Here is a 72,089-nt window from a genome sequence, read left to right on the forward strand (position 1 = left end):
TTGGCTTGTGCCCTCAACCTGTAATCCTACAGAATAACAAATAGTTCAGTTGTCTGCTTTGCTGTATTGCTTGATTCGAATGCTTGTTTGTTACTTGTTACGCTATACCTGAGTTGGCCAATATGTCAGCAGTGCTTGTTGTACTATCGTAAAGAAATGCATGCCTAGTTCATTTGAGTCCTTAACTTTTCCTCTTAACTTCATCACAAGACTGTCTTCATAGTTTATATGAGGCCACACTGTTAAGTGCTTTCTCATATTATTTTAACTGCTTAGATGCCTTGGCAACTTAAGTATAGCGGTGGTACACTCCCTTTCAACTAGGGATGTCAACTGGGTCCCGTTTAATCTCGATTAAAGTCCACTAGTGGTATGATAGTTCAAAAGAGTTTTTGTTTTTTTGAGGAAAATGAACCAGGGAGCTAGCAAAAACTAACTAGATGGGACTGGCGGATGTCGTTTATTTGCCACTTACATCCCTAGTTTCATCTTACCATTTTAATTTCTTTTCGGCTGATGCTGCTTCGAACCATTTAAATATAGCTTGCCATGCTCGGCAATAATTCGTATGTCGTTTACCATGTAAGCTTATTGCCTGGATCATGCGATAACTATCTCTTACTTATGTCCAGCGGAAACCTTTCAGGATGTCGTTCACACTAGGACACAATGTACAACCCCAGAATCTATTTGTGGAAGCAGTGCGCCATCCATGTTACCAGATGGTAACAGTTCATAGGCAACACCGCCGGAGAGCAGTCTGAGCACAGATATTATAGTTCTTGAGGCTCTACTAGAGGGCAGAAAGAGATGGTGTGGCTGCCATGAATGAGGTACTCTCGATCTTGAAGCTGGAAATTATGCAATTAGCTGCACGCATTATGCAAGCAACCCAAGAATTGGAGGAAGTAAGAATGTTGCATTTGAAGACGGAGGAGGTCCTGCTGCTTCTGCTATCTGAAGCCCAGGGTAATCACAGTTCTTCTTTAGATAGCAGTTGAAATTGTCATTAGATTATTGTACTTGCATGTTGTGTCATGTCTCTGAATGGATTATGTTGTAAGACCCCCTACGTTGTCCATGTGTTGTAGTGATCCGAATTTTTTAGGCGAGGTAATCCTCAGTACTTGTATGATTGACATAAGGTGAACTATTTTTCGTGTGAGCATATTGTATTGGATGAAATAACTGTTTGACTCAAAGTGTATCCAACCTACTGAATTCGAAGATCACGGCATTTCTAAATCATAATCATATATAAAGGTGGAATAAATCTTTGTTGTGGTTTTGAAGAAATAAATAACAAAATGTAGAATTATCTGTGGATATTCGTAATCGAATAAAAATTGGATTTGGATTTAGTTGCCAGGGCCCAGGGCAAACGTGAATGCTAATTCTCCCAAGTTTTGAACGAAGCGGCTAAACACCCACTATCATTTGTGGGCTGCCCGAAGCAAGTGTTTGCGAGATGGAAATTACTATCTACCCCTGACACTTGACATCCTTATCGACCGGATTTACACTGCTGTCGATAGGGGTAGACTAGTAACTTCAACCAGACATGACACGACGGCCTATGAGCCCATTCAGACACGGTGGGCGCCAAACGTGGGCGGCAAAATACATTTGATTCAAGCTCGTCCGAAAGACATGTGTCTCTCCCTCCATTTCCCTATTCATCCACGGTGGGCGGCGAAACAAACTCTCCTCGTCTGAAATCGATGTAGGCTAATATTTTAAATAGGGGCAGATGTGTAACTTCCCTCAGACGTGACACAACCGCCCTACCTGTCAGCCCCGTTCATACACCGTGGGCGGCAAAACACCCTCTCCTCGCCCGAAATCGTTACCGGCAAATATTTGGGAGATGCGAGATTACCGTCCTATCCCCAACCGACGTGATGTCCGAAATTTTAAACGGGGGATAAGTTCGTAACTTTCCCACATTTCAGACAAGCGCGTCTCAAAGTTTGAGATCCCCCCTCCCCCTCCATTTCCCCATTCATACACCGTCGGCGCCACGACAACCTCCCTACTGCGGCCAGCCTCCTCCGTCCGCCACCCCATCCTCCATCTTGCCGGAGCCGCTACCCCTACCCCGTCTTCCACTGCAAGAGATGGACGTCTCTCATCCACGGCGCCGGACCAGGATCCTTTCATTGCGTCGTCTCGCTTCATCGGCACCGTCGTCCACTTTGCCGTTGCCGCTCCTACGACCGCCTCGTCCACGGCAACAGGATTTATCCCCCAACCCGGCCGTCTGCCATCTAAAGTCTTCTTCCCCGCCGCCGACAGCCATCGCACCCGCAGCACCCTCAACGTATCAGCAGGGGCCTACACGGCGTCGCAAGAGAGGTGGTACTCTTCCATATGTGCTTAAGTTATTGATCTCACCCGGAAAATAGATCTCAAATTGTTTACTGTACTTTTCTTGTCCGTACCAAATCGTAGTGGCTAGTTGAATGCAAACATTGGTTGCGAAGTAGCTTTGTCCGATTTGCACCTTCAGATCCGCCATGTCACGGTCACTATACTCGTAAAGCTTATGGTTTCCCCCCTTTATATTCACTACCATCATCGTAGGTGCTTCACTACTTCGTATCGTGCTAGCACTGCTCCTCAAGACCTCAACCCATCAAGCGAAACAACATGCCACTCATAATTCCAAAGCTTACGTGTTGAAATACAAATCTGGTATGATGATCATATTACTAAAACAGAGAACGTTTAATTGGTCACCTAATGTTCCTATATTCGTTTCGAAAAGCATGTGCGCCACCCACTGGTCCAGCTAGTTCTACTTTCCTGATTTTACTCTTGATGCTTAGGGTTTTCCCCTTTTATCTACTCTACTATGATCTGCGTAGGTGCGTTCTGTCATACTAGCATTACTCCACCCTTCAAGCTAAACAACACAACACTCAAAATTCCAAAGCTTAGTTGTTCAAATATGACTGTGATATGATACTGATATTAGTTAACAGACACATTTAATTGGTTAGCTAAAGGTCCCACTTGAGTTTCCAAATGCATGTCGCGACATATAGAGAGACAGCAGAATTGCATTTCTTTGTCACTTGTTGACTGTACTTTCTTGTCCATACCAAATCTTAGTTGTTATTTCAAAGCAAATATCGGTTGCTAACTACCCTTTTCGCGGTTTGTAGCTTTAGATCTGCCATCCCACTGCCACGGTTAACACTATACTCATCATGCTTATGATTTCCCCATTTTATGATGACCATGATCAGCCTACGTGGTTCGTGTCGTAATAGCACTACTCCACCCATCGAGCTAAACAAGCTTAGTTGTACAAATTCAAATCTGATATTATGCTGATATTAGTAAACTGAGAGATGTTTAATTGGTCAGCTAAATGTTCCTACTTTAGTTTCGAAATGCATGTGAGCCACATATGGAGAGACCGGAAGGAATAGTATTTCTCTGTGCGCTCTGGTTCATCATGGGTGGCCAACCGACATTGTATAGAAAGACTTGTAATATCTTCAATCTGCTTGCTCTTCTGCTCTTCTTTAAGATGATCCTCTTCTCTTGCGGTCGACTGGTCAGGTTGAGTTATTCTCCCTTAGTATATTTTGAATCTGTCAGGTCAGGTCGACTTGTTCTTCTTTACTATATGTTGAAGCTGTCCTCTGCGAAGTATCATCACTTCTGGAGCTCTCATATTTTGAGTAGTAGGCCACATTATATTAATGCACACACCAAATTACAGCATGCATGGCACCTCTTAGAAGAATTGCAGAGATAGCACAAAGGGGTTTACAGGGAGGAAGTATTGGATTAGAATCACTTCTGCATTACAAAGATAATCTCACTTGTTTTTATGTTTTCATGCATGTCAGGTATTCAACATTATCAAAATGAATATGAGAATGGGCACACGAGAGGAATATTGCGGAACAATCCACTGGCTAACAAACTTGGCATGGTGGAGGATGGCCTATCTTATTCACCCATCAAGGTGCATGCTCTAACTTGGCAAGGTTGTATTGGTCGCACATATTTTGCATCTGACCTCTTGCATTACTTCTACTTTGTTACACCATCTGCTTAGTTTAAGCATCATATATGAGTATATGCCATACCTATCCATTTTCTGTACCTATTCCATGTGTCGTCATACTATGTTTTTCCAGTCAAATGTTGTTCTTTCGTAATAGATGTCCAAAAGGAAGAGGGTGATTGCAGATCCTCAAGGAGTACAAACTAGGTATTTGGAAAAGGTAGTGATACCTGTTAAATCAGATAGATCAGCAGCCACAGAAAACACAGGCCCAACTGTAGCAGACTTTACCCCTACTCCAGTGGCCAAACCCCTATTAGAACTGCTGACAGCCCAGCGTCAGGTACTGTCTATGATATCAATTCAAAATTTGAACTCCTAAATTTCTGCATGTGCCTTACCTTCTCTCTTGTATGAAAACTAATTTCAGATGAATCTCCTTTCTCAAAGGATCATAGGATATCACGACAATACTGGGCTCTGCATTGCTCTTGTCAGTACCTCTTGCCCTTTGTCAGCATACTTACACTCATTGCTGTTTGATTATGTAGCATCACTGTAAATGTTCGCTTCTTTATCCTCCCTTTGCTTGAAATTATAAGATCTATATTTACTCTTAGATAAATGTAGAATTAACACAATGGTTATGAAGTTTTGGATTGCTCATGTAAGTACCTGTTGTCATGTACTCCCTCTGTATCGAATTAATTGTTGATCAATTGGATGTATTTAGAACTTAATAGTGCTAGATACATCCATTTGAGCGACAACTAATAACGGACGGTGGTGGTATTACTGTACATGCATCGCGAGATAGTTGATTGTCCAGCATTACTCTGCATCTTATCTGCCCTGCCCTCCACTTTCTCCAAATTATCATATCTACATTTACTCTTACCAAAATGTTGAATAAAGCCAATGCCACTGCACACGTTGATGTCTGCATTCCTCTTGTCAGTACCTTTTGCCTTGTAACGCTGCACTTAATTAATTGCTATTTGATTATGTATCATCAGTCTGCACCTGAGCTTCATTATCCTCTATTTCTTCCAATGTTATTTGATCTATATTTACTCTTTGCAAAATGTAGAATAATGGCAACGCTTATAAAGAATTTTCTTTGGGGAATTTATTGAATTATCTTTCCATCAACATGGAGAAGGGCTTTGTCCAGCCCGTGTTAACATGTAATGTAAGTTCATACTTCTCAAGCCTTCAAACTTTGTTCTAGTATAGATTTGGATAGGCATCATTTCCTCCACTGCTGTTTACATCTGATTGGATGTTTGCAACAACTACCAGTTTTAAATTTTAGTTGTAAAAACATGTTCCTTATGCAGAACAGGTCCATTTATTTTCTTATATAATTGTGAAACCTGTTACGTGTCTCCTTGTTTCTCTTTCAGAGTCGTATCTCTTATGCCAGGCAGAACTTTAGGAAAGATAGTGAGCCAAACCATCTTAAGGACAGCGAGATGACCCCAAGGTCATGTCTTGATGAAGACAGTGAGTTGAAGCTACTCACCAGCAGGTGTGAGACAACCTCTGTGCAGTCACTGCCTCAATCAGTTCGACTTCTTCAGTCTCAACTTAAAGCGGAAAGGCTTGCTTCAGCTCAGCTCCGACTTGAAGTCAAAGATGTAATGAAGATGTCAGGGGACTGCCTTGCGCACTATGGTGCCATACATCTAGGGATGAAGCATCTATCATTGACACAACTGAGGTCTCATCAGCTTGTTCGGCTGCTTGCGGGGCCCGAGCTTGCCAGGTCTAGTGCCTTCTGAAGTGCTCTCAGTTTTGTATATTCTTTTGCCGGCGCGTTTATATGCACTGGTGGCGACCTTCGATGCCCAGTGTATGTAATCCGCGGTCATGTTGCGCTTAATTATCACCGGTAGCGAACTTTGATTCCCAGTGGATGTAATATGTCGTAATTTCTTTATTGTATAGTCTAGGTTTATTCTTTGGTCGGTATGCTGTAATTTAGGCCGGAAGGTTCAGTGGATCTCAGTGTTGTCGGTCTTCAGGCCGGCCCGTTACTCATATGGGCCAAAACGTGGGCCTATAATCATCTTGGGCCATTAGCAGGTCTAAACCTATAGTAGTTTCCCGCCTTTAACAGGCCATGGGCTACATATTTACTGTAGTGACACTGGGCTTCCTACGGGCCGTAGAAACAATGGGCCTTCTATGGTCCATAGAAACAATGGGCCTTCTACGGGCCGTAGAAACAATGGGCTTCTACGGGCCATATCATCAATGGGCCTTAGACGGGCCGTATGATCGATTGGCCAAACATGGGCCAAAAACAGACCGCATTATGGACGTAAACGGGCTAGAGTTGGAGTCGTCCGTTCATGGGCCGACCATAACGGGTCGTCGTTAATAGGCCATTTGATGACGCTATGAAAACGGCCCAACATATTAACGGGCCACAAACGGGCCGACTGTAACCACGGGCTGAATTTGGCCCACAAGCAGAAAATGGCAGTAACGGGCCGTAAATAACCGAATGCTGGAAATGAGCCCAAGAATAAATGGGCCCTGAGAAGGCCGAAAGATAACATGGGCTGCAAACGGCCCAATGGATTAATGGGCCGTTAATGGGTATAAAATGATACACTGTTCATTACGGGCCAGTTTCACCACGGGCCGTTAATGGGCCAAGAGTTACAAAGGGCCTCATATGGGCCGAAAGACGTCATGGGCCATACATGGGCCGGAACTTAAAATGGGCTGGAATCATATTGGACGGCCCAGATGACGCTACTTGGCCTAATTCGGATAGGTCGTAACGGGCCCTGGGTTAGCGGGCTGTAAATGGGCTATATGCGAACAGGCCGTTAACAGGCTTTCCGTGGGCCGGCCCGCCACCTTTTGACCAAGTCAAACGGGTCGGCCTTTTCACAGGAATGGGCCTCTGTTCGGCCGTGCCACGTGTCGACGTATCATAGGCGCCTTCGGTCCAATGAGTGGATGACATCTGTCCGAACGGTGAGCCGACACGTGTTTCCTATAGCCAATGATGATTTTACACGTGGAAAATCCACATTGGTCGGGGCTGTTAGCGGGTTATCGGATCCAAAACCGGACCCGATATCTTAACGGCGTTCCGTTACGGTGGATGCCACGTGTCGGTCACCCTTGACGAAAGCACTTCTGTGACGCGCGATTTATCGTCATGGAAGTGGACACTTCCGTGATGATAATTTTGGTAATGTCATGGAACACTTCTACGACAGCACAGGTATGCTTGATTCTGTCATAAAATTCTCATGGATGTATATGCATGACAAAAAAACGCGACCTACTGTGACAAACACGTATCATCACGGAAGTATTTTTTTTTTGTAGTGCAAGCAAAGGGATGTGATGAACGAAGTTATTCATCTTAAGGACAAGAAGACGAAATAACTATAGCACGCAGCAGTGCTAGGCGTGCTTTCATTTTAGTTAAATATTTTACAATGTGTGTTTCAAGATTGTGTATGCATTTTTAATTTACCATTTACGTACCGACTTAAAATAATTCGCAACGGACATTTGTAGTATTAAAATGCATACGGTACTTGTTTTCAATATCATATGGACAGTGAATTATTTGTTCCAATTTTTTTTCGAGTCTTGTTGTTTCAAATATTCTGTGTGCACTATTTGTTGGGACCAAAAATTTAAAACATTGTCCGACCTTACCAGCAGTCCAGCCCAACAGTCGCCCAAACTAGTAAAAAAAACTTATTAGCGCTGGCCCGTTGCGCGTCGCCCCGGCCCTCTTACCGGGCGGGCAGTCGAGCCCACAACACTAGTGGGCCGGCCTGTGGCGGGCGCCTCGACCGCCAACTCGCGGCGCACGACGCGTACAAGTCTTTAGTCCCACCTCACCGAGCAAGGGAGGCGTCGACCGGTTTATAACCCGTCGCCCCCGACTGCTTCGAACTCCTCTTAACATTGTCGTCGCTTGCTCACTCGGCCGCCCTGTGGGGCCCGGTTGCCACCCGCCCAGAGACCTGAAATGCCGTCACAGTCGCCTGAACTGGCTGGATAGTGACTGGCCAAGTAAGGCTCGGCCAGCGGCCTGGGCGGGCACTTCTTTTTTACTTTTCTTAAACTTATGGCGGGCACTTTTATTAACTTTTCTTTAACTTATAACAGCACACAATAACCACTTTATAATAGCGTAAATAAGAGAAGCTATAGTGAGTGCCATCAATATTACACCCAAACCACATATTAAAATAAGTCTCCGGTACCAATTTCTGACAAGAACATAAATAAAGTTGTAGCAATGTCTGACATCCACAGAAAGAAAATTATTCATGGTGACTCCAGTATCAATTTCTGACAAGAAGAGAAATAAAGTTATAGCTATTTCTGACATGAACAGAAACAATATAATTCACTCTGAACCATCCATAAAGTTCATGCATTGTTCGTGCTTTCGTCGTCATGCCTTGTTCCTGCATACAAAGACATTAATATATGTTAACCATCTACAAACACTTAAGTGTATAATTGTTTTCAGGAAAGAAATTAAATAAACGATAACACATATTTAGGATTTTCAGGACAATTATTCCTAAAATGACATTTTGCCCTGCATGTACCGCATAAGCGTTCAGTTCTCTCGTTGAAAGCTTTTGGTCTACCGTTCTTACTGACGTCTGGCCCATCCTTACCCCGGGCTTCACTATTCTACTTGCGTGCACCTTTGGTAGAAACTTTCAATGGATCACCAACCAACACATGATCTCCTTTCGGCTCAAATGCATCATCAGCACTAACCCTATTCTGACTCACATAATCATTCTCGTCAGTGTCCTTGTTCGCTATTACAATCTCCAGAGCAGCCTTCAACTTGTCAAATAAGAATGGTTTATTACTGGCGACATGAGATGCTTTTGCGGACAGGATAGTCAACTCACTGTACTTATTCCTCTGCTCAGCACCTGCCCAACCCCAGGCAAAAAGATCACTAGTGCGCTTCACGGGCAGTCCACCCCTAGCATTTTTCGTGAATCTTCGGAGTACTAAGCATTGGGTATGTCTCATAAGTTCAGCTGGGTCAAAACGTATAAAATATGCTTGCAAGGGGGGCCTTTGCGATTCATACTTCCGCAACTGCACTTCACTGTTTCATCAGAGTTACCAGGTGTATAGTCCACTTTGAATCTGAGCTCGCTCTCATTTTTCCACGCCACTATGAATCTCTGATTGGTGGCTCCTCTGAGTCTCTCAACAATACGAAGCTCCTCTGCCTTCTTCATATCCTGCTGCAAGATGTAAAAGTTTGCCGCAGTGAAGTCACGAGCCGCGGCTTTCTCAATGTGTGTAAACTCATCGAGTACTGGTACTGGGAGTGTCTGTGTGGATCTGCAGTCGTTGTATGACTCATTTTCACGCAGTCGAACTATACAGTTCTAGTAATGCACAACCATGTCAACAATGGTCATGCCCGAGTCCAGATGCATATGAAGGCACGAGTTCAGACTCCCGCTCCTCTGATTACTCCGCATACCAAGGAAGAACCCACCGGACAGATATGACACAACCCAAAGCCTTTTCTTCCTGTACATCCTACGCAACCATGTTTCAGTTTTCTCCGTCTGCCATTTACTTGTGAACGCTGCCCATCTCTACTCAAAGACTTCATGTGTGGTAGCATAGTAAATAAGAGACCTGAACTCCTTAAGGGACTTGTGATTAAGGTGTTTCCGCATGTTCTTCTTGATATTCCACGAACAAAGTCGATGCCACACATCCGCAAGGACCTTCCTAATGGCCCTTATATCATGGTTGCGTCTCCATCAGTAATTACAGACCTAGGCTTCTTCTGACAGTGAGCTCTCAAGAAGGTCTGCAACACCCAAACATATGTATCTTCGGTCTCGTCGGATACCAAAGCACAACCGAAGACAGTGGTGCAATGATGGTTGTTTAGACCCAACAAAAGGTATGAATGGCATTCCATACCTATTCATCTTATATGTGTTGTCGAATACGATTACATCACCGAAGTCAAGGTAATCCCGGCGTGACTGAGAATCACACCAGAATAGGTTTTTGAGCCTGCCTTCCACGTCAACAGTGTGCTCAAAGAAAAAGTCTGGATCCCTCGCCTTTCTGGTCATCATGATCCCAATCGCAGTGTCAGCATCACCCTTTGCTAGCAACTTCATTTTTTCTCTGTAGCACATGTTATAAAGCTTCCTCCTCTCGAAACCAGCGTCCGCATATGAGCCATACCTACTGACGAAGTTGTCAAAAATCATATGTTTTCTGATCCCAGCACCTGCCATAGCTAAGATCTCGAGCTTCTGATATTCCTTTATCTGATTATGAGACCGGAGATAGGTAATTTCGTCCGGTCTAGCAAGAACATGACGATGATCATCGCTGAAACTGCTGACATACCAAATTGAGCGCTCTCTATCAAGCTTCACCGTACAATGGGCTTCGCAATAGCATCGACTCTCCGGTCTCAACCTATGCTTCCTCCCTTCCATTGTGCAAAACTTGGCTTGTCGTTTCCCAGCCCTCGAACATAGAAACCTCCTTAGGTGCATAGGTGAGTCGACACCCTTCACGTATTTCCGCTGGTCCCTCCTAATGCTGAATCCACTTTTTTCGCGAACCCGTTATAGAAATCGTATGCCTCCTCTTCTGACCTGAACGTCATGGTCATCACCTTCCAATGCCTGTCCAGTGACTCTTGCTGGTATTCATCATAGCCAATGTCAAAATTACACTCATCACCAACGGCATACTCATTGTTCCCGCTTGGGCCACTGTGGTGTCCCTGCAAAACAATTAATGTAGAACCTTCCATGTCAGTAAGTTGTTGTATGTGCATCTCTCATATATAAACACTTTTCATAACTTACTTTGCTCGAGCTCTCATCATTTGATGCATATGCATCGCTTTCATCCACGTTATTATCGAATATGTTCAGCTCATAGAACCCTTCCACATCCATCTATGCACATTTAGAAAAAGACATGTAAGAGGTGATGCGGTTGTTATGTTAATCTGTACTATCCCTGGCTACCACTTTCAGCATATGAATCATCTATATCCATATCCTCATTGTCATCATCCTCACATTGTTGTACAAAGACAAAGATTTACATTTCAGTGTCAGCACGGTTGTTTGTGTTTCATGTTTTCTCCAACGTGTACAATACTTACATTGCCACTGTAGGATTCATCCAAACTCATATAGTTCTCTGCGGCATCTCCGTCCTCGTGGAATGACAATGAGCCATCCTCGCTATCGCCATCATCTCACTACTAGAAAAAGGCCTACTAATGGCGCACCTGTTTTGGCTACTAATGGCGCATTACAGGTGCGCCATTAGTACCACGCCACTAGAATATTTTAGTAATGGTGCACCACAGGTGCGCCATTAGTATCCCACAGGTGCGCCAGTCGTATCTGGTATACTAATGGCGCACCACATGGAAGTGCGCCATTAGTAACAATTTTTTTAATTTTTTTGTTTTTTCTTAATCTCAGGTCACTATTTCACATATGAGATATCCAACACATATATATACAACAAGCATCCATATAACAATCATATCCAACACACAAATTTCATCATATATACATACATAGCCAACACATAGTTGCATCGTTACATATTACAAAAGTTTCACATTGTTCATCCAACACCGTTATCCATCAATTCACAAAAGTTTCACATTGATACAAAATAAAAACACAAATGGAAAAGAAGCACTCCATCCATGCAAGCTTCCGTGAATTAAATCAAATCTGCAAAATGATAAACAAGAAGTTAGAAGAAGAAGAAGAAGAAGAAGAAGAAGAGAAGAAGAAGAAGAAGAAGACTAGAAGAATACTAGAAGAAGAAGAACACTAGAAGAATACTAGAAGAAGAATAAGAAGAATAAGAAGAAGACTATAAGCTTATTATGTAAACTTGATCATTTTGTGCTAACATAAGTAATTTTGGAGCTAACCTATAGGAAACTAAGCATATAAGCTCTCTAAGTTAGCATATTAGAGCCAACTTAGGTAAAATGAAGCTAACCTATGTCATTTCAGAAAAGAAGAAGAATAAGAAGAATAAGAAGAAGACTATAAGCTTATTATGTAAACTTGATCATTTTGTGCTAACATAAGTAATTTTGGAGCTAACCTATAGGAAACTAAGCATATAAGCTCTAAGTTAGCATATTAGAGCCAACTTAGGTAAAATGAAGCTAACCTATGTCATTTTGGAAAAGAAGAAGAATAAGAAGAAGACTATAAGCTTATTATGTAAACTTGATCATTTTGTGCTAACATAAGTTATTTTGGAGCTAACCTATAGGAAACTAAGCATATTAGAGATAACATAGGTAACTAAGTATATATATATATATCATTTTGGAGATCTGACATACCTGACATAGTTCAGTTCTCATTATTCTTCTCCTTCTCCTTCCTCAGCCTGATGCGCCAAGAGCGGCGAGGCGGTGGAGGCAGCTGTGGGATGTAGTCTTCTACCACAATTGGCGTGGTCATGTCGCCCAGCTGTGGGATCGCCGGCGCCACCACCGGTGCGTGGTCATTGTCAGGCACCACCACCATCGCGAGGCCACCTTCAGGCAGGACGGGCACGACCATCGCTAGGTCATCCTCAGCCACCACCATCTCTTGCCCATGGTCAGCCACCACCATCTCTTGCCCATGGTCAGCCACCACCATCTCTTGCCCTTGGTCAGCCACCACCAGCGCTAGGTCATCCTCAGCCTGATGCCCATCGTCATCCTGCAGCTCCTCATCCCCACTCTGCTCCTCTTCTCCCCCACTCCAGTCCGGATCATCCTTCTTGTTGTCTTTGCTGCTGCCAGAATCGCTGCTGCTTTCGCTAAAGCCAGAATCGTTGTTGCTTTTGCTACAGCCATAACCGCTGCTGCTTTGGCTGTAGCCAGTGTCGCTGCTGCTGCTCGCATTGCCTGTCCAAATGCACAATGACCATTAACAATCGATGTGAGCCAAATGTAGAGGAATAAGAAGAGGCAAAACGCACTGGCATCTTCGTCGTCAGCGTAGCGCATGCGACACATAGTCGTGTTGAAAACCTTCATGATGAGCATTGTGGCGTCATCGTCGTACCTGAAGAAAAGAAAGTACCCGGTCCGCAGGTCGTAGGCACTGTAGAACTTCTCCCAGCCACGGCACAGGTACATGTGGCCCTCCTCGATCACCAACTCCACGTCCCACAGCCTGCGAACCCCGCTGCCGGCCTGTCGGAGCTTCACATTATCTGGCGGGTCTTCACCCAGCATGTTCATAAAAGTGTCAGGCAGCCTCTGCAATTTGGGACAAGGAGTGATGTAGCAAACAACAGAGTTATCATAATGAGATGGGTGAAGGGGAGATCTCTCGTTTTATATACCTGCCTCGTGGCTGATACTGAAGAACTCAAAAGCATCCAACTCGTACTCCGGTGAGCCAGAGCGGTGGTGGCTGCTTCCCCCCATCTCTGATAAGCAGCAGAAGAGACCAATTAGTACCCTTACAACATTATCATACAACATTGTAGCAGCATAAATTTTGAGCAGAAGATAATCAACTACACCAATGCACTTCCGAAGTTCCCGCTTCCCACCCATGATGTTGTTAAGCGAGGACTAGTGCCAAATGCATTTTCGGTACGAAAATACATCACAGGCCACTATGTTATTTAATATCATTCTTCTCGAAGACTAATGATTGTTACATCCTACTAAAATGATGTTCTATCCTCAGAGATGTCTCGTTGCTTATGAGGAAGCAGCAAATAAACACTTGAAAAAAGCTCTCGTCCTCGAAGATGCAATATCTGATTTACCCAAGGTTGGCCCTGACAATTTCCTCCCCATGTTCAATTAATTCTGGAGTGCTACTTGAGCCTTTTTTTTATGTCTGTATGAATTATATTGCTTTCTATAGGTTCAGAACCATCAGCCTAATGATGTCATGGAGTATGGCAGTGACCCCAAAACAGAGTTCCAACGCTATATCCGGCTCAGCAGTAAAGGTGTGACCTATTGAATGTGCAAGCTTAATGTCAGCAACTAGTTTCTTTATAATGATTTTTTTTCTCTGTTATGCCTTCTGTCTTTGCATATGCAGAGTTATGTTTTTTTTATTTCAATCATGTGGGTGGGTTTAATGATGTCAAAACCTTGCCGTAGTTTCCACTGTTTTAATGTTTTGTATGATTTCTTGGTTATATTACCGTTCTGAGTTATGTTGTTCTGTTATTTTATTTGAAGACATGAAGGGTTACTTATTTGAAGATGCTACTCCTAAGAAAGGTCAACTTTTCGATCATCAGCCTCTACAATTAAACAATGATGCATTCTTCTTTTTCCTTTCCATCTTCTTCTTCTCCACCTCTCTTCTTTTCTTGTTCTCCTTTTTCTTTCTTCTCCTTCCTCCTCCTCCTCTTCTCCTTCTTCCTTTCTTGTTCTGTTTTTCAACTTTCTTCTTATTCTTCTTCCTTTTTTTCCTTTTTCCTCTTCTTCTACTTCTTCTTCTTTTTTTCAACTTTCTTCTTCTTCTAATTATCTAAACCTAAATCTAGCACTAACCTAAACCAACCACTAACCTAAACCTATCAATAACCTAATTAAACCTAAACAGCAAAGAAAAACAGTAGAAAAAAACAAAAAAATGCTCACCTTGGCTCCGGGGGCAGGGGGTGGTGGTGGACGGCCGCGGTTAGGGCAGCGGCGGCGGGCCTGGCTCCGGGGGGGCGCGAGGCGGACGCAGGGGGCCCGCGGCGAGCCTGGCTCCGGGGGCGGCGCGGGCGCAGGGGCGGCGGCGAGCCTGGCTCCAGGGGCGGCGCGGGCGCAGGGGCCGACGGGCAGGTGGTGGGGGCGGCGGGGCACCAGGGGGCGCCGTTCGGGCGACAGGGCAGGGCGCCGTTCGGGCGACGGGGCGCCAGGGCGGTGGCGGGTGGTGGGGGCGACGGGGCGAGGGGCGGTGGGGCCAGGGGGCGGTGGCGGGCGGCGGCGGCGGCGGGTGGTTGGGACGGTGGGGCGACGGGGCGAGGGGAGGTGGGGCAAGGGGGCGGCGAGGGGAGGGGCGACGGGGCGAGGGGAGGTGGGGCTCGGCATTACTAACAATTTTTTTTATTTTTTTTCAAAACTACTAATGGCGCACGGTGGGTGTGGTGCGCCATTACTATGTCAACTAGTAATGGCGCACTATACCACGGTGCGCCATTAGTAACAAAACTTTTTTTACTTTTTTTTCAAAATTACTAATGGCGCACCAACACATGGTGCGCTATTAGTATATAGTAATGGCGCACCACATGTCTGGTGCGTCATTAGTGGCCATATCATCTATAGCCCTTTTCCTAGTAGTGTCTCCGTCATAATCGTTATCCCGATCCATCTGTACACGTGCAAATATAGTCTTTCATCAATTCAAAAATCACGTAACACAATCGCAAATATAATCATAATATGAATATATCTCCTAGGCTGGGGAGGCGACGGCCAAGTGCGTTGTAGACGCACATACACCACGCGGCCGATGGATTGATCGATCGTCAATGTGTATTTACAGTTGTGTGCGCGTGCTAACCCAATACGCACTGATCAGTTCTTTTACTCCCTCCGTTCCAAATTACTCGTCGTGGTTTTAGTTCAATTGAACTAAAACCACGACGAGTAATTTGGAACGGAGGGAGTACACGGCAAACCATGGCGGGAGGCTCGAGAAACCTAGCGCGACGACAACGAACACGTGTCGGCGACCAGATCGATTAGAGGAAGATGGACCTGCGTTCTTGTCGCCGCGGAAAGGGCGTCAACAGTCGTCATTGCCGGCGGCGGGGCAGTCAGTGCTCCCCCTCGGCAAGATGACGCCGGTGAAAACGGCGGCGGCAGACGGTCGCCTACCCTAGGGTTTCAACTGCTGGCGGCGGCGGGCCGATGAGTTTTTTTTTCAAACAACAGTGGGACGGGCGCACGCGGACGGGCTACAGCACCGGGCGGGCGTATGTGACCGCCGCATACGTCGGCGCGGGTGGGCGTACATCGGGCGGGTATGCACCCACCCCGTACGTCGACGCGGGCGGGCGTACGTCGAGCGGTATGCATACACGCTGTGAAATGAGTACGTCGGAGCCGTACCGAAGCGCTTCTCAGATGGGTTTCTTTTGATGAGATGCTGCAAGTAGGTTGACGCTTCGATGATGATTTAGTTCAGGTCTTCAGAGTTTAATAGTTAGCTGTTGATCCCGTCCCGGCACAATATCATCGCTAGTTAGTCGATGACGATCCTTCGTTATTGTTCTTTCTTTTACTGGGCTTTCCATTGATTGGATGACGGAACAAAAATAATTTAGTATGAGACACATGCAATTGAACCTGATCATCAACTCTTTAGCCACAATATTCGTGAAAAATAACACAATACAACGTTATTACATTAGCCGTTTGCGTATTCGTGAAAAATAACACAATACAACGTTATTACATTATGGCAGAAACACCGTGAATTTCAGTTATCATAAAATTAGGTGCACACAAGCCAAGCCTGGGGGACCTTGTTTCAGTAAAATCTCTACTTTCCTATGTTGACATATGGCCTTTGCGGTCATAACACGGAAACAACACACTTCGCTTGCAAAACCGACGTCTGGCCTTTTTATAATGGCTCATCAAATGAAAGTTAAGATCCAACAGGCAACACGGGGGTCTCTGATTTTTCAGTTTTAGATGTCTTCAGGGGTGCGAGATTTTCGATCAATGTAAGTCTCCGATGAACCCCTTAATTTTGCAGTCGTACTATCAATGCACAACTTCCAGAATATGACAGTAACAGGGAATAATTGCAGTTTCAGATTCAGTTCAATGCACATTCCAAGGAAGGCAAGAATATGTCAGACAATATTTATTTATTTTCTGCAGGGAAAATTTTCAATCTATTCATCTTCAATCAGGATTGTACAACGAACAATAGAAATAATAAAAATTATATCCAGATCCGTAGACCACCTAGCGACGACCACAAGCACTGAAGCGAGCCGAAGGCGCGCCGCTGTCATCGCCCCTCCCTCGCCGGAGCCGGGCAAACCTTATTGTAGTAGACAGTCGGGAAGTCGTCGTGCTAAGGCCCCATAGAACCAACGCACCAGAACAGCAACCGTCGCCGATGAAGAGTGTAGATCAAAAGGATCCAACCCGAAGACACACGAACGAAGACGAACGACGAATAGATCCGAGCAAATCCACCAAAGATAGATCCGCCGGAGGCACACCTCCACACGCCTACCAATGATGTTAGACACATCACCGGAACGGGGACTACACGGGGAGACCTTTATTCCATCTTCAGGGAGCCTCGCCTTTCTGAGCAGGACACAAACCCTAACAAAGTTCGAAAAAGGATCTAAAAACGGAGCCCTCCCACCGGCAAGGGCCGAGATCCACTCTGCCTCCATGGCCCTAAGGCCACCGGATACGGGACGGACCGGCGGCGGCGCCGGCTGGCTAGGTCACGTACGAGTTGGAGTTGCTGACATTCACTGGGAGAGGGATGGCAAACGAACCCTCTTAGGCCTTCTTCGGTCCATAGGATAGGATTATCATAGGAAATGAGCATGTATCTCAAATCCTATGAGTAGGAATAGGAAAATAGGTTCACATCATAGAAATTTTTTTATTGAGTCTAGGCTCATGTTTATTTTTCTTTGAAATGTGGAGGATATGAACCCCCTATGTAGGAATAGGAAACCATTTCTATCAACCAAAGGGCTCTAAAGAAAATATCTCTATTAAGAATCATATCCCTGTTTGGTTCGCCTGTGTGAAAAATCTGTTGTGGAAAAACAGCTGTGGAAAATCTGATGTGAAAAAGATGTAGGTCATTTGGCAAACCAGCTGATACAGCTTTTTCAGATTTTGGCCTGCAGCGGAATCAGATTTTGGAAAGCACGTCCTGGGCTGCTTCCGCTTTTGATTCAGATTTTGACAGCGGATTTCTAGAATCGGATTCTGGTGGGTTCGCCCTTTGGTTCAGATTCTGCTGCGCGGTAGCGGAATCCGTCGATAAAAACTGAACCAAACATGGCCAAAATCATCCAAACCAAAAGAGGCCTTAATGGCAGTTTTAGTCGATCTCTTCATATAAACACTCACGTTGCCTCTGATGGAACGGAGGGAGTATGTCAGTAAAATCGTTCACAAGTGACACCCCTCTTGGAAACGCACGGGCTCTTGCTAGTCACCCTAATTTAATGGTATATAAAACTTTCCATACATAATTCGACCAAAGTCCAAATAGTACCACACCCACAATGGAAAGCATGACAGATATAACTGTCCCAAAATCTAAGTAATAACCTAGCTGATCAATGATGATACGTATGAAGATATCTAACTGAACTAAGCGGCCCTGCTGTCCTTGGATGCGTTGACAGCGGCCTGTCCCCTGAGCCTGCCGGTCCTCCGCGCCCCGACCTGTCCAACCTTCTGCCCGGGAGGCGCGTCGCGGCGGACCGTGGACGCGTGCCCGATGTGCTGGTGGTTGCCTCCTCCGTGCGGGTGGTCGACGGGGTTCATGGCGACGCCGCGCACCCTGGGCCAGCTGTTCCTCTTCACCCTGAACTTGTGGTACGCTCTGCCCGCCTTGAGCAGCGGCTTCTCCGTCCTCCCGCCGCCGGCCACCTGCCCCACCATCGCCCTGCACCCGCTCTGCACCACCTTCTTCGCCCCCGACGGCAGCTTGATCCTGCACGCACGCACGCACGGTTGCAAACAAGTCAGATCAATCTACTAGTCCCTGACTGACATCCACGCATGCAACTATGAAAGACCAATCTGAAGCTTCAGAAACTTGCCTGGTGGTGCCGTTTTCGGAGTTGTGGCTGATGACGATGGCGTAGTCGCCCGAGGCGCGGGCGAGGGCGCCGCGGTCGCCGACGTGCTGCTCGACGTTGCAGACGACGGCGCCCTCGGGGAGGGACGCGAGCGGGAGCACGTTGCCGATGGCGACGACGGCGCGGCGGCCGCAGTAGACGGACTGCCCCGTGTACATGCCCTCGGCGGCCACGAAGAGCTCCTTCCGGTGCTTGTAGCGGACGGGATCGCGGAAGTCGAGGCGGGCCAGCGGCGCGCCGCGGCCGGGGTCGTGCACGATGTCCGTCACCACGCCCTTGAGGTACCCGTTCCGCTCGCCGTAGTCCAGCGCCCGGAACCGCGCCGGGCCCTGGCGGTGGTGCGTGTGCGACTTGAACACCGAGCCCGCGCCCTTGCGCTGCGCCCTGATCACGCGGCCCATCTTCTCCTCTTCTCCTCTTCTCCGGCGGCGGCAGCGAGGGTTTTGCGTTCGTACGTGGGACGTGAAGGCGTAGGCGCGAGACGGCCGCGTGCATATATAGGCTTCGGTGGAGTATGGCCTACGGAAGGAAAACGTTTAAAATCATCCGGACGATTTCTTCCGGAAATCATCCGCCTCTGGTGGTCGCCACGCGTTCAGGTGGGGGACCACGCACCGCTTCCTCGAGAGCCACTCGTTCCCTTTGCCTTATCCCTTGGGCGGTCGTCTCCTACCTCTCTCTCATTTCTTTTCCATCCCTCCGCTAGAAAGTAGCACCACAGCTCGCCAGCTGCCGGTGCTGAACCTCGCCGCGCTCCCATTGTCCTCCACAACACCAGCTCCTACCACCGCACCGCCCCTGCTGCTTCACCCCGCGTTGGAGCAGCAACCATGCTGCAGGCGCCCTCGTTGCAGCCGTGGAGGGAGGAGCTTCTCGGTCCCGCAGCAGCAGCGGCGACGACCGGCGACTCGCTGTCACGCAGCTCACCATCAGCTTGCAGCAACGACGTTTGCCGGTAACGGCAGCGGCTGCAATCCGCTCGTCGCCGTCGTGTGCTTCGTCGGAGCACCTCGTGACTGCAATGGAGCTCCGCCGCGGCTGCAGTGGAGCGCGGCCGGGGATGCAATGGAGCTCCGCCGCGGCTGCAGTGGGGCGCGGCCGGGGATGCAATGGAGCTTCGTCGAAAACGCCGCGCGCCGGTGGCTGCAATGGAGCTTCGTCGGAACGCCGCGCGCCGGTGGCTGCAATGAAGCTCCGCCGCGGCTGCAATGGAGCACGGCGGGGGCGGCAATGGAGCTTCGCCGGGACGCCGGGGGTCGTCGGCGCTGCAATGGAGCCGCGACGGAGCACCGTCGTGCCGTCCGTGCTGCAATGAGGTTTCGATGGAGCACTACCGAGGTCGTCGGCGCTGCAATGGAGCCGCGACAGAGCACCGTCGTGCCTGGCCATGCTGCGATGATGTTTCATTGGAGCACCGCCGAGGTCGTTGGAGCTGCGACGGAGCATCTCTGGGCTGCCGGCGCTGCAGTGGAGCGACAGGAGACAGGCTCACAGACAGCGGGCAGTAGCAGCACCGGCCACCGATGATGGAGCGAGGCTGCGGAAGTGCTATGCGGAATCTGTGGAGGAGAAAAGGATGGCTGTGATGAATTGCATCTAACGGTCATGGAGGCGGTTTATAAATTGAGAGAATCATCCGACCTACGCCTAGCACCAGCCCCTATGGAAAGCGTGGTCGAGGGCTGCGATTGGTGCACGGGAGGGGTCTGGCTGTCCGCCGTCCGATTCGATCGCTCTGTTTTGTAGTTGGTGGGACCAAGCAGCTCGTGTTCGATCCGGTCACCAACCACGCCTGCCTTTTTCTTTCTTTCTTTTTGAGAACCAGGATTTCCAGTTGCATTCGTGAACAATGTCTGGAGAATGATCAACATTTGTAGCATGCGACGTGATCAACATTTGTAGCATGACATCCCTTTACTTCTGTCCCCCTCGGGGATCCTAAGTTTGGCATCGAGTCTCAGGCATAAGACTGTGAAAAGTCACGTAGTCTCTCAGCCCATGACTCTTTAAAATCATCATTCTTGATGTCACTCTCTGTGGCGACTTCAAAATCAATAGTCTCAACATTTTATCTAGTTCACGGTGTCGACATGGACTTTTTTCTCGCCAAGATTGATGCCCCGTCGTTCATGTTGTCGCCTCTTATCACTAAGCTTGTTGTCCTCGCCATTTACATTGCCGCTCTCATCACCAAGCTTGTTGCCCTCGCCATTCACGTTGTTAATGTGCTCGCCTTGATCGTTGGTTCCCGTGGCAGCACTCGCCAAGAAAATTGTTCACAAATAACACCCCTCCTCGAAACACACAGGCTTCTTGCTAGTCACCCTAATTTAAGAGTATATATAAAACTTCCCATACATAATTCGACCGAAGTCCAAATAGTACCACATCCACAATGGAAAGCATGACAGATATAACAGTCCCAAAATCTAAGTAATAACCTAGTTGATCGATGATGATACGTATGAAGATCTCTAATTGAACTAAGCGGCCCTGCTGTCTGATTGGTTGGGTTTGGCTGTCTGCCGTCCCATTCACTCTGGTTTATGGTTGGTGGGACCGAGCTGCTCATGTTCGATCCAGTCACCAACCACACCTGTCTTTTTCTTTCTTTCTTTTTTATTTGAGAACCAGGATTTTAGGTTGCATTCGTGAACAATGTCTATGGTCTGATTTTGTTCAACTCAAAAATGGAGAGTCTGATTTTGTTGTTGCATGAATATGTATTTCGTGCAACATACATTAAGCACAACATGATTATGAAAGTTCACGTTGAAGTCATGTTAGATATGAAATTACACCAACAAACATGAAGTACTAAACATAGAGTACTAACAACTTTAATTACATAATCATTTTTACATCATCTTTGCATCATGCGACGTGATCAACATTTGTAGCATGCCATCCCTTTACTTCTATCTCTCTCGGGGTCCTGAGTTTGGCATCGAGTCTCAGGCATAAGACTGTGAAAAGTCACATAGTCTCTCAGCCCATGACTCTTTGAAATCAACATTCTTGATGTCACTATCCACTTTGCAAGCGGCGACTTCAAAATCAATAGTCTCAATGTCGCTATCCAGCTCAATAGCACCGACGTGGACTTTTTACTCGCCAAGATTGATGCCTCGCCATTCATGTTGCCGCCTCTTATCACTAAGCTTGTTGTCATCGCCATTTACGTTGTCACTCTCATCACGAAGCTTGTTGCCCTCGCCATTCACATTGTCCGTGTGCTCGCCTTGATCGTTGCCTCCCATGGCAGCGCTAGGAGTCAGAACAAGTGATGCCAAAGTTATATGCATGGGGACATGTATACAAACTACGGTGAAACCTAGTGCAATTAACAAAAAAATTATGATGTTTCTCGACATCTTGGACATCATATAGCTTTGCCGCTGATTGCCTAGGTAGCCTTTGTCCTCCTCGATATGGCCAAGGTACACCGCAAGCATTTCTTGCCCTGCCTTGGGAGAAATTACACCCAGTGCTATGGACACCACGACATCATTGACGACGGTGATTCACACCTTGAAAGAAGACACAAACATCGGCTGCGACCGTATCACACACAGAGTGGCTAGCGAGCTTCGCATCATTGTAGACTGTAGGCGATGACAAGTACTCATCTTTGGAGACGTCGTGGACAACGACGCATTGATCAAAATCAATGCCAAGCTCAAGGACCTCCTTTGTGTCAATGTCATCTAATCCACCACGCTCGCAGTCTTCTTCCTCCTGACTGAACAACCCCATTCTTGGATCCTCTTCTTCCCCTAATTGAACAAGGCCATTGTCAGGTCATTCATCAGATTATGTTATTCTTCCGGTTAACTAAACATATTCATTTCTTAGATGAAAGGGTGACTTGCGAATTTGTTTGGAAGATATGTGTGGCTAGCAATTTTTGAAAGAAATTAAGTTTTCTTGGAAAAGGACCAGATCTATTATAAAGAGTCACCTGAAGTACAAAGCACCTCAAACATAATAAAAATTACATCGGGGTTCATGGACCACGAACAACCATTGTCACCGCCAGAACGAGCCGGCGATGCGTTGATGTTGCCGCTCCATACTGGAGCCGGTCTGGCCTTGAGGTGACAGCCATGAAGTCTCTGCGCACGTGCCCGTAATAACCAGCGCCCTGGAGACGCATTTGTCCATGTTGAATCCTTTAATTGATCTAAGGACCTGACACCAAACCTGGTCGTCGCATACACACGCGCGAGAAATCCTAACCTCGTTGCCCCGAGGAGCCGGCGGGAATCTACGCCGGAGTTTCGTCTAATCTGACCCGATGGACTAACTTGAAGAGGATTGAAATCTGGAAGATTGGCTCGAAGAAGCGCATCCATCCGTTCGAGTGTCGCCCCTGCAGGGACTAAAACGCTAACTGTTGGGGAACGTAGTAATTTCAAAAAAATTCCTACGCACACGCAAGATCATGGTGATGCATAGCAACGAGAGGGGAGAGTGTTGTCTACGTACCCTCGTAGACCGTAAGCGGAAGCGTTTTATCAACGCGGTTGATGTAGTCGTACGTCTTCACGATCCGACCGATCCAAGTACCGAACGCACGGCACCTCCGAGTTCTGCACACGTTCAGGTCGATGACGTCCTCGCCTTCTCGATCCAGCAAGAGGGGCGAAGTAGTAGATGAGTTCCGGCAGCACGACGGCGTGGTGACGGTGTTGGTGAAGAACAATCTCCGCAGGGCTTCGCCTAAGCACTACGGAAACTATGACAGAGGATAAACTAGAGGGGACGGGGTTGCCGGCACACGGGTTGGTGTTTCTTGATGTGCCTCAGGTGCTAGCCCTACCCCTCTATTTATATGTTGAGCCTTGGGGTCGAAACTTGGAGTAAAAGCCTCCACAAAGTTGGTTTCACCCGAAAGGCAAGAGTCCTTCTCGGACTCCAGGGCCAGACGTCAGGGTTCTCGGCGTCTGGACCCAGACGCCATGGACCCTGGCGTCTGGCCCCTGGACTCCGCAAAACTTCCTTTTGCGCTTTTCAAAAACCTCGTGGGCTTTCCTCTTTGGCCCAAATAAAGTGTTCTCATGCCCAAACATTTCGGGAAACATCCGGAACCCCTTCCGATGGATTCCGGAACCTTTCCGAAGATCAAACACTACTATCCACATATCAATCTTTACTTCCAGACCATTCCGGAGTTCCTCGTCATATCCGTGATCTCATCCAAAACTCCGAACAACATTCGGTCACCAACATACATAACTCATAGTACTATATCGTCAATGAACGTTAAGCGTGCGGACCCTACGGGTTCGAGAACTATGTAGACATGACCGAGACACCTCTCTGGTCAATAACCAATAGCGGGACCTGGATGCCCATATTGGCTTCTACATATTCTACGAAGATCTTTATCGGCCAGACCGCATAACAACATACATTGTTCCCTTTGTCATCGGTATGTTACTTGCCCGAGATTCGATCGTCGGTATCTCAATACCTAGTTCAATCTCGTTACCGGCAAGTCACTTTACTCGTTTCATAATACATCATCCCGCAACTAACTCATTAGTTGCAATGCTTGCAAGGCTTATAGTGATGTGCATTACCGAGTGGGCCCAGAGATACCTCTCCGACAATCGGAGTGACAAATCCTAATCTCGAAATACGCCAACCCAACAAGTACCTTGGGAGACACCTGTAGAGCACCTTTATAATCACCCAGTTACGTTGTGACGTTTGGTAGCACACAAAGTGTTCCTCCAGTAAACGGGAGTTGCATAATCTCATAGTCATAGGAACATGTATAAGTCATGAAGAAAGCAATAGCAACATACTAAACGATCAAGTGCTAAGCTAATGGAATGGGTCAAGTCAATCACATCATTCTCCTAATGATGTGATCCCGTTAATCAAATGACAACTCATGTCTATGGTTAGGAAACATAACCATCTTTAATTAACGAGCTAGTCAAGTAGAGGCATACTAGTGACAGTCTGTATGTCTATGTATTCACACATGTATTATGTTTTCGGTTAATACAATTCTAGCATGAATAATAAACATTTATCATGAAATAAGGAAATAAATAATAACTTTATTATTGCCTCTAGGGCATATTTCCTTCACTACCTATCCACTAGCCGGAGCAGAGATACATGCATGGATTTCCTCCCCGCCACCGGCTGCTAGAACGGCGGGCAGAGCAGATTATCTAACCACTTTGAGGTAATCCATCATTAGTTTTGTGGTAGGTAGGCTCATACCGAAGGATAGAAGGGCATAAATGGAAATCTATAAAAAAGAAGAAATACCTTACATTGTGGAATTTTAGCGAGACACCTTATGCTGCAACAACAACAACAACAACAACAACAACAACAACAACAACAACAACAACAACAACAACAACAACAACAGCAACAACAACAGCAACAACAACAACAACAACAACAACAGAAATCATTTTTTTGAGGAATGCCTTCATGACATATTTCTTTAATTCGGAAAACGGTTACATCTTCAATTATCACCCACTAGAAATACAGAAAGTTCTGATTCCCAACAATGTTCATTGAACCCTCCCCATGACTAGCTAACACATGAACCGCGTTATTGGCTTCCCTAGGGCAATGAATAAAACTAACGATGATCAAACTTGTGAATAAGAAAATTACAATCATCGTTGATATTCGCCGCTGGTCCGATCGAATAACCCCCATTTTATAAGGTGCTCTCAGAATAATGTTAGCGAGTGTTTAGCTAAATTCAGTAGAATATAGGGTAGAACCATGACTTGGATTGTGTCTGGTCTACGAGTGCCTTGGAGCATGCTCATGCTGATTGTAAAGACATAAATATTGAGTAATACAATTTTTCACTCGCAAAAAAAAAACCCATTTTGCATCATCTCAATCACTTCAAACGGTCCACTTAGACAATCAACTTATTACAGCCAATATTATCTTTTTTGCATGGTATTACGTGTCTTATTTATATCATATGAATCTAGAACAAGTCGCGTACATACTGACCTGGCAAAATTGAAAAGACAACAATTTTCTTATTTTTTTAGGTTTAGACAACAAATTGCTAGTCTTTGCACATCGAAACACTAAAAAATGCAAGGAGCATAACGAGTATTATCCAACCAAATCGCCAGCTTTAAATATTTTACTGTACTAAATAAAAACTAGCAGCTTTTTTAGATACTACTATTCTGTTAGACGCTTTTTAACACTAGTATAATATCAGAAAACGTCTTATAATATGAAACGGAGGGAGTATATAATAATAAAAGATTCACCAATTTAATAATAAATCATCACATTCCTGGATCTAAAAGTGAAAGAACGACAGCTGAGTGCGGAAGCTGAAGCTGCCGTCAAACCAGTCGAGGAGGACTCAACGATCGCCGGGGATGTCGAGGGCGCCGCCACGGGAAGGCCCGTCGCCGACAGGAGTCGCGGTGTCTCCGGAGGTCGAGGCCGCGCTCGCGAGCGGCGGGGCGGTCGTCGCCCTCGAGTCCACCATCATCTGCCACGGTAACAGGCTTCGACCCCCACTTTTCCCCTTCGGAGCAGAGCAGAGGACCCTCCCTGGCGCCTAGCTTAGCCTCCACGGGGTTCTTGATTGGAGTTTCCGTTGCAGGCATGCCCTATCCGAAGAACCTCCAGACGGCCATGGAGGTGGAGGCCATCGTCAGGGAGAACGGCGCTGTTCCTGCCACCATAGCCATTCTGAACGGTGTGCCACATGTTGGTAAGTTGTCAGGGCAGCACCAGGCTGTTCACTTGATCTGAAAATGTTATCTTCTACTAGTAGTACTGATATTCTTCATACGATTGTAGGGCTTAACAGTGAACAGCTGAAGAACTTGGCTATAAGCGGAAGTCAGTTTCAGAAGACAGCTAGAAGAGATATTGCGCAAGTTGTGAGTACCTTGCTTAACACAATTTCGTCCTTCTTAAGTCAAACTCTACACTCTTGTGAAATCATTAAGCATTGCGCTAAAATTGGCATGCCATCATTCATGAAAGAATTAAGAATGTGTATTGTTTTTCGAACCTGGGATTTGCCTCATGCCTAGATACATAGCCCCTCTGATTAACATTTATGTTTGTGATTTTGTTTTTTTCCTTTTTGATTGTTTTACTAATTTTCAGGTTGCTTCAGGCAGCAATGGTGCTACGACAGTCTCTGCCACCATGTTTTTTGCTCATAAGGTTCTTTCAAGAAACATTGCATCTTACTCGTCTTATTTATCTTGGTTTTATTTGATAGCCATGTGTAGCTAGCACCAAATGTTTCTTTATAGTAGTATAAAGCAATTAAGTTATTCTGAAACTCAGGTTGGTATACCAATTTTTGTGACTGGGGGAATTGGAGGCGTACACAGATACGGTGAAAAAAGTAAGTAGCTTCCAGTTGTGTAAGGAGTCCTTGTTTAGGTTCACCGTGAATGTTCCAATTGATTTGTCCGAATTATGGAAGGGCAGTAGTTTTTTCAGTCTTATGTCTTTTGCAGCTTTCTGCTATTCTGTACTTAATATAGGATGCTGGTGTTACTCTATGATGTATAGTTATACATTACTGGACTTAAACGTCGAGACTGGGAGTACACACTACATTAACTTGATTAACATAGGAAGACTAGACTATACGTGTTAACATTTAGCAGGAAACATAGATAATATTTCTCTTGAGTTGCAGCTTTTCTGATATTCTCTAGTTAATTTAGGATGGTGGCGTTACTCTATCTATGATGTATAGTTACAGATTAGTGGACTTAAACCTTGAGACGGGTAGTACCCACGACATTGTTAACTTGATTAACATATCTTGCTTAAATATCATTCTTTGTAAAATGCTTGATGGACACAGTTACCATTTTGATGCAGCCATGGACATCTCATCTGACTTAACTGAACTTGGAAAGACGCCTGTGGCTGTTATTTCAGCCGGTGTGAAGTCCATTTTGGATATCGCACGGACACTCGAGCACTTGGTATTATCCTTCGCATATTCTTCCTTTTTAATAAATTTTACTGTCAGGGCCTCCCCTAAAGTTTTCCGCTAAAAATATAGCTCTTTCGATATGTGAAGAATAAACTTTCATGTAGATTTTCCTGCTAGGCATTGGATGCTTCACAGGCTGTACCTATATTCTTCTGGCTTGATATTTAAGTACTGATGGAGTAGCTTCCAGTAAAATTCTATAGCAGTGTTGGTTAGAATGCCTGAACAAAGAAAGATCATAGCAATACAAATGCACTCCAAATATCAAGCTACATATACACAGGACAAAGATTGTCTTGTAAAAAGAATAGTTGCTGCATAACTGTTACGTTAGTTATTATCACCCCTAATAATGATGCCTTAACATGGGAACAAACAGCTGCACTTCTCTTGAAAATATTATAGAATTCTGGATTTGAAACAATAAGATAAGAACTGGAAATGAGGTGGCACAAAAAGTAGACAAGTTCAGATGCAATTTGATAATCGACAACTTTCACTCAGGAAATATCGGCTGTTGCCTTGGAAGGGCCTCTTTTCTGCCCTCTAGGAACTCCATAAACAAGAGGACAAGGATCGAGAAACTTGTCTTGTTCATTCTGTGGTAAATAATTCTAGACCAGACTCTTCAAAGAATTCATAACGAAATGCTCTTGGTGGTAAAGGAGTTCTAGCCTCTTCAAAGAGTCTATTTTTTAGATTATAGCACTGGATGTTCCTTGGAGCTTTATGATCTGCTCTGTTCCTGGCAAGGCATCGCGTAGATGCAACTTCGTTTTGGTACCTAATCAATTCTTTTTAAATGATGGTGTTGACAGGAAACTCAAGGGGTAACTGTTGCTGCTTACAGAACCAACGAATTTCCAGCTTTCTTCACAGAAACCAGTGGATGTAAGGTAGAACAATTTTACTTCTGTCAAACAATAAAGTTAGTGTTTTTCTTTGCCCAATACATTAGCATCCAGGAATTTGTTGAGAGTTCAAAATGCACTACAGTTTTGAAAATGAATGTTTTCAGGTTAGATTATGTAGTACAAGGCATGGGTTGGGAAACAGTTTAGTTGGAGAGAAATTAAAAGTAGATATATTGCAGCTTCGGTCACAAATTTAAATGAGAAAGTATCTGTTCTATATACAATTAAAATTGGTCGATGCCTTGACTAAGTGACTCCTGTTTGCTTAATGTAGGTGCCATGCCGTGTTGATTCTCCAGAAGAGTGCGCGAAGATAATATGTAAGTATTAGCATTAGACATGTGAATCTTCTGCATTTTTTATTGAATTTAATTTGTGTGGCACTAAATGTTGGTACATAACCAGAACCACCAGAAGTCACCTGTTCATCTGTTAACTTTTTGATTAGAGGATTCTATAGCCCGATATGAACTTAGAGTCAGTTATTCATAACTAGTATCCTACTTGAAATCTACACTTAATGTGATCACTATATGATGCTCCAGCCAGAAAACCCCCAAAGAAGATGGGATAAATTTGACACCCTTTCCCATCATCCATGCCTGCTGCCCACCTCAGTATGGAAGTAGTGATCTTCAAGGGTCACAACCTTTTTTTTGGGATGTTTTGCAGCCTTAATTGAGAATTGCTTACTCGAGTCTATTGTGATGCAGATGCAAACCAGAATATGCATCTAGGATCTGGAATTCTTATTGCAGTGCCGGTTCCCAAGCAACATGCAGCTTCAGGAAAGGTTATAGAGTCTGCAATACAGCAATCCCTCAAGGAAGCAGAGTACAGTCCCAGTTCCTTGCTCTCTTTTCTCTTTCTGTATGTGTGCGCGTGCACGTGCAGTTGGGTTAACATGTATGTTTATGAACAATATAATGTCAATCTAATTATTTGCACTTTGTTTCTCAGTGATAAAAGAATAATAGGAAACGCGATCACCCCCTTCATCCTCGACAGAGTGAAAGTACTAACTGGAGGATCTTCATTGGAAGCCAGTATCCTATAATTTTATTTTGCCCTGTGGTATATTTTAGGGATATTGCATGATTTATCCATTTTCATTTGTAATTTTGAATTTCGGTAGTTACTGTGCCTATTTCTTAAATGCACAGTTTGTCTTTTCTACCATTCTCAAATTCTAGCAATTAAATATTGAATTGGACCTTGTGAGAAAAATGACGAAGGCACATGTGGGCATACAATTCTCACCCCTTCTTTTCGCGTCCTCTTGTGGTTTCCTACATTTGCAGAAACTTCTCCTTAGCATATTCAGATATTGCACTTGTGAAGAACAATGCTCTCACTGGTGCTAAAATTGCTGTAGCCCTTTCTGATCTTCGCAAGAGAGTAACAAACAGTAAGTTGATATTGACTTCACTAAAAAAAATTATAGGTGGTTCTATGAGTTACCATCTTTAGAAGCAAAAACATCCTGCTCGTACCATGCGTTATGCAGGGTTTGGAAAAGTGCCAGCAAGTGGCCTGGTTCCCATTTACCAAGCTCCAGTCTGCTCATACCAAACCTTCCATGTTCCAAGCCCTTATTCCACTGGATATGTATATTCTCATTTATATTATATCTTATGTCTCAAAACAACTTGAATCTCGATATGAAAGTACAGTTTCCAAATGCAACAAGCCAGAAACTAGGCAAAGAACTGGAGTTGTTGAAGCTAGATCTTGGGCAGTACTGGTCTACGAGCCCAAACCCTGATATGTTTTAACCATAAAGCATGGAAAAATTGCTGCTGCTGTTAACTTGCCTGATCTGTACTACTAGGTTATTGAGAAACCACGCTAGAGCTAGATATGGCAAAATCTGACTTTTCTTTTGAGTGGTAATAAAATCTGACTGTTTTGGACCTGCTGTAACAGGGCCTGTGAGGTCTGCCCTGTAAAGCTCCTGCTGAAGGAGCATGTGAAGTTGATGATGCCAACAGCTGACCGGAACTGGAGTGTTGCCAAAGATACCAATTCCTTGCACATCGTGAATCATCATCTGGCTTGCGCATTCCGTTCTTGCTATTTTGTATCTTGTTGGAAGGCTGTGTAGCAGTAACATCTGAATAAATAAGTTTTAGCGGACGTCTCGTTCTGGCCTATGAAATTATTACCGCCTTTGTTGTAGGCAGATCCTATTCGGCGCGTAGGTCGCCCGCTAGCGACATAGCGTGCAAACTTCCATTTAGGGTTTATTCTCCACCGGTTTTGGGAAAGTTCTAGAAACTTCCTTGAACCAGTTTTTTCTTTTTTTCCTTTCTTTTTTCTTCTGGTTTTTTCTTTCTTTTTCTTTTGTTTACATTTTTTTTCATTTTTCAATTTTTGCGAACATTTTTAAAATCGTGAACATTTTTCGAAGTTGCAAACATTTCTTTTTCAAATCATGAACATTTTTCAAATTCATGATCATTTTTTACAAATTTGTGAACAATTTTGGAATTCGTGAACCTTTTTTCAATTTCACGAACACTTTTTTGCTTTCATGAACTTTTTTATGAAATGCATGAACATTTATCGAATTCATTAACTTTTTTTAACCGATAAAGTTTTTATGAAATTTGAGAACAATTTTTAAATTCAAGAAATTGTTTTTCGTTTTTTGAACATTTAAAAAAAATCATGAACATTATTTGAATTCGCGAAATTTGGTTCAAGTTCATGAACATTTTTTGAATATGCGAACATTTTTCAAAATCACGAACATTTTTTGAATATGCGAACATTCTTTTAAAATCATGATTTTTAATGTGCATACATTTTATGATTTCTTAAACATTGTTCCATAATCATGGACGTTGTTTTCTGAATTCAAGATCATTTTATGATTTCTTGAACTTTTTTTTTCAAAATTCGCAATTATTTAGAAAGTTATAAACTTTTTGAAATCCTGAACTATTTTAAGAAAGAAAACGAAAAAGCAGGTGGCGTCCCGCCCCATGCATGAGCCGGCCCAACAGGGTGTGTCGGTGGGCTGGCGGGGGATGGGGGCGTTGCTTGTTTCGGCGACTTCTGACGCCCAGGTCGCCAAGGGAGCTCCTAACGGGCGCCTTTAGCGCCAGTTCGCAGTTCGGGCGCCCACGCGGCTGTGAACTGGGCCGGCCCAGCAAAAAGTCAGTGGATAGAGCTCGTTTGCGACCAAAAACAGCCAAAACATGGTTTCCCGACATGATCGATCTCGCACCGTCCAGCAGCGAACGACAAGGGTTAACCAACTAAACTACACCGCACTACTGACCACAAAGCAGGGCAAATATTTAAAATACATCTGTCGCCGGGCAATTTATTAGTACACATATAAACATTTATTGTAGCGCTTTGATTTTTAAATTATTTGAAAATAGTTGGGAAAAAATGTCATGAATTACAGTGAAGTTCATTGGTTTTTAAAAAGATCGTGTTACGTAAAATTTCATCGGCTTTGAAAAAAAGTTCACAATTTTGAAAAAAGTTCATCGATTTTTGAAAAAAGTTCACCGATTATAAAAAAATTTATCGACTTTGAAAAAAGTTCACGATTTTGAAAAAAGTCCATCGACTTTGAAAAAAAGTTCACGATTTTGAAAAAAAAGTTCACGGTTTTAAAAAAAGTTCATCGGTTTTGGAAAAAGGTTCGTCGATTTTGAAAAAAGTTCATTGATTTTGAAAAAACAGTTCATCGGTTTTGAGAAACAGTTCATCGATTTTGAAAAAAGTTCATCGCTTTCAAAAAAGTTCATCGACTTTGAAAAAAGTTCATGATTTGGAAAAAAGTTCATCGACTTTGAAAAAAAGTTCATTGTTTTGAAAAAAGTTCATCGATTTTGGAAAAAGGTTCGCCAATTTTGAAAAAAGTCATCAATTTTGAAAAAACAGTTCATCGGTTTTGAGAAAGAGTTCATCGATCTGAAATGAGTTCATCGACTTGGAAAAAAAGTTCATCGATTTTGAAAAAGAGTTCATCGATTTTGAAAAGTGTTCATTGATTTTGAGAAAAAATCATCGAATTTGAAAAAAGAGTTCATCGATTTTGATAAAAAGTTCATTGAATTCGAAAAGGTTCATCGAAATTGCAAAAAAATTCGCACATTTACAAAAAAAGTAAAAGAATAAGAAAAGAAAAGAAAAGTGAAAAAAAAGAACAGGAAAAAGAAGGAGAAGAAAATGTCGCGACCTGGAGAAACAGTAAAAGTATGGGAAGAGGCTTACAGACACCGAAGTGGTTCGTTGCCTGGTGATAAGTGCGTTGCTCTCTCAGACGAGTCGTCCCAGGTTCGAACCACCACACTCACCATTTTTTGATTTGACGCAGTTTTAACAGAAAAAAAAGAAAGAAGAAGGAATGGGCCGGCCCAGCGCGGCGCGGGGATATGCGCCCGTTTGCGCGCAGCGAAGAAACGGGCGCAACGGGCGCCGTTTAGGATTTGCCGGTCGCCAAATAGGAGCTTCCTTTGTTGCATACTCCCCGTGTTCCCTTTTATAAGATGTTTCACACATTTCAGACATGCCCAAAACAGTTCAAAACGAACTGATTAAAACGCGAAATCACTAATCGAGGAGTACTCCTTATAAAGAGCACTCTTCCCTCCGCAGGTTGTGACAAGTGGCACGCTGGATGTGCGGCACTTGTCGCAACCTGTGACTTTTTTTTTCCATAGATCTATTTATTCAAAACGTATTATCTCTTCGTGCGTCCAAATCTCAAATCGTTTTCACTGTTAGATTCTTTGCGTCGAGATCTTCAAAACTAGGTCTCATGTTGTTAGGTATTGACAAACTTTTTTCTTCATGAAAAAACCCGGCCGAAAAAACCGGACAAAAAGAAGAATTGGGAGTGCGTTCTTTTTCCTTTTCGGAAGCCGTTTTTGGCCGTGCTTCTCGTGAAAGCAAATCCGTGCCTCTTATACGGAAAAAAAGAGAATTTTTGTTTTTTTGTTTTTGAGAGGCCGTGTCTCTCGTGAAAGCAAAGCCGTGCCTCAAGCCGAAGGCGCGCCGCCATCATCGCCCCTCCCTCCCTGGAGCAGGGCAAGAAACCATTATCATCGATAGGTGGTCTACGGATCTAGATGTAATTTTTTTATTTATTTTTTTATTCGTTATACTATCATGATTAATGGTCAATAGTAGATCGGAAGTTTTCTTAAAAAAAAAGTTTGGCATGGATCCCAGTGAGTGTAGCTATCCCGAGCCAAACGGCTGCTTCTCCTCCACTGCTCCATCCAATGTCTAGAAAATGTCTATCTACTTTAGCTCGGCGAGGCAATGGCAGCGCTGCGTCCGCTATCCAGTGGCCTCCACGACGCGCTCGCTCTCACCACACCTCGTCCTCCACGCCTGACCATCCTCGCTCCGCCCAACTCGCAGATGCTCACCTCCTCGCTCCCGCCTCCCACCCTCCCGGCCACAGGCTCGAAGCCTGCAGCCAAGCCCAAACCCGCCGCCGCCACCTCCGTCCCCGCCGCGGCCACGGCCCGCCTCGACGATGGCGGGAGCGGCCGCCTGTCCGCGCTCATCCGCTCCCTCTGCGCCGCTGGCCGCACCGCCGACGCCGCGCGCGCCCTGGACACGGGCGGCGACGACGCCGGCATCGTCGCCTACAACGCCATGGTCGCCGGGTACTGCCGCGCCGGCCAGGTCGCCGCCGCGCGCCGCCTCGCGGCCGCCGTCCCGGTCCCGCCCAACGCCTACACCTACTTCCCCATCGTGCGCGGCCTCTGCGCGCGGGGCCGGATCGCCGACGCCCTCACGGTGCTCGACGAAATGTCCCTCAGGGGCTGCGCGGCCACCCCGCCCATGTGCCACGTCATCCTGGAGGCCGCGTGCAGGGGCGGCGGGTTCAGGAGCGCCGTGAGGGCTCTCGAGGCGCTGCATGCCAGGGGCTGCACGCTGGACTCCGGCAACTGCAACCTGGTCGTCAGCGCCATCTGCGAGCAAGGGTGCGTGGACGAGGGGGTGGAGCTGCTGAGGAAGCTGCCATCCTTTGGCTGCGAGCCGGACATTGTTAGCTATAACGCGGTGCTCAAGGGCCTGTGCATGGCCAAGAGATGGGAGGACGTGGAGGAGCTCATGGACGAGATGGTTAGGGTGGATTGCCCGCCCAATATCGCCACTTTCAATACCCTCATTGCTTACCTGTGCAGGAACGGGTTGTATGAGCAGGTGCATGAGGCCCTTTCGCAGATGTCGGAGCATGGGTGCACACCGGACTTAAGGATGTACGCGACCATCATCGACGGGATTTGCAAGGACGGGCATCACGAGGTTGCAAACGATATTTTGAGCAGGATGCCTTCTTATGGTCTCAAGCCCAATGTTGTCTGCTACAACACTGTGTTGAAGGGTCTATGCAGTGCTGAGCGGTGGGAGGAAGCTGAGGACTTGCTCGCTGAGATGTTTCAGAAGGATTGCCCCCTCGATGACGTGACATTCAATATACTCGTTGATTTCTTTTGCCAAAACGGGTTGGTCGACAGGGTAATTGAACTTCTTGAGCAGATGTTGGAGCATGGTTGCATGCCGGATGTCATCACATACACTACGGTAATCAATGGCTTTTGCAAAGAAGGGCTTGTTGACGAAGCTGTCATGCTTTTAAAAAATATGTCATCGTGTGGATGCCAGCCAAATACCATAAGCTATACTATTGTGTTGAAAGGTTTGTGCAGAGCGGAGCGCTGGGTAGATGCCGAGGAGCTGATCTCTCATATGATTCAACAAGGCTGTCTTCCGAATCCTGTTACATTCAATACACTCATCAATTTCCTGTGCAAAAAGGGATTAGTGGAGCAGGCAATTGAGCTTCTTAAGCAGATGTTAGTCAATGGGTGCAGTCCTGACCTTATTAGCTACAGCACGGTAATTGATGGACTTGGTAAAGCTGGTAAGACGGAGGAAGCATTCGAGCTGTTTAATGTTATGATCAGCAAAGGGATCACCCCAAATACGATAATTTATTCATCAATGGCATCTGCTCTGTCTAGAGAAGGTAGAACCGACAAGGTTATTCAGATGTTTGACAGGATCCAAGATGCCACAGTGAGGTCTGATGCCGTGCTTTACAATGCTGTCATTTCTTCGCTTTGCAAAAGATGGGAAACTGATCGTGCCATTGATTTTTTTGCCTACATGGTATCAAGTGGGTGCATGCCCAACGAATCAACCTACACTATACTTATTAGAGGTTTAGCTAGTGAAGGATTGGTAAGGGAGGCACAAGATTTGTTGAGTGAACTGTGCTCAAGAAGAGCTGTCAGAAAGCACTTGGTGAGACATTTTGGTATTGTATGAACCAACAGCCCTTACCGCCAGATGCTGGTGGAAGGAGGAGATTATTCTGGTGGCATTGGCAGGACGGATTTGCCTACTTGAAGCTTCAGCAGCTCATGAAGGTTGGTAGGTGAAACCGTGAAAGCTTGTAGGTTGCTTTTTTTTGCACTGCATGATGTAGTGCCTTCTAATTGTAGTTTCTGATAGGTCAAAGGTGGATAGTTAAGTTATACATACGGAGCTATTTTTTCAACGAATTCTTATTGTGGGTACCAGTAGGACTATAACATTAGCTACACCTACTTGTTCATAGCCTGTTAGAACTTAGAAATGTTAATCTGATGCAGCGACTGCCTTAGTGCTTTTAGTTGCTTTAAACATTACAGAAAATTGGATTCCAACTAATCCTTCATTTAACAAAAATGCTGCGAGAAAACATAACTAAATGCGCTAAATAACTACATGTAAAATATCCATGTAGGAAAGATAAAAATAAACAAAATAAGGGAGACCCTAACTGATAGAAAATGCATGTCCTAACTGTTTGTACATGTATATGTACATGCCTTAGCATTGCATAGCAATTGTATCCGTAATGGGAGCCAGTTGTAATTTCTACCGGCTAAACTTCTGAAATTCTAATTGCTAAACTTGACCTAATCATCGGTGGATTTGGTTTAATTTCAGCCTCCTTTCGGCTCATTAACATCTATGGAGCAACATAAACCCTTCTTCATGGGAGCCAGTTGTAATTTGTACTGGCTCATAAATTTGCCTTGCTGATAGATTTAGGAGAACATTGTGGAAGGGACATTGAAAGTCATTATGTTGAGTTGGTTGCAACCGTGTCTTTAAACATTTGTTTTCACAAAAGGTTTTACTTTGCAATCTCAAAGAGTTATCTATTCCACCTTAAATCATAAAACTGCACGAACTAAAAGCCAGACAAACAATTCAATTTACCGCATGTACAATGACGCCATCTTAGCAGTATCTCATCGCATAACCGGGGAGAGGGAAGGGAGAGAAATGAAAAAAGGAATAAGAGATTTGTCTTTTCTCCTAGCTAAGAGATGATGTCTTAGTAAGAAAGATAAGACATTCATCTCCACTGTACGAGATATCTTCTATTCACACGCCCCATATATGAGGATCCTATAACATTAGTTACTGGAGATAACACGAGATGATCTATTGCATATCATGTTTTATTGACTTCTCTAAATGATCTAGAATATATAAGAGAGGATTGCTTTTATTAACCAATGAATAAGCCCGTGCAGTGTTTAAAAGCTTAGAAAATCAGTTTTCTATGAACAAAGAAATAATTCAGGAAATTTGTAAAACAATTATCTAAAATGTTAGGAAATAAATTTGGTTTTTTGCGATCATATCAGAAAAGGAAAAAAAATATGTTCAAGTATGTGGTTTTGGCATATGTTTGGGGTATTCGACGTTGTTTACTCAGTAACTAATACTATATCCTATCCATTTACATTCGGTAATTCATGAATGGTGATGGTCTTCAAAAGTAGATTAACTACATATAGGTGTCGGACAACACAAAGACAACATGTACAATTGATTAACTACATCAGGATTATTATAGTAATTTTAACCTGGAGATACTATGGTGGTAACTATTTCTTTTACCTAAATGGCTATATGAACTACACCATTGCTATGATGGTTAACCTGAATAACCATTTAACCATATCAGTGTTATAGCGGTAACTGTAAGGCCGACAACTTATTAACTGCACTGATGACATTGTGATAACAATAATATGCACAATTGGGTAACAACATTAATGCATGATGAATGTTTATCTAAAAGGCCGGGTAACTACACCATTACCATTGCTATAGCAGTACCTCATTACTAATGTATTGGAGCTTGGTTCATATTTACTTGGACCACAACATGTTCAGATATCTCACATAATATAAACAAGGTTATCTTTTTAACAAAGTTATAACCTCGCCATGAGGAAGCGGCTACTTATCGTGAGATTTTTAAACAGATGCACCAACAGAGTAAAACAGGATACAATGCTTCTAGTTAAGTCGATCTAATGCACGCATGAAGTTGATTTGAATTAGGCACGACTGAAGTGAGTACCATGATGATTTGATCCTTAGGTCGTGGTCACTGGCTTCTTCTGGCTCTGACTGATTCTTGGCCGCTGCATCAACAACGTTAGAGCATCTCCACTCGCGCCCCCAACAAACCCCCATGGCGACTCTCGGCCACCACTGTCAGGCGAAAACGCATCTTGCACGTCCAGATCCCCCCCCCCCCCCCGCGCCCTCCCACCGCCTTGCCGATCCCGGCGCCGCCTACCCACCCACCGCTGCTAGATAGGTCACTCCCCCGCCGGAAAAGAGAGAGGGTTTCGCCGCGGCATCCTCCACCCCGTTCCTGGGCGAGTTTTCCGGTGCTCCGACCGCGCAGGGCTGGAATACCAGCGGCTGCGTGCCTACCACGCCTGCCAGGTGTTCGGCGGTTTGTCTGCTCAGCGATGGACTCGGACGACGAGGATGCGCTCGCGGCGCTGCCGGAGGAGGAAGCCGATGCCGACGCCCAGGACGAAGAGCATCTCATGGTCCTCGCCGCCCTGGTCAGCCTGCTCGCGAGCAATGCAAAGCCGCGGCGAGGTGGCTCGGCGCCGGGCCGGCTAAAGGCAAAGCAGAGGCATCGACTGGAAGGCTATTGCTTGCTCTACTCCGACTACTTCGCCGACGCTCCATTGCACGACGATAAAGTATTTCGGCACCGTTATCGGATGAGCCGAAAGCTCTTCCTCGGGATTGTGCATTCCATCCGAGAGTTCGACAGCTACTTCAAGTGCAAGAAGGATTGCACCGGCACACTTGGATTCACCTCAATCCAGAAGTGCACGGCAGCTATGAGGATGCTTGCATACGGAGCTCCCGGTGATTCACTGGAAGACTATGGACGCATGGCCGAGTCCACAACCAGTGAGTGTTTCTACAAGTTCTGCAGGGTAGTGAAAGTGGGCCGAAATCGGCGCCTGGGGGCAACCTGGGGCGGCGGCTGGGAACCCGATCGCCCCCACGCCGACTTTTCATCCAGCGCGCCCCCAGGGCGGCGCTATTTCAAGCCCCTGGGGGGCCGAATGGCTGGAGATGCTCTTACCCTGGCTGTGAGATTATGTAAAAAACTAGAGGATGCAATGCGTTCCTTTTCTCCTTGTGTAAGGGAGGTCTTGTATGGTTTGGACAATTTTAATACATATATAGTCTTGGTCTTCTAAAAAAAGTGTGAAAGGATTGATACGGTCGACTAGAGGGGGGGTGAATAGGAGACTACAAATTTTAATCTTTCTTGTCAATTTTAAGGCTTAGCGGATAAATAGGGTTCACTAGATATACAACTTGGTGAATGCAACCTATATGACAAGCAAGCTCCAAGATAAATATGCTAGGCAACAAACTAAATATGCTAGGCATACAAAACAAAGTAAGGTGCGGGAAAGGATTAACCACAAGTGAGACGAGGACGCGGATTTTATCCAAGTTCACTCTTCCTTGGGGAAGAGCTACTCTCCGTTTGGAGCGGTGCCGGAGCCAAAGCTTGCGGAACGCCACCGAAGGCTCACTGTAATCTCCTTCGAGTCACCCCCAACGGATGAGCCTCGAATCACTCGGGGTTGGTCCTGAATGCGACCACCACACCTTTACAAACTTCTCCGGAGCACACCACAAGCAAGGAAGCTTCCGGAGGAACCTCTAACCGCCTAGGAGCCCAAGCTCCAAGAGTAACAAGTCAATGGGGAAGAAATGTTGTGGGGAACGCGATTTGGTTTGGTCAAGTTGTAGATCGGGTCTTGCTCTCCCAATCCCCAAAGTTTCAACAAGTTTGGGTGGAGGGATTGAGAGTATTGAGCAAAATGAGGTGTAGCAATGGTGGAGCTCAACAAGACATTAGGGTTAGAGGTGGAAGAAGGGGCTTTATATAGTGTTCATGGCCGGGTGGGGAAATCTGCTAATACGTCTCCAACGTATCTACTTTTTCTCACGCTTTTCCTCTTGTTTTGGACACTAATTTGCATGATTTGAATGAAACAAACCCCGGACTGACGCTATTTTCAGTAGAACTACCATGGTGTTGTTTTTGTGTAGAAATAGAAGTTCTCGGAATGGAACGAAACTTTGCAAGGAATTTTTATACAATAAAAGAGAATTTCTAGAGCCAAGACCTGCCACAGAGGGGCACCTCGGTGGGCACAACCCACCAGGGCGCGATCCCCTCACCAGGCGCGCCCAGGTGGGTTGTCCCCGCCTGGTGGCCCTGCAGACCCTGAAACCGACGCTATAAAATCCTATTTTTCCAGAAAAAATCAAGGAGAAAGAATTATCGCGATCCACGAGAAGGAGCCGCCGTCACCTCCTGTTCTTCATCAGGAGGCCAGATATGGAGTCCATTTGGGGCTCCGGAGAGGGGGATCTTCGTTCTTCATCATCACCAATCCTTCTCCATCGCCAATTCCATGATGCTCCCCGCCGGGAGTGAGTAATTCCTTCGTAGGCTCGCTGGTCGGTGAGGAGTTGGATGAGATTCATCATGTAATCGAGTTAGTTTTGTTAGGGCTTGATCCCTAGTATCCACTATGTTCTAAGATTGATGTTGCTATGACTTTGCTATGCTTAATGCTTGTCACTTTGGGCCCGGGTGCCATGAACTCAGATCTGAACCTTTTATGTTATCATCATTATATCCATGTTTTAGATCCGATCTTGCAAGTTATAGTCGCCTACTACGTGATATGATCCGGCAACCCCGGAGTGACAATAGTAGGGCCCACTCCCGGTGATGACCGTAGTTCAAGGAGTTCATGTATTCACTATGTGTTAATGCTTTGTTCTGGTTCTCTATTAAAAGGAGGCCTTAATATCCCTTAGTTTCCAATATGGACCCCGCTGCCACGGGAGGGTAGGACAAAAGATGTCATGTAAGTTCTTTCCATAAGCACGTATGACTATTTACAGAATACATGCCTACATTATATTGATGAACTGAAGCTAGTGCCGTATCGCCCTAGGTTATAACTGTCGCATGATGAATATCACCCAACCAGTCACCGATCCAATGCCTACGAATTTATCTTATATTGTTTCTGCTAAGTTACTACTGCTATATCACTGTTACACTTGCTACAAAAATACTGCTACCACTGTTACTGTTACCGTTGCTGCTGTTACTACTATTAAAACTATCATACTACTTTGCTACTGATCACTTTGTTGCAGATAATTAATCTCCAGGTGTGGTTGAATTGACAACTCAGTTGCTAATACCTTCAAATATTCTTTGGCTCCCCATGTGTCGAATCTATAAATTTGGGTTGAATACTCTACCCTCGAAAACTGTTGCGATCCCCTATACTTGTGGGTTATCAAGACCTTTTTCTGGTGCCGTTGCCGGGGAGCATAGCTATATTTGTTGAGTCACTTGGTATTATTATCAATTTATCACTATGAAGAATCTGAAGGATCCTAAGACTAAGATTTATCCCTCTAAGATGAGGGGAGGTAAGGAACTGCCATCCAGTTCTGCTTTAGATTCACCTTCTGTTATGAATAAACTTGCAACACCATCACATGCTATCAATTCTAATATATCGCAAGTTATTGATGATGCTACTTCTGCTATGGATAATGCTTATGATGATGCTAGTACCTTGCTTGATAATGATGATGTGCCACTTGGTGAATTTCTTGATGAACAAAGTGCTAGAGTAATACTACATGATGTTGTTGAATCTGATGATGAGCTTGAAACTGAAACTCCTGAAACACCTGCTAGAACTAGCCTTCCTAGATATGAATTGCCTAAGGTACCGGAAGGTTATGTTATGAATGAGGAGACAACTAGAGATATTCTTGCTTGTAAGGATAGAGATGATCTAGAGAAATTACTATGCAATTATAAAGAAAAATCTCTGAATGCTAGAATGAAATATGATCCTAAGTTTGCTACTTCACCTATCTTTATTGATGATAATGATTATGAATTCTCTGTCGACCCAGAGTTAATTACTTTGGTTGAATCTGATCCTTTCCATGGTTATGAAACTGAAACTGTTGTGGCACATCTTACTAAGTTGACTGATATAGCCACCCTTTTTACTCATGATGAGAAAACTCGTTATTACTTTATTCTCAAATTATTTCCGTTCTCACTAAAGGGTGATGCTAAAGCTTGGTACAATACTCTTGCTCCTGGTTGTGTGCATAGTCCCCAGGATATGATTTTTATTACTTCTCTGAAAAATATTTTTCTGCTCATAAGAAACAAGCTGCCTTACAGGAAATATTTAACTTTGTGCAAACTAAAGAAGAGAGTCTCCCACAAGCTTGGGGGAGGCTTTGCCAATTACTTAATGCTTTGCCTGGTCATCCTCTTAAGAAAAATGAAATACTTGATATCTTCTATAATGGACTAACCGATGCTTCTAGGGACTTCCTAGATAGTTGTGCTGGTTGTGTTTTCAGGGAACGAACTGTTGGACAAGCTGAAGAATTATTGAATAATATATTGAAAAATTATGATGATTGGACTCTTCCTAAACCACCGGCTAAACCCACTCCGAAGAAGAGGGGTATATTATATCTCAGTCCTGAAGATATGCAAGAGGCAAAGAAATCTATGAAGGAAAAATGTATTAAAGCTGAGGATGTTAAAAATTTACCTCCTATTGAAGAAATACATGGGCTTAATACACCACCACTGCCTAAGGTGGTAGAGGTAAATTCCCTAATGAAGTTCAATGATAATGACAATCCTCACAATATGCATCCTAGTCAATGCCTTTATGAGTTTGAAAACTACATTAGAAAACAAGATCACTTCAATGCAAATGTTATGAAACAATTGAAATATAATTCTGATATGATTGCTCGCTTGAGTGACTTGTTATTTAGAATTTCAAATGATGTTAGAGGTGTTGGAAAACATGCTTCTATCGTACAAACTCAATTAGAACAAGTTGCTAAATCACAAATAGAATTGCTTGATGAAATGAATAACAACATACATGACTTTGCTGTTAGAGTTGCAACTAGAGGAGGTAAAATGACTCAGGAACCACTTTATCCTGAGAGACACCCAAAAAGAATTGAACAAGAATCACAAAGAAATAACACTAGTGCACCTAGTCCTTCTAAAAAGAAAAAGAAGAAGAAGAATGATAGGACTTTGCATGCTTCTAGCGAACCTGAAATAGAGAAACCTCCTGATAATGAAAATGAAACTTCTATCTCTGATGCTGAAACTCAATTTGGTAATGAACATCCACCTAGTGATAATGAAAAAGATAATGCTGATGTTCATGAAGATGCTCAACCAAACAATGAAAAAGAACCAGATAATGATGTTGAGATAGAACCACCTGTTGATCTTGATAACCCACAACCTAAGAATAAAAGGTATGATAAAAGAGACTTCATTGCTAGAAAATATGGTAAAGAAAGAGAACAATGGGTTCAAAAACCTATGCCTTTTCCACCCAAGTCAACTAAAAAGAAAGATGGTGAAGAATTTGAACGCTTTACTGAAATGCTGAGGCAAGTCTTATTGCGTACTCGCTTGACTGATATCTTGAAAATGTGAAAGTGCTAGTTATCGACTAGAGCGCGCGGGGGGGGGGGGGTGAATAGGCGATTTTTATGAAAGTCTTCAAAACACGGGGGCTTTAAAGACAAACACTTCAAATGAACCTATTGATATGCAGTGGAAGGTAGACTACACTAGACAAGCCATAGTCAAGTATGTAATGAAGCGAAAGTACGAAGACTATTAACAGCTAGGTAGAATGGATCAGGATGGAAGATAGTGTGAAGCCAAACAACAACAGTCGTCAGATAGTGAAGTCAATCAGATTAAGCAAGCAGGAAATGACTTCACGAAGAAAAACTATAAGTAAAGAGAGGTAAGAGATAGAACTAGTAGCTTGGTGAGGACAGGGATTTGTTGGACCAGTTCCAGTTGCTGTGCCAACTGTACGTCTGGTTAGGGAGGCTGAGATTGAACTCAGAAGACCGCGTCTTCACCTTATTCCCCTTGAGCCAAGACCATTTAGTCCTCGCCCAATCACTCTGGTAAGTCTTCAAGGTAGACTTCCAAACCTTCACAGACTTCGTTCACCGGCAATCCACAATGACTCTTGGATGCTCAGAACGCGACGCCTAACCGGCTGGAGGATTCACAGTCCTCAAGTGTAACAAGTCTTCAGGTCACGCGGACAGAAAGACTTCAGTGATGCCTAATTCTCTTTGGCTCTGGGTGTTTCGGGCTTTGTCCTCGCAAGGATCTCTCTCTCAAATGCTTCGGAGGTGGGTTGCTCTCAAACAACAAAAGCCATGCACTAACTCTGAGCAGCCACCAATTTATGGTGTAGGGGGTGGGCTATTTATAGCCAGGAGGCAACCCGACCTGATTTGTTCGAAATGACCCTGGGTCACTAAGGAACTGACACGTGTCCAACTGTCAGATTTCAAACACACGCGGCAGCTTGACTTGGACTACAAGTAAAGCTGACTCATCCAGCTCTGGATAAGATTTGCTCTCATTGTCTTCGCTCGAAGACATAGGATTTGGTTGAGCATCACTTCAGTCACTCTGACTTTGTTCACTTGGACCCCACTTAACAGTACGGTGGTTCCTATGACTCAACAAAGAAGAAAAGGAAACTACGAAACAACTATGTCTTCGCACTCCTTAGTCTTCATGTGAATGTCTTCTCGAGCATAATCTTCGTTGTGAATATCTTCACATACCACCATTGTCTTCAATGTCTTCACACATTTTTAGGGGTCATCTCCGGTAGGTAAACCGAATCAATGAGGGACTACTACCTGTGTTATCCTGCAATTCCCACAAACACATTAGTCCCTCAACCAAGTTTGTCGTCAATACTCCAAAACCAACTAGGGGTGGCACTAGATGCACTTACAAAATGCCTCCCTATGCAAAGTATATGAAAGACATCATCACAAATAAGAGAAAAATACTAGAAGCTGAGATCTCCACTATGCTTGCTAATTATACTTTCAAAGATGGAGTACCTAAAATACTTGGAGATCCGGGAATACCAACTATACCTTGCTCTATCAAAAAGAATTATGTGAAAACTGCTTTGTGTGATTTAGGAGCTGGTGTTAGTGTTATGCCTTTCTCTTTATATAAAAGACTTGACTTGAATAAACTCACACCTACTGAAATATCTTTGCAAATGGCTGACAAATCAACTGCCATACCTATCGGTATCTATGAGGATGTGCCCGTTGTTGTTGCTAATGTTACTATTTAGACTGACTTTGTTATACTTGAGATGCCCGAGGACGACAACATGTCGATATCCTTGGTAGACCCTTCTTGAATACTGCAGGGGCTGTTATTGATTGCAATAAAAGCAAGGTCACTTTTCATATTAATGGTAATGAGCATACAGTGCACTTTCCGAAGAAACAATTCCAAGTGAATGGTATTAATGTTATTGAAAAATCTCCGACAATCACTATTGGAAGTTTTCAAATACCTCTACCTACTGTTAAAAAGAAATATGAAATGCTTATTGTTGGGGACATTCATATCCCCATTGAGGTAACTTAGTGATTTACGAAAGTTCTTCGGTTTCATGCAAATCGAAAGTGGTTGTTAATAAGACTTGATCAACCTTATTAATGAATCATTTTTGAATGGTATGAAGTTGATGAATTTAGTAAGCACTACCTTCTGTCCTTACTTTTTGTTTTCTGTTTTTATTAGTTAAATAAAATAAAATGCCATGTTTTGTCTGTTTTCTGAATTTCCTGTGCAATAAAAAAATGACCCAAAAATAAAAGTTCTCAGAATGCTCTGAAAATTTAAAACAATTTTTTTTGAACATTTCTGAATTTCTGGTGCAAATAATATCAGAGGGAGGTGCACCAGGTGGGCACAACCCACCTGGGTGCGCCAAGACCCCCAGGCGCGCCCTGGTGGGTTGTGGTCCCCACATGGGCCCCCTCACTTACCTCTTCATCCCACATCATCACTTACCTCCAGAAAAAAACTCCATTGCTCTCTCTCCCGTGTTCTTGCTCCCAAAGCCACGGATTTCGATCTCTTTACTCGAAGCTCCGTTTCCGAAACTATTTCGGGGGATGGTTGCTTGGTATGTGACTCCACCGTTTGTCCAATTAGTTTTTGTTTTAGTGGTTTATATTTTGAATAATTAGCTACTCTTGGTGCTGCTGTAGATGAGCTTGTGATGCGGAGCATCCTATGGTCATCCCCATGGACCTACCATCGTCTCACCAAGTGCCAAGAGGACCTATGACACGAGCACGAGCTAGAGCTCTCGAGAATGAGGTGACTTCCTTCCTTAGTGATATCACATATGATCCACTCGAGACATGGCTACTACCTAAGTCCGAGATGTTGTGCATGATTAGGTGTCAAGAGGACCCTCCCGAATATGCTCGTGAAGACGGACAAGCCGCCAAGTTCACGGATGAAGAGGAACGCCGAAAGGAGAAGAAGGCAGCTCCAGGGCCCGGACATCCGGCCCCAGCCCCGGACATCCGGCTACTGGAGACATCCACTACAACAGCATCCCAGCCGCCGAGCACCTACAGGCCCCGGACATCCGGCCCCAGCCCGGACATCTGGCCCAGCCCGGACATCCGGCCGAGGCCCGGAAATCCGGCACCCTCTATCCAGAGAGCACCGAGACCTGCCCCGCCAGCCCTGACATCCGGCCCCAGCCCGGACATCCGGCTCCTCCTGAAGGCCCGGACATCCGGCCCCGTCTGTCTGCGCACAGTAAAGGGTCAAGGCCCATGTACCCCTTCGTCCACCTAGACTATATATACTCCCCCATCTCCCTCTTTCTAGGGTTAGCATTGGTTTAGCTCATATGTGAGATAGAGCTTTGCTCATCCATACGGATCTACTCCTTGAGAGAGACCGCGACCCCTCTACGGAGAAGATCCCCCTTGGATTCAAGACCCCCTCTTGGGTGGCCCCATCAAGACCTCCTCTCGGAGAAGAACTAGTTACCCTATGTATCGTCCCTTATTGACTTTGGATCGTGTATCCCTTTGTGTTTCGTGGATCTAGCACATGTGTAATCAAATCTTGTTGGTTTGAGTGATTCTCTCGTGTTTTCCCTCGTGTTTCCCCTCGTGTTCCTCGTGTTCTTCGCTGGGATCCGCTCCTTTCGTGAAAGATCGGGCATCTAGGGTTCCACCCCACATCATCTTGGTATCATGAGCCACGTTGATCACGATTTCGGAGCCCCTCTCTTTGTTTTCTAGCCTTGTTTTGTTGATTTTGTCCCTAATTCGAAAATTCCCCACAAAAATAGCCCCCAATTTTTTTTGTGATTTGTTGGTGTGATGAAGTTTTGTTGGATTTGATCCGCGGATTTCGTGTGTTGCAGGTAGATCTAGCTTTTCCCCATCTTTTCCCCAATTTCCATCCACAAAATCTCCCGAATTTTGCCCCGGATTTGACCTCTCCACGCGGTGTTCATCGAGTTCGTCCACGGATCCAGAGCCCGGACATCCGGCTCGACAGCCCGGACATCCGGCCATCCCGGACATCCGGCCATCCAGCCCGAACATCTGGCCCCTGACAGTATCACTTCCACCCAACAGCCCGTTTCCCGCCTAACTCTCGCCAAATTTCGATCCGGTGCCCACATCCACTTCCGCATACCACCACCATAGCTTTCCCGCTACCACCTCCGACATTTTTAACCCGTTTTGCTTTGAGAATTTGAGTTGTGGTTTCCGTTTCCTAAAGTGTTTCGGCTACTTAGGGACGGTTTGACATCAACATCACCACCGCTCATCTTCGCCACGGATTCGTCATCAACAATGACAACTCCAACATTTTGCCACCATACCACGATCGGTAACCTCATCTTGGTTTCGCAAAATCATCATACATTCTTGCAATTGCATTGATAACCCCATAGCCCATTTCGCGTAGCTTACCCATCGAGATTAGCCTTTGAGTATTGCCGGCAACGTGACTTGTGCACATTAGTGGTCATACTTCCCATAGCATACATACCATATCATCGTGGTGCATATCTTGGTATCATCTCTTGTGTCACAAAGTTGTCATCGCATATACTCAATTGCTATCTTGGTTCGTGAAGTTTTGCATGAGAAAAGAGCTCAAAAGACAAAGAGCCAAACAAGCTTTTAAGCAAAAAGGAAGAGATAAGCAAAGAGCTTATAAGCAAGAACCATAGCATCATACAACATTAAGATTGCCATACTAGATCATCTTGGATCATACCATCGGAATACCATACATATAGCATACTTGGGATCAAAGTTGTTGCATTTTTGCTTAGTAGGTTGTGCACAAGTTTTGTATCCGCCTATTGTGCAATCGTGCTAGCGTCTCTCCAGTGTTGTGCAACAAGAGCATTTTCGTGGATTCCACATTTTGGCTCATTCCTTGGTTGCACGACCCCATTTATCTATTTGCGTGTGTGTTTCTGTGTACCTTATCTTGCTATTGGTCTACTTGTTGCATTTGCAAATTTGCGAATCTTTTCCAACATTATTGAAGCTCACTAACAATTGCATCAAATTTTGTGCCACCATCCTAACCAAGCTCCACTATAAGCTTTTACTTGTGTAGGTGTGAGAAACCGACAAGAATTGGTACCAATTGTGCTATTTCCTTGTTACACATTGAGTGATCATTGATCCATCTTCAACATCGGTCAAGGTACATTTGGTATAAGTTCTTCCCTTTCTCCCACTCACATATTTGCTTGAAATGATGGATAGGCCAAGTTTCTCTACCAACCCACTCTTCCTTGAGCAAGACGACGACCCGAACAACTACGTCACCAAGATACACCTATTTGGTACACAACGAGCTTCGCATGAAGAGCAACTAGCAATGAGCAACCGCATCGACAACCTCGCCACCGAATTGCGACTCTCCGAGCAACGTACAAGTGACTACTTCGACAACAAGCTCGATGAACAAAAGCAAGAGAACAATGCAAGAATGGACGAGATTCGTGCCTTGTTGGTCAACCGCTCTTCTACCACTTCGTCCTACTCAAGACGAAGCTGCTCGAGTCGACACTCCGATGACACTATCTTCGGCTCAAGTACCCCGACATCGAACACTCTTTGTCGTGTCGCGCGTCAAGATCGTCAAGCAAACCGCAATCCTCTACATGACACCGACTCTCAAGAGCATCGACATCGTCAAAACCAAGCTACTTTCGTGCAAGCACAAGAACGGCAACGCCAACGCCAATGAGAAGAAGAGGAGCGAGCAAGACTACACCAAGATGCACAAGATGCCGAGGCACAACGCCAAGAACAACAACGTCGAGAAGCGTAAGCACTTGAGGCGCAATGTGCCCTTCGTGATTCAAGTCATGCCATAGCCAATCGAGGCCGACAAGCCCGTGAGCACCAAGAAGCGCTCCGCGATGAAGTTCAAGAGAGGATTTACCAAGCATGCGTACATTGACAAGCTCCTCAACCTCCTCGTCAAGCTCAACAACAACCTCAATTTCACCAAGAGAACGAAGACAATGGAAATCCTCCAAGACAAGAGCAACATGAGAACGACAACCCTCCTCGCCAAGAGCAACATGAGGTCGACAACCGTCCTCGCCAAGAGCAACATGAGTCTGTCAATCCTCAACGACATGGGCGTCATCATCCACGACCCCAACACAATGAAGAGCAACGCTACGGCAAGCTCAAGTTCACCATGCCCAAGTTCACCGGTAGCAATGATCCCCAAGAGTACATATCATGGGCATTGAAAGTTGACAAAATCTTCCGCTTGCACAACTATGAAGAAGAGAAGAAGATCGCGATGGCATCCCTTGAGTTCCAAGACTACGTCCTCATTTGGTGGTAACAAGTCATTGAGCGCCGAGTGGAAAGAGGTGAACCGCCCATCACCACTTGGGATCAAATGAAGGATGTCATGAGAGCACGTTTCGTGCCTACCTACTACAACCGCGACCTCTTCAAGAAACTCCAACTACTCAAGCAAGGAACCAAGAGCGTTGAAGAATACTACAAGGAAATGGAGATTGCCATGATAAGAGCCAATGTCAGGAAGATGACGAGAAAACTATGGCACGTTTCTTGAATGGACTCGATCATCCTATCAAGAAGATCGCCGACTTCCAACCATACTCGAACCTCATCGAGCTAGTGCATCAAGTTACCAAAGCGGAACGTCAAGTGCAAGATGACTTCAAATATGCCAAGTTCTCATCCAAGTCCTATGGTTTCTCCAACAATCAAGCTTCAACGACTCCGGCTCCTTCTACCTCAACCAAGACATCTACAAGCAACGGCGGCAAGTCAAGTTACAAGAAAACTTCGACAACCTCAAGTCGTCTTCCCACTACAAGCAACTTCAAGCCGAAAGCTTCATCATCATCTACCCCAACCGATGAGACCATCAAGACGAGTTCCTTCAAATGCTTCACATGCGGCGGCCGAGGCCACAAGTCCTTCGAGTGTACAAACAAGCGCACCATGATCCTCAACAACGACGGAACCTATGACTCCATGAGTGAAGGAGAAATGGAAGCCCTTGAGCAAGTGGCCATGCACCGGCAAATGAACGACGATGAAGATGATCAAGTCTTTTGTGATGAAGATTCGAGCCCCGCACTCGTTGTCTCCAAGGTCTTGACTCTTCAACATCAACAAAAAGAAGACCAACGATGCCATATCTTCCACACCAAGGCTGGCATCAATGGAAGGTCCGTCAAGGTCATCATCGACGGAGGGAGTTGTCATAACTTGGCAAGTGAAGAACTATGCTCCAAGCTCCAATTGGTCAAGATGAAGCACCTGCACCCCTACAAGGTTCAATGGCTAAGTGACTCCAGCACAATCCAAGTCGAGCATAGGGTTCAAGTTTCCTTCAAGATTGGAGCATACGAAGACACTTTGGAGTGTGATGTCATTCCGATGTCCGTTTGCCACCTCCTTCTTGGAAGGCCATGGCAATTTGACCGAGGTGTCATCCACAACGAGCGTACAAATCACTATAGCTTCAAGATGAAAGGAAAGGAATACATGCTACGACCTATGTCTCCAAGTCAAGTGATCGCCGACAAGCAAGCCACCCATCGTGGAGAGAATAGTGAGAGAGCGAACCACCAAAAAGAGAGTGAGCGCCACAAGCCAAAATTGAGTGCCTCCACGATGAGCGACAAGAAGAACTTAGTCCTATTTGCCACCAAACATGAGATGAGAGAAGTGTGTGAGAACCCATCAAGTGTCATGCACTATGTCCTTTTGTGCAAAGATGAGGCACCAAAAGCTAACACCTCTCACAATCTACCTCTAGTGTTATCTTCTCTTTTGCAGGAATTCCAAGATGTTTTCCCCGACGAGCTACCTCCGGGTCTACCTCCACTACAAGGCATTGAGCACCGAATCGACCTCATCCTCGGTGCACCCCTTCCTAACAAGGCTCCCTACCGCGTCAACCCCGAGGAAACTAAGGAGATCCAACGGCAAGTACAACAACTCATCGACAACGGCCAAGTACGAGAAAGTTTGAGCCCTTGTGCTGTCCCGGTAATCCTAGTTCCCAAGAAAGATGGTACATATCGCATGTGTTCCGATTGCCGTCCTATTAATGCTATTACCATGCGTTATCGTTACCCTATTCCACGCCTAGATGATATGCTTGATGAGCTTTGTGGAGCCTCCATCTTCTCTAAAATTGACCTTAAAAGTGGCTACTATCAAATACGCATCCAAGAAGGTGATGAATGGAAAACCGCATTTAAGACCAAGTTTGGCTTATATGAATGGCTTGTTATGCCAATGGGTTTATCCGAAGCACACGGTACCTTCATGCAACTTATGCATTTTGTTCTTCGACCCTATATTGGTGTATTTGTTGTGGTCTACTTTGATGACATTCTTGTGTTTAGCAAATCTCTCAAAGATCATGTCACCCACCTTAGAACCGTGTTGCAAACACTTAAGAAAGAGTGCCTTTATGCTAATATGGACAAATGCCTTTTTGGTGTTGATAAGCTTGTTTTCTTGGGTTTTGTTGTATCTTCTAAGGGTGTTCATATGTTGATGAATCTAAGATCAATGCTATTAAGAGTTGGCCCCAACCAACCAACTTGCAACAAGTGCGTAGTTTCCTTGGTCTAGCCGGTTTCTCCTGTAGATTTGTGAAGGATTTCAGCACCATTGCATTTCCTTTACATGCTTTGAGTAAGAAGAATGCACCCTTTGTTTGGGGACCATCTCAAGATAGTGCATTTAATGAGCTTAAGAATTTGCTTACTCATGCTCCCGTGCTTGCATTACCCAACTTTGACAAACCTTTTGAAATTCATTGCGATGCTGGCGGTAATGGCATAGGAGGTGTGTTAACGCAAGAGAAGCGCCCAATTGCTTACTTTAGCGAAAAACTTTCCGGAGCGCAACTAAATTACCCCATCTATGACAAGGAGCTATATGCTTTAGTGCGAGTTTTACATGAATGGGGACATTACCTTCGCCCTCATGAATTTGTCATCCATACCGACCATGAAATGCTTAAGTATCTTAAGGGTCAAACTAAGCTGAACAAGCGTCATGCTAAATGGAGTGAGTTTATTGAGTCATTTCCTTATGTCATCAAGTATATGAAAGGTAAGGAAAATGTTGTGGCGGATGCGCTTTCCCGTATATGCATGCTTGTTACTCAACTTGAATTGAATGTCATTGGCTTTGAGCACATAAAAGACTTGTATGTGCATGATCCTACTTTTGCTATTCCTTATGCCAAGTGTTTGACGCATACATCTTGGGATCGATATTACATCAAAGATGGTTATCTTATGAAAGCTAACAAACTTTGCATCCCCGAGTCTTCTCTTCGTTTGTTACTTTTGCAAGAAAGCCATGGAGGAGGACTAATGGGACACTTTGGACGCGACAAGACATTTGCTATGCTCTCCAAGAAATATTTTTGTCCCAAGATGTTTCGCGACGTCAACCACTTCACCAACCGATGCTCTACATGTCGCAAAGCTAAGTCTAAAGCTCAATATCATGGACTTTATATGCCTCTTCCAATTCCGTACCAACCATGGGAAGATATTAGCATGGATTTTGTCCTTGGTTTGCCTAGAACTGGAAATGGAAAGGATTACGTGTTTGTTGTTGTGGACCGATTCTCTAAAATGGCACATTTCATACCATGCAACAAGATAGACGATGCTTCACATGTTGCAAATCTTTTTTGTAGGGAAATATTGCGTCTACATGGAGTGCCAAAGACGATTGTCTCGGACTGTGACGTCAAGTTCCTAAGCTACTTTTGGAAGACCTTGTGCGCCAAGCTCGGAATCAAGCTCTTGTTCTCCTCGGCATACCATCCTCAAACCGATGGCCAAACAGAGGTGACGAACCGCACGCTCTCCACTCTACTACGCGTGTTGATAAAGAAGAACATCAAGGAGTGGGAGGAGTGCCTACCAATCGCCGAGTACGCCTACAACCGTGCAAGACATTCGACTACCGGCAAGTCCCCCTTTGAGGTCGTCTACGGTTTCAACCCGTTGTCCCCATTGGACATTCTTCCTCTACCACTACAAGAGCGCACAAACATGGACGCGAGTGCCCGAGTCAACTACCTCAAGAAGATGCATGAAGATACAAGGCACACCATCGAGCGCCAAGTACAACGACTCGCGACCAAGCTCAACGTCAACAAGCAACCCATGATATTCAACATTGGAGATCTTGTGTGGCTACACCTTCGCAAGGACCGTTTCCCCAATGAACGCAAGTCCAAACTTCTACCACGAGCCGATGGACCCTTCAAGGTGCTTGCACGCTACAACAACGGCTACAAGATCGACATCCCATGCGACAAGTACTCCATGAGCGACATCTTCAACGTCAAAGATCTCTCCCCGTACCATGGTGATGAGGATTTCGATCCGAGGTCGGATCTTTCCCAAGGGAGGGGAGATGATGCGGAGCATCCTATGGTCATCCCCATGGACCTACCATCGTCTCACCAAGTGCCAAGAGGACCTATGACACGAGCACGAGCTAGAGCTCTCGAGAACGAGGTGACTTCCTTCCTTAGTGATATCACATATGATCCACTCGAGACATGGCTACTACCTAAGTCCGAGATGTTGTGCATGATTAGGTGTCAAAAGGACCCTCTCGAAGATGCTCGTGAAGACGGACAAGCCGCCAAGTTCACGGATGAAGAGGAACTCCAAAAGGAGAAGAAGGCATCTCCAGGGTCCGGACATCCGGCCCCAGCCCCGGACATCCGGCCACTGGAGACATCCACTACAGCAGCATCCCAGCCGCCGAGCACCTACAGGCCCTGGACATCCGGCCCGAGGCCCGGAAATCCGGCACCCTCTATCCAGAGAGCACCAAGACCTGCCCCGCCAGCCCGGACATCCGGCTCCTCCTGAAGGCCCGGACATCCGACCCGATGCCCGGACATCCGGCCCCGTCTATCTGCGCACAGTAAAGGGCCGAGGCCCATGTACCCCTTCGTCCACCTAGACTATATATACTCCCCCATCTCCCTCTTTCTAGGGTTAGCATTGGTTTAGCTCATATGTGAGATAGAGCTTTGCTCATCCATACGGATCTACTCCTTGAGAGAGACCGCGACCCCTCTACGGAGAAGATCCCCCTTGGATTCAAGACCCCCTCTTGGGTGGCCCCATCAAGACCTCCTCTAGGAGAAGAACCGGTTACCCTATGTATCGTCCCTTGTTGACTTCGGATCGTGTATCCCTTTGTGTTTCGTGGATCTAGCACATGTGTAATCGAATCTTGTTGGTTCGAGTGATTCTCTCGTGTTTTCCCTCATGTTTCCCCTCGTGTTCTTCGTTGGGATCCGCTCCTCTCGTGAAAGATCGGGCGTCTAGGTTTCCACCCTACATCATCTTGCATGTTGAATTCTTAGTGTTCTAAGTAGTTTGAATGCTTGCTATGGCCTCTATGTATCCCTATGAGTAGTTGCTATCAGTTTAATAAAGTTTTGTTGACAAATTTTTGTCACCCAGAATTTTTGTTTTCAGAAAATTGTGCACGGACACGATGAACCTTTTTGGAAGGAGTTCTTCGAGGAGACGATCCTCGGGGGCATCTTCTAGTGACGGTTCTGCTCGCCGGTCTTATGTAGAACCAAGTGAAAGTTCCACACGAGATGCCGCCACCAAAACATGCTTATGGCCTTGTGATGAATATATGATGCGTGTGGGCATTAAGGAGGAATTTGAGCAATATGTTCACAATGCCGGTCTCGGTCCCTACATCTCAGATAAGTGCGAACAACGCCACCTTCTCACTGAATTATTTGTCAAAGGATTTAAATTCTTCCCTCGTGAGTCTAGGGTGTCTTTTATGCTTTATGATATTCCATTTACTATCTCACTGGAGAATTTTGCTTACCATTGCAAACTACCATTTTGGGGATCGCTTGACGAACCACCAAAGGCTGAGTTCAAATCTTTCTTGATTAGTCTTTGTTACGGTGAAGGGAGGGGAGTGACACAAGGTAGAATAAAGAGCATTCATTTTCCTGCAATTCAGTACTTCACATTATTTAACAGGAAATGTATAGTAGGCAAGCAAGACTGCAGTATGCTTTGTGTTCCAGACTTGAGCCTCATACACACCGCTCTCACTGGTGAAAGGAATTATAACCTTGGAGCGATTGTTGCACGCAGACTTCAGCATAAACTCTAACAGTGGCTATTTCTAGGGTGGAATATATGCCACGCGTTTAGCACGAGGGTTGGGTATCTCCCCTTTGCCCTTTGATCCTATCCTACCCACGCAGTATTTAGATTTTGACGCCTTGAAAGATCATAAAATCCTTAAAGGAAAGATTCATGACTTCACTTATAATTTGTTGTTTAACCAAACATCTGTTGTGCACACATATTTGCCTGCGCCTGCTCTTTTTGATTATCACAATAAGGGGAGATATTTTGGTTTTGAGCGAGGCCCGAGCTCACAACGCAGCAGTGGTGGCAGCACGGCAGGCCGAGGCATCCACACCGAGAGCCTCCGTGAGCTACCACGCCGACTACTATCCAAGTTACTGATCTACTACCAAGCTACGCCAAAAGCCTAAGCTTGGGGGAGTACGTGTTTCTCACCGACATTATATTCATGTTCACACATATCATTCTATTTGTCGGTGTTCACACTTTTTCATTGTATCATCCATGCTGATACGTCTCCAACGTATCTATAATGATTGATTGTTCCATGCTATTATATTATCTGTTTTGGATGTTTAATGGGCTCTACTAAACACTTTTATATTATTTTTGGGACTAACCTATTAACCGGAGGCCCAACCCAAATTGTTGTTTTCTTGCCTATTTCAGTGTTTCGAAGAAAAGGAATATCAAACGGAGTCCAAACGGAATGAAACCTTCGGGAGAGTTATTTTTGGAACAGAAGCAATCCAGGAGACTTGGAGTGTATGTCAAGGAAGCAACGAGGTGGCCACTAGGCAGGGAGGTGCGCCTGCCCCCCTGGGCGCGCCCCCCACCCTCGTGGGCCCCTCGTGGCTCCCCTGACCGACTTCTTTCACCTATATATGTCCATATACCCTAAAAACATCGGGGAACAGAATAGATCGGGAGTTCCGCCGCCGCAAGCCTCTGTAGCCACAAAAAACCAATTGGGACCCTGTTCCGGCACCCTGCTGGAGGGGGGGAACCCTCACCGGTGGCCATCTTCATCATCCTGGCGCTCTCCATGACGAGGAGGGAGTAGTTCACCCTCGGGGCTGAGGGTATGTACCAGTAGCTATGTGTTTGATCTCTCTCTCGTGTTCTTGAGGTGGTACAATCTTGATGTATTGCGAGCTTTGCTACTATAGTTGGATCTTATGATGTTTCTCCCCCTCTACTCTCTTGTAATGGATTGAGTTTTCCCTTTGAAGTTATCTTAACGGATTGAGTCTTTAAGGATTTGAGAACACTTGATGTATGTCTTGCCGTGCTTATCTGTGGTGACAATGGGATATCACGTGATCCACTTGATGTATGTTTTGGTGATCAACTTGCGGGTTCCGCCCATGAACCTATGCATAGGGGTTGGCACACGTTTTCGTCTTGACTCTCCGGTAGAAACTTTGGGGCACTCTTTGAAGTACTTTGTGTTGGTTGAATAGATGAATCTGAGATTATGTGATGCATATCGTATAATCATACCCACGGATACTTGAGGTGACATTGGAGTATCTAGGTGACATTAGGGTTTTGGTTGATTTGTGTCTTAAGGTGTTATTCTAGTACGAACTCTATGATAGATCGAACGGAAAGAATAGCTTCATGTTATTTTACTACGGACTCTTGAATAGATAGATTAGAAAGGATAACTTTGAGGTGGTTTCATACCCTACCATAATCTCTTCGTTTGTTCTCCGCTATTAGTGACTTTGGAGTGACTCTTTGTTGCATGTTGAGGGATAGTTATATGATCCAGTTATGTTATTATTGTTGAGAGAACTTGCACTAGTGAAAGTATGAACCATAGGCCTTGTTTCCTAGCATTGCAATACCGTTTACGCTCACTTTTATCATTAGTTACCTTGCTGTTTTTATAATTTCAGATTACAAAAACCTATATCTACCATCCATATTGCACTTGTATCACCATCTCTTTGCTGAACTAGTGCCCTATACAATTTACCATTGTATTGGGTGTGTTGGGGACACAAGAGACTCTTTGTTATTTGGTTGCAGGGTTGTTTGAGAGAGACCATCTTCAACCTACGCCTCCCACGGATTGATAAACCTTAGGTCATCCACTTGAGGGAAATTTGCTACTGTCCTACAAACCTCTGCACTTGGAGGCCTAACAACGTCTACAAGAAGAAGGTTGCGTAGTAGACATCAAGCTCTTTTCTGGTGCCGTTGCCAGGGAGGTTAGTGTTTGAAGGTATATCTTTAGATCTTGCAATCAGATCTTTTAGTTTCTTGTTTTATCACTAGTTTAGTCTATAAAAGAAAACTACAAAAAAAATGGAATTGAGTTTGCCTCATACGCTTCGTCTTTTTAATATCTTTCGTGAGTATGATGGAAAGGAAAATTGTGCCAAAGTGTTAGAAGAAGAATGCATTAAAATGTTTGACACTAAATCTTTGAATGATGAGCATGATTGCAATGTTGTTAGTATGAACTCTTTGAATATCCATAGTACTAATGATGATTGCACTAGTCATGATGAAAATGTCTCTTATAAGCATGTTGACTTTTGTGGAGTGCATATAGCTTGCAAGTACACTCCAATTAGGGAAAATAGATTTTGCAAGAGGCATAAGTATTTGGAAATTAAATGGTTGCAAGAAAGGCTAGATGTTTGTGTTGAAAATTTAAACATTCTTAGCCCTACTTGTGAAATTTGCAATGAACGTGATCATTTCAATAACCAATGCAAATTGTTTCATGATCGTATCGTGTCCAAAAATTGTGATGACTTCATTTCCCTTGCACATCATAATGAACTTAGTTTGCTCTTGGGTTATGAAGAAATGAAACGTGTAACTAAGGATCTTCCAGAAATTGTCCTTGATAAAGTTCTTGATTTTGATCTATAAGAAATTTGTATGTATTGTGCGGTGAATTGAATTGAAAATCCTTATATTGCCAATAAAGAAAAGAAAACAAATAGAATATGAAGAGAATACAATAAAAGAGAATTTCTGGAGCCAAGACCTGCTAGAGAGGGGCACCTGGGTGGGCACAATCCACCAGGGCACGCCCCCCTCACCAGGCGCGCCCAGGTGGGTTGTCCCCACCTGGTGGCCCTGCAGACCCTGAAACCGACGCTATAAAATCCTATTTTTCCAGAAAAAAATCAGGGAGAAAGAATTATCGCGATCCACGAGACGGAGCCGCCGTCACCTCCTGTTCTTCATCGGGAGGCCAGATCTGGAGTCCGTTTGGGGCTCCGGAGAGGGGGATCTTCGTTCTTCATCATCACCAACCCTTCTCCATCGCCAATTCCATGATGCTCCCCACCGGGAGTGAGTAATTCCTTCGTAGGCTCGCTGGTCGATGAGGAGTTGGATGAGATTCATCATGTAACCGAGTTAGTTTTGTTAGGGCTTGATCCCTAGTATCCACTATGTTCTAAGATTGATGTTGCTATGACTTTGCCATGCTTAATGCTTGTCACTTTGGGCCCGGGTGCCATGAACTCAGATCTGAACCGTTTTTGTTATCATCATTATATCCATGTTTTAGATCCGATCTTGCAAGTTATAGTCACCTACTACGTGTTATGATCCGGCAACCCCGGAGTGACAATAGTAGGGCCCACTCCCGGTGATGACCGTAGTTTGAGGAGTTCATGTATTCACTATGTGTTAATGCTTTGTTCCGGTTCTCTATTAAAAGGAGGCCTCAATATCCCTTAGTTTCCAATATGGACCCCGCTGCCACGGGAGGGTAGGACAAAAGATGTCATGCAAGTTCTTTTCATAAGCACGTATGACTATTTACGGAATGCATGCCTACATTATATTGATGAACAGGAGCTAGTGCCGTATCGCCCTAGGTTATAACTGTCACATGATGAATATCATCTAACAAGTCACCGATCCAATGCCTACAAATTTATCTTATATTGTTTCTGCTAAGTTACTACTGCTATCATCACTGTTACACTTGCTACAAAAATACTGCTCTCACTGTTACTGTTACTATTACCGTTGCTGTTGTTACTACTATTAAAACTATCATACTACTTTGCTACTGATCACTTTGCTGCAGATAATTAATCTCCAGGTGTGGTTGAATTGACAACTCAGCTGCTAATACCTTCAAATATTGTTTGGCTCTCCTTGTGTCGAATCTATAAATTCGGGTTGAATACTCTACCCTCGAAAACTATCGCGATCCCCTATACTTGTGGGTTATCATCTGCCCGTTGGACCCCGTGCGCACGGGCTAAGTCAGCCCCGTGCGCACGGGGTACTCAGAGAGTTTCACACCACCCCGTGCGCATGGGGTCTTTTGACCCCCGTTCCAAAGACCCCGTGCGCACGGGGTACCCAGTAACTTTTTGTCACAAACTTTCTGAGTACCACAAGCACACACACTAGGATTTTAGGTGGTAGGAGTGGGTAGGCTAAGTGTATATGGTTCGACAATGGCATTCCCACACAACTTTCATCCACACAAACCCTTCCTAATAGTACGGTCTTTCCTACGACTCGAAGCAAACCAAAACCTAAACCTTCGATTCGCCGGAAAACCACGCCTTTGACCTTTTTGAATTGGGGGGTCGCACATCCACTAGTAGAAAAGAGGGCTTTGGTTCAGGCCGGGTCAGCCCATTAGTCCCGGTTCAGTCCAGAACCGGGACCAATGGGGGCACTGGTCCCGGTTCGTGAGGCCAGGGGCCTTCCGGGCCTCGTGGGGGCATTGGTTCGTCTGGCCCCTTTGGTCCCGGTTGGTGGGACGAACCGGGACCAATGGGCCTCGCTCCTGGCCCACCACCATTGGTCCCGGTTGGTGGCTTGAACCGGGACCACACAGGCTGCCCTTTAGTCCCGGTTCATGCCATGAACCGGGACCAATGAGGTGCCTATATATACCCCTCGCCCGCGAGCAGAGCACTCCAGTGCTCTGTTTTTCTCCGGCCGGCGAGGGGAGGGCTTTGTGGTGCTCTAGCTCACCTCCTATGCACATGAGGTGTTCGATGAAATGCCCGAGCCACACTAGTTAAGCTTTCTCCTTTCGAAGCTCGACCTCAAAGCTCCATTTTCCTCAAGATTTGTCTAGGTTTAGCGGCCCGTCACGTCCCATCCCGTCTTCACCGCCGTCGATCGCCCGCGCCGATCTCGTCGCTGGCACCACCGTGGTGAGCCTCTTGTTCTTATCTTCTTTCTGAAAGAAAAAAATTCTTACTTTAGATAGATACTTGTCTAATTTTCTTACTATTTTATTGCTTGTTATTATATAGTGCGATGGTTTTGGTATCCGCCCCCGTCGGCCCTCGTCCTGTCTATGATTCGGATGTGGTATATATTATCTTTATAACTATTGGTTCATTTATTGTTTATGAAAATTATGCCGACCAACGTGACATAGATTTTATTTATCTAGGAGGTATGTGAACCGGAAATTCCAACCGACCCTATTGTCGAGAGGTTAAATTTAGTTGAAGAAGAAAACAATTTCTTGAAGGAAAAAATAAAAAAATTGAGGAGGAGAAGATGATATTGGAGTTGCATGTTGCGGATGTCGTCGATGATCACAAGATCAAGATGGATGCAATGCGCTTGAAGATTAGAAAGATTAGAAAATATGCCATTCATACCGAGGCTTGGTATCATTATGCCATTGGATCAATTGTTACCTTGGTTGCGATTATGATCGCATTTGTTTTCGCATTGAAATGTTTTACATAGTTTCAATGTATGGTTTAATTAATTAGATGCTCTGGAGAGCTATATGTTGTTAGATGAGTACTATGTATGTACTTTGGTTTTAATGTGATGATGAACTTCTATTAATTTGGTCACTTAATTATCTATTCATGATGTTCTGTAATGGTTTTTGACACACTTAATTATATATAATGCACGCAAATGAACCGGCAATGGATGTACGGTGACAGACACACCTCCGAGTACATTAAGGGTGTGCATGATTTTCTCGAAGTGGCTGAGGCAAACAAGCAGAATGGTTTTATGTGTTGTCCATGCCCTAAATGTGGGAATACGAAGTCTTACTCTGACCGGAAAATCCTTCACACCCACCTGCTTTACAAGGGTTTCATGCTACACTATAATGTTTGGACGAGGCACGGAGAAATAGGGGTTATGATGGAAGACGGCGAAGAAGAAGAGGACGATGACAACTATGTGCCCCCTGAATACGGTGATGCTGCAACGGGGGAAGCTGCTGAAGATCAAGAGGAACCAGACGATGTGCCCAATGATGCTGCAACGGGGGAAGCTGCTGAAGATCAAGAGGAACCAGTGCCCGATGATGATGATCTCCGCCGGGTCATTGTCGATGCAAGGACGCAATGCGAAAGTCAAAAGGAGAAGCTGAAGTTCGATCGCATGTTAGAGGATCACAGAAAAGGGTTGTACCCCAATTGCGAAGATGGCAACACAAAGCTCGACACCGTACTGAAATTGCTGCAGTGGAAGGCAAAGAATGTTGTGACTGACAAAGGATTTGAGAAGCTATTGAAAATATTGAAGAAGAAGCTTCCAAAGGATAACGAATTGCCCGATAGTACATACGCAGCAAAGAAGGTCGTATGCCCTCTAGGATTGGCGGTGCAGAAGATACATGCATGCCCTAATGACTGCATCCTCTACCGCGGTGCGTACAAGGATCTGAACGCATGCCCGGTATGCGGTGCATTGCGGTATAAGATCAGACGAGATGACCCTGGTGATGTTGACGGCGAGCCCCCCAGGAAGAGGGTTCCTACGAAGGTGATGTGGTATGCTCCTATAATACCACGGTTGAAACGTCTGTTCAGAAACGAAGAGCATGCCAAGTTGATGTGATGGCACAGTGAGGACCGTAAGAAAGACGGGAAGTTGAGAGCACCCGCTGACGGGTCGCAGTGGAGAAAAATCGAGAGAAAGTACTGGGCTGAGTTTGCAGCTGACCCAAGGAACGTATGGTTTGGTTTAAGCGCGGATGGCATTAATCCTTTCGGGGAGCAGAGCAGCAATCACAACACCTGGCCCGTGACTCTATGTATGTATAACCTTCCTCCTTGGATGTGCATGAAGCGGAAGTTCATTATGATGCCAGTCCTCATCCAAGGCCCTAAGCAACCCGGCAACGACATTGATGTGTACCTAAGGCCATTAGTTGAAGAACTTTTACAGCTGTGGAATGGAAACGGTGTACGTACGTGGGATGAGCACAAACAGGAGTTTAACCTGCACGCGTTGCTGTTTGTAACCACCAACGATTGGCCCGCTCTCAGTAACCTTTCAGGACAGACAAACAAGGGATACCACGCATGCATGCACTGTTTAGATGACACTGAAAGTATATACCTGGACAAATGCAGGAAGAATGTGTACCTGGGCCATCGTCGATTTCTTCCGACCAACCATCAATGTCGAAATAAAGGCAAGCATTTCAAAGGCGAGGCAGATCACCGGAAGAAGCCCGCCATGCGTACCGGTGATCACGTACTTGCTATGGTCAATGATTTACACGTAATCTTTGGAAAGGGTCCTGGCAGACTAGCTGTTCTGAATGACGCTGAGGGACACGCACCCATGTGGAAGAAGACCTAGAGGTCCGCTCTTCAATCGACGTGATGCACGTGACGAAGAACCTTTGCGTGAGCCTGCTAGGCTTCTTGGGCGTGTATGGGAAGACAAAAGATACACCTGAGGCATGGGAGGACCTGCAATGTTTGCACGAAAAAGACGGCATGCCTCCGAAGCAGTATGAAGGTCGTGCCAGCTACGCTCTTACAAAAGAAGAGAAATAAATCTTCTTTGAATGCCTGCTCAGTATGAAGGTCCCGACTGGCTTCTCGACGAATATAAAGGGAATAATAAATATGCCAGAGAAAAAGTTCCAGAACCTAAAGTCTCATGACTGCCACGTGATTATGACGCAACTGCTTCCGGTTGCATTGAGGGGGCTTCTACCGGAAAACGTCCGATTAGCCATTGTGAAGCTATGTGCATTCCTCAATGCAATCTCTCAGAAGGTGATCGATCCAGAAATCATACCAAGGCTAAGGAGTGATGTGGCGCAATGTCTTGTCAGTTTCGAGCTGGTGTTCCCACCATCCTTCTTCAATATCATGACGCACGTCCTAGTTCATCTAGTCGACGAGATTGTCATTCTGGGGCCCGTATTTCTACATCATATGTTCCCCTTTGAGAGGTTTATGGGAGTCCTAAAGAAATATGTCCGTAACCGCGCTAGGCCAGAAGGAAGCATCTCCATGGGCCATCAAACAGAGGATGTCATTGGGTTTTGTGTTGACTTCATTCCTGGCCTTAAGAAGATAGGTCTCCCTAAATCGCGGTATGAGGGGAGACTGACTGGAAAAGGTACGCTAGGAGCGGACTCAATAATATGCGGGGACGGGCATTCTTGGTCTCAAGCACACTACACAGTTCTACAGAACTCTACCTTGGTGACCCCGTATGTTGATGAACACAAGAACAGTCTGCGCTCCAAACACCCGGAGCAGTGCGACGACTGGATTACATGTGAACACATCAGGACTTTCAGCAGTTGGTTGGAAACACGTCTCAGAGGTGACAACACTGTTTGTGATGAGTTGTACTCGTTGTCCAGGGGACCATCTTTGACTGTATTGACTTACAAAGGATACGAGATAAATGGGAATACATTTTACACGATCGCCCAAGATCAAAAGAGCACCAACCAAAACAGCGGTGTCCGCTTTGATGCAGCAACCGAGAGGGGAAAGGACACATATTATGGTTACATAGTGGACATATGGGAACTTGACTACGGACATGATTTTAAGGTCCCTTTGTTTAAGTGCAAATTGGTCAATCTGTCAGGAGGCGGGATACAGGTAGACCCATAGTACGGAATGACAACAGTGGATCTAAAAAATCTTGGGTACACTAACGAACCGTTCGTCCTAGCCAATGATGTGGCACAGGTTATCTATGTGAAGGACATGTCTACCAAACCGGGAAAAAGAAAAGATAAGGAAGCGAATACATCATACGATGAGCCAAAGCGCCACATAGTTCTTTCAGGAAAAAGGGACATCGTGGGAGTGGAGGGCAAGACAGACATGTCTGAAGATTATGAAAAGTTTCATGAAATTCCTCCCTTCAAAGTCAAGGCTGACCCAAGCATCCTGATAAACGGTGAAGATTATCCATGGTTACGGCGCAATAAGCAAATGACACAAGCGAAGAAAAAGTGAAGACTTTCTCCCGCAACTATTATGATGATACCATGCCAACTTTGTAACAGACGAGTATGATACCATTGTCCATTTTGTACACGAAGTGCATCCAGTTTTTGCCGTAACCCTCTCAACTTTCTTGCACATGCTATGTGGATGAAATGATGATACCATGCCAACTTTCAACCTTTTCAGAGTTCATTTGAAATGCTTTTCAATTTCAGGGTCTTATAGCTCAAAATAATCAATAAATGCATGAAAAATAAGAAATGAAGTTAGAAAGGGTTGAAAATTGATGATGTGGCTTTGAATGGTGCATTTTGAACACACAAAAAGTCAGGAGTTCAAATAAGTTTAAAAAAATAAAATCCCTTTGTAACAGACGAGTTTCCGTATGAAATCCTGATACTTCGAAAGAGATTGTCCGTTTTGTACACGAAGTGCATCCAGTTTTTGCCGTAACCCTCTCAACTTTCTTGCACATGCTATGTGGATGAAATGATGATACCATGCGTCCTTGCTGCCCGTGCTCGCCGACGCCGCCAGGCTGCCCGTGCTTGCCGTCGCCGCCGCCCGCTCCTCGTCACCGCCCACTCCTCGTCGCCGTCGCCCCGCGCCGTTGCCCTGCCCCGACGCGCCACCCCGGCCCGTGTCCCTGCCCCGCCGCCCCGGCCCGTGCGCCCCTGCCCCGACGCGCCGCCCCGGCCCGAGCCCCTGCCCCGACGCCGCCCCACGCCCCCGGCCTGCCCCGACCACACGCCGCCGCCACGTTCGGTCCGGCCGCCGGCCTTCCTCTCTGTTTTTTTCATATATATGATATTTTTTCAGATTTTTTGTTCATATATATGATGATTTGTTTTTTGCATTTTTATAAAAATGTATATATGTATGTATGTTCTCTGTGCATATAAAAGTTAGATTTTTAGTACATTTGGGTACATTTTAGGTTAGTTTCATTTAAAGAAAAGTTTTATATATTTAGGAAAAGAAGGAAGAGAAGGAAGAAGGAAGAAGAAGAAAAAGTTTTATATATGCAAAAGTTACATTTTTAGAAAAGTATTATATATCTAGCTAGGAAGATAATGAAGAAGAAGAAAAAGAAGGAGAGGTAAAAGGAAAATAAGAAGAAGAAAAAAGAAGAAAAAGAAGAGGAGAAGAGGAAAGGAATAGAGGAGAAGAAGAGAAAATTGAATATTCTATTTTCTCTTCTTCTCCTCTATTCCTTTCTTCTTCTCCTCTTTTTTTTCTTCTTTTTTTTCTTCAATTTTCTCCTCTATTAATATCTTCTTCTCCTCTTTTTATTTCTTCTTCGTCTTCTTATTTTTTATCGGGTATGTCGTTGTCGATATACCCCCGTGTCCCGATAACTTCAACACGAGGGGGGGTTCGACCTACCCCCTCCCCGATAACATTATTTTCCCATGTATGTATGTCGTCGTTGTCGATATAACCCCCTCCCGGATAACTTCGACCGTGATAACTTATACCACGAGAGCACCCCCCGGCCCTCTCGCTCGACCAAAACTCTCGAGGACACCCAAACCCTAGAAAAAAACGATGTTGGTCTCCTACCCCCTCCCGCCGCGCCCCTACCCTTGAAGCGTTGCCGAGGCCACCCCAAACCCGGAATAAGCTAGGTCTACGTTTGCACTAATATATCCACCTGCTGTCATGTTTGTGTAATAATTGCCATGTTGTAATATTTGCAGAAACAATGGAGCACGGACGAGACGAGGAAGCAGAAGAGGTATTGGGGGACATAATCTTAGCCGGAGGTGATGTCTTGTCGTATCTTAACGATAATGATGGTCTGGAAGAACAGGGTGAAGAAGCAGGCTACGGTGATCGAAGAGTGGAGGAGGAAAGACATGATTATGATGGCTCCGGTGACCCAATGCTGGTGCAAGAAGGAGCCCGTGGTGATGGCTCCGGTGACCGAATAGATCAGTCCGGCCAGGTAAATATATTAGTTAAGCCTGTGCTGACTAGCTAATTGATGCATTCATTATTTTGGTATGTACACATATTAATTAACTCTCGTCTTTCTTCTTTTTTTAGCCCTCCGGATCGAGCACAACTTCGGTAAAGAGACGAGGCCCGAAGAGAAAGTTGCGCTCGGATGAAAGGTTTGAGATCACAGCAATCGCGCGCGACGGCCAACTGATTGAACCCATCCGGACAAAGGAAGCATTTGCTGCTCAGTGTGGGGTTCTTGTTAGGGACAAGATCCCGAACAGCATCCACCAATGGTATAAGCCTAAGAAGGAAGACCCTGAGGTGTCTTATGTCAATGATATGCAGAAAGATGATCTTTGGACTGAGCTGGAGGCAAATTTCACCCTACCGCCAGAGGAGGATCCGGAGAAGCCAGTTAAAGAGCAATTAATCAAGTCTCATGCTCTTAAGAAGATGGCAGACCTATTCAGGAGGTAGAAGAATGAGCTGAAAATGTTTGTCGACAAAGAAGAGACACCAGAATTCATCGGCAAATATGAGAAGATCAGAGATCACTGGCCCGCATTTGTGGCCCACAAGACATCGGAAAAGAGTAAGAAGTTGTCAGCGACAAACAAGAAAAATGCTGCGAAGAAGAAGCTTCACCATCGCACGGGGTCAGGTGGCTACCTCAAAGCCCGGCCTAAGTGGGCCAAGGCTGAGAATGATCTGCTTGATAAAGGGATCGAACTAGAGACAATGAACTGGCCAGACCGTTGCCGGACTTGGTTCTTCGGGGCTGGCGGAACCTTGGACCCTGTATCAGGGAAGTGCGTTTGGACGGACGAGCAAATGAGAATACCAGTCAAGAGGCTTCAGCACTATATCGATGCAGCGCACCAAGGGACGTTCGTTCCAGACAGAGAGAACGACGAGCTCACAATGGCCCTCGGGAATCCTGAGCACCCTGGACGGACACGAGGCACGCCAGGCTCCGTTCCGTGGAAGGCTGGTTTTCCGGACGCAGGCGGTTACAAATGCCAGGAGAGGAGGAAAAAAGTGGAGCAGACCCAAATTCAGAAGCTACACGAAAGGGTTCAAGTGCTAGAGGAACGAGACGTAGCTCGCAGCAATCGACCTACCGAAACTACCCCTGAAGCTACCCCGCCGTCTCAGCGGAGAAGCAGCGTGGCTTCCACCGAGCTGCTTCAGCCGGAGCATGTCTTGACGGCTCCTGCTAGCTACCCCGTGGATGCTATCACGGAGTCTCAACATTGCCACCTTATGACGCGTTGGGAGAACTTCAAAGTCAAGGCGGCTATCGGCTCTGTTCGACCTCCTGAACCCGGTGCAACTTTTCACTGTCGTCCGATTCCAGAAGGATATGCTAGGGTGACGATGGACAAAATAACGGAGGGATTTGAGGACCTCCAGCTTGACCACCCTACCGGTGAAGGGGAGACTCGGCTGGGTTCTGCTCTGAAGACTCCATGCCTATGGCGGAAGGAACTCGTCAACCTTCCGAACTGGACGCCTCCGGCGAGTAAGGGCACTCCGCCTCCTCCTCCGCCTCCTCCTCCGGCGAGTGATCAGGGCACTCAGCCTCCTTCTCCGGCGCGTGGCGGCACTCCGCCTCCTCCTGCGGCGAGTGATCAGGGCACTCAGCCTCCTTCTCCGGCGCGTGGCGGCACTCCGCCTCCTTCTCCGCCTGCGCCGGCGCGCCCGAGCAGCCAGCCTCCTCCTTCTCCGCCTCGTCAGCAAGGGCGGAAGAGACCCGCCGCCGCTCCGGCTGCTCCGGCGCGTCATAGTCCTTCTCCTCCGCCTCGTAAGCAAGGAAAGAAGACAGCCGCAGCCGCTCCGTCTGCTCTGCCAACGTCTAGCAGTACAGCCAGAGGCGGGAGGCAATACAGATTCGGTCCTTCTTTGAAGACTCCAGAGAAGTTACCATACGAGAGGAGCGAGGAGGAAACCACGAAGATCGTGCGAGCCGAAGTGACGAACTTCTTTGAAGGGGTGAAAGCAAAGAAACATCCACCTCCGGAGGAGAAGGTAGATCCGATGAAAGCGAAGCGCACTCTGGCTGCCCTAACAAAACCACCAAAGTCTCCTCGCTCAGTACTGTCAGTGATCAAAGGTTAAAAGATCGACGAGCTGGGAAAAAATTGCCCAGCTCGGCGAACAAGCGAACCAATCGTGCCCCCCGCTCAAGGTGTCTAGCGACATCGTCGCTAACGATCCGAGGATGGTGGCCGGTTATAGCAATCTTGGAGATTACCTGCCCGACGATGTACATTATGATTTCTTGGAGGTGGACGAACACAGATACCATTACGGGAAGCCTCTCGTCAAAGATGAAAGATCTCTAACAACGATGATGCGAAGATTACATGATTGGTACATGAAAACCTGCAGAGAGTCTGGGGGGGAGGGATACTTTGATGCTGAGAGTTAAAGAGGAGCATGACCTCGTTGGAATTGAACCGTTGAATGTTCCATTTGAGGAGTTCTTCCAGTTTTTCAATCAAAAGGCCCTCGATAAATCAACAGTCACTTGCTACTGTCTATAAGTAGTACTACTTCTGTCATTAAGTCTCTCTATATAGGTCAGCTCTTTCATTGCATGTATTTATAATTATCCTCACTATATTATGCAGATTGAAGATCGTCGAATTGAAGAAAAGACAAATCGGTGATATTGGATTCATTAACACAAATCTCATAGATGCAACTGAGGTTAAATATCATGCCGAAAATACCGAGGCCAACTTGCTACGATCGTTGGTAATAAATGAAAACAAAGATATAATACTCTTTCCTTACAACTTCAAGTGAGTGTTACTGTCTTGTGCATATTCGGTTTCCCTTATTAGTCCAGGTTATAGTAATGTAATTGATGACTTATGCATGCGTGCACAGCTTCCACTATATTCTCCTAGAGATTAAGCTTGAGCAGGGAGTAGTAACCGTCTTAGACTCGAGACGAAAAGATCCCCAGGACTATGCGGACATAACTCAAATGCTCGAGAAGTAAGTTAAATGGATCATTATCCACCATATCAGCAACTTTGTTCATTTCCTGATATAAAGTAATTGTTTTCTTTGTCTGGCAGGGTTTGGAGAAAATTCACCAAAAAAGCTCCGGGACTGCTGAAGAAGCTGCAATTTAGACACCCGAAAGTAAGTACAATAGTAGCATGTTCCGCGCATCTCCTAGTGATTCAAGCGCTAGTTTCATCAATGCCATTTAACATGCTTGCTTATCAGTTTGATTGACCTCTATTTCTTGTAAAGTGGTTGTGGCAGGAATAAGGGAATGATTTCTGTGGATACTACGTTTGCGAGTCCATCCGCCACACGACCTGTGAGCGGGGCTACTCTGACGAACAATATGAAGTGCGTAAGCAATAATATTCACAATTTTATTTTATTACCATCATTTGTGTTGAGTTTCATTTATTCATATATATATGTATTGACCCCCTTCTTCAAATTAGATCTTTCGGATGCGGGATGAACTCCTCGCACCAGATCGTATGCGAGCAATTCAAGAGGAATTGACGGCATTCTTCCTTGACCACGTGATCGCTGAAGATGGAGAATACCATGTGGACCTTGACTTCGTATATAATTAGGAGATCATATTGTAAGAGATAATTATTTGTATATATGTAGCCAGTAGTGTCGGATAGATATACGAGAACTTGTTGTTCGACCAATCTCTCGGAGAAGGAGAGGTGGTCGATATCACTTCTCTCTGTATGCATATGTTCATGACGATCTTCTGTTTCCTTCATTTTCTTACTAGCTAGCATGTCTAATCCTCTCTATACGTATATAGTACGTAGCGTTGACCAAGCACGGAGATAAGAGAAGACACTTCTCTCTATTAATTAGCTAGCTAACACAATATACGAAACACCTAAATTAACCCCCCAAAACCCCCAAACCCCCCCTTTCAAAAAAAACAAAAACCCCAGCCCCTGAAATGCTGACGCGTGGATGCCTATTGGTCCCGGTTAGTGCCACCAATCGGGACCAAAGGCCCTCCTGCCTGGGCTCACCGCACTGGCCACGTGGAGGCCCATCTGTCCCAGTTCGTGTAAGAACCGGGACTAAAGGGTTAGGGCATTAGTAACGACCCTTTAGTCCCGGTTCAAAAACCGGGACAAAAGGCCCTTACCAACCGGGACAGATGACCCTTTTTCTACTAGTGATCTCCATCACGGAGCACTTGGAACCAATATCCTGAGGTAAACTTTAGTAACTGATATTAGTTCAACTAACCACATTGTCATCACACCAAAATATAGTATAAGTGCCACTTGCACTTTCAAAGTGTGTTGTCGCTTTGAACTTCTTCCCTTCGCCCAATTGCCTAAACCAACTTTACTGCAAATTCGGCTAATTATTTTACTGGAATTAAATGTACGAACTAACCCTGTCTTTTTAAGATGCACGCCCATGGGTATACATTACTTATATTCATAAAAATAATGATACATACTTAGATGATGAGACAATGCTGGTGGGGGGGGGGGGGGTGGAAAAAGGTAAACGAAAGATGGATTGGCTTAGCTGGTAGTAGATGATGCTCCCCAAGTCTATGGGTGGCATGGGGTTCAGGGATATGCGGTTGCTAAGGGCAAAATATTTTCCGAATGGCAACATATTGGACACTATATTTCCATCATCCAATACTTCAGCGGTATGGATGGGCATTGTGCATTGTCTAGAACTATTGAAGCAACGCATTATTTGGAGGATGGGTAATGGGTCGTTAATAAAACCTGGCGGGACCCTTGGATACCCCGAGGCCATGACTTCCGGCCCATTACACCAAAGCGCAATTGCAGATTTAAATGGGTGGCTGATTTTTTGGATGAACATGGCGCATGGAACTTACAACGGCTACATGCTCATTTTGGGGAGATGGATGTCAGGGAGATCATTAAAATTAGAACATCCCCGAGAAATAGGCAAGACTTCTTAGCATGGTTTCCGGAAAAATCGGGTTATTTTACGGTGAGGAGTGCCTACCGATTGGCTAGTAGCAACATGAACATGGTGGTTGCAGGAGGGGCTTCGAGC

General features: G+C 45.3%; 3 protein-coding genes across 4 annotated transcripts; 2 read left to right on the forward strand and 1 right to left on the reverse strand.

Annotated features, from left to right (window-relative positions):
• Positions 1 to 18,258: 18,258 nt before the first annotated feature.
• LOC109782995 (large ribosomal subunit protein uL2-like) lies at positions 18,259 to 19,349 on the reverse strand. Its single transcript, XM_020341623.4, has 2 exons — positions 18,875 to 19,349; positions 18,259 to 18,765 (listed from the first exon to the last, which is right to left on the reverse strand). The coding sequence occupies exons 1-2, from the start codon at positions 19,312 to 19,314 to the stop codon at positions 18,420 to 18,422; spliced, it is 786 nt and encodes a 261-aa protein (XP_020197212.1). The 5' UTR covers positions 19,315 to 19,349; the 3' UTR covers positions 18,259 to 18,419.
• A 6,860-nt stretch (positions 19,350 to 26,209) lies between these two features.
• On the forward strand, positions 26,210 to 30,958 carry LOC109783000 (pseudouridine-5'-phosphate glycosidase). 2 transcript variants are annotated; one of them, XM_020341631.4, is made up of 12 exons: positions 26,211 to 26,434; positions 26,541 to 26,651; positions 26,741 to 26,823; positions 27,056 to 27,115; positions 27,242 to 27,302; positions 27,791 to 27,897; positions 28,727 to 28,804; positions 29,097 to 29,142; positions 29,536 to 29,656; positions 29,783 to 29,868; positions 30,147 to 30,230; positions 30,749 to 30,958. In XM_020341631.4, the coding sequence occupies exons 1-12, from the start codon at positions 26,311 to 26,313 to the stop codon at positions 30,769 to 30,771; spliced, it is 984 nt and encodes a 327-aa protein (XP_020197220.1). In that variant the 5' UTR covers positions 26,211 to 26,310; the 3' UTR covers positions 30,772 to 30,958. The 2 variants fall into 2 exon arrangements, with proteins under 2 accessions (XP_020197219.1, XP_020197220.1); XM_020341630.4 differs by having other exon boundaries at positions 26,210 to 26,434; positions 29,536 to 29,868.
• Positions 30,959 to 34,024: 3,066 nt separating this feature from the next.
• LOC109782999 (uncharacterized) lies at positions 34,025 to 36,368 on the forward strand. The gene has a single exon (XM_020341628.4). The coding sequence runs from the start codon at positions 34,112 to 34,114 to the stop codon at positions 36,134 to 36,136; it is 2,025 nt and encodes a 674-aa protein (XP_020197217.1). The 5' UTR covers positions 34,025 to 34,111; the 3' UTR covers positions 36,137 to 36,368.
• The last annotated feature ends 35,721 nt before the right edge of the window (positions 36,369 to 72,089 follow it).

The sequence above is a fragment of the Aegilops tauschii genome, chromosome 4 (assembly GCF_002575655.3).
Source record: "Aegilops tauschii subsp. strangulata cultivar AL8/78 chromosome 4, Aet v6.0, whole genome shotgun sequence".
Lineage (NCBI taxonomy): Eukaryota > Viridiplantae > Streptophyta > Magnoliopsida > Poales > Poaceae > Aegilops > Aegilops tauschii.

Excerpts from the sequence above, each read along its gene's own strand:
- LOC109782995 (XM_020341623.4), bottom strand. The coding sequence starts at position 19,314 with ATGGGCCGCGTGATCAGGGCGCAGCGCAAGGGCGCGGGCTCGGTGTTC. Across the intron at positions 18,766-18,874 it reads TCCGAAAACGGCACCACCAG|GATCAAGCTGCCGTCGGGGG; the intron begins GCAAGTTTCTGA and ends GCGTGCGTGCAG.
- LOC109783000 (XM_020341630.4), top strand. The coding sequence starts at position 26,311 with ATGTCGAGGGCGCCGCCACGGGAAGGCCCGTCGCCGACAGGAGTCGCG. Across the intron at positions 26,652-26,740 it reads GAACGGTGTGCCACATGTTG|GGCTTAACAGTGAACAGCTG; the intron begins GTAAGTTGTCAG and ends ATACGATTGTAG. Across the intron at positions 26,824-27,055 it reads GAAGAGATATTGCGCAAGTT|GTTGCTTCAGGCAGCAATGG; the intron begins GTGAGTACCTTG and ends ACTAATTTTCAG.
- LOC109782999 (XM_020341628.4), top strand. The coding sequence starts at position 34,112 with ATGGCAGCGCTGCGTCCGCTATCCAGTGGCCTCCACGACGCGCTCGCT.